The 69402-nt window shown below is 56.3% G+C and overlaps 3 protein-coding genes across 3 annotated transcripts; all 3 read left to right on the top strand.

Annotated features, from left to right (window-relative positions):
• Positions 1-9772: 9772 nt before the first annotated feature.
• SSTR3 (somatostatin receptor 3) lies at positions 9773-11050 on the top strand (the record flags this gene model as incomplete). Its single annotated transcript, XM_079715805.1, has 1 exon — positions 9773-11050. The coding sequence occupies one exon, from the start codon at positions 9773-9775 to the stop codon at positions 11048-11050; it is 1278 nt and encodes a 425-aa protein (XP_079571931.1).
• An 11226-nt stretch (positions 11051-22276) lies between these two features.
• On the top strand, positions 22277-25547 carry C1QTNF6 (C1q and TNF related 6; the record flags this gene model as incomplete). Its single annotated transcript, XM_079715539.1, has 2 exons — positions 22277-22529; positions 25000-25547. 2 exons carry the CDS (start codon positions 22277-22279, stop codon positions 25545-25547), a joined length of 801 nt encoding a protein of 266 aa, XP_079571665.1.
• An 11453-nt stretch (positions 25548-37000) lies between these two features.
• Positions 37001-67502, top strand: IL2RB (interleukin 2 receptor subunit beta; the record flags this gene model as incomplete). Its single annotated transcript, XM_079714900.1, has 16 exons — positions 37001-37276; positions 39040-39270; positions 49380-49447; positions 50506-50663; positions 50709-50756; positions 52534-52635; positions 52841-52963; positions 53818-53938; positions 54567-54762; positions 55598-55672; positions 58354-58459; positions 59924-60072; positions 61403-61568; positions 62127-62247; positions 63648-63732; positions 66744-67502. The coding sequence occupies 16 exons, from the start codon at positions 37001-37003 to the stop codon at positions 67500-67502; spliced, it is 2784 nt and encodes a 927-aa protein (XP_079571026.1).
• Positions 67503-69402: the final 1900 nt, after the last annotated feature.

The raw sequence follows: 69402 nt of genomic DNA, 5'->3' as shown, positions 1-69402 counted from the left end.
CTAATGCAGGGGACACGGGTTCGAGCCCTGGTCTGGGAGGATCCCACGTGCCGCGGAGTGGCTGGGCCGGTGAGCCACAACTACTGAGCCTGCGCGTCTGGAGCCTGTGCTCCGCAATGGGAGAGGCTGCCATAGTGAGAGGCCCGCTCACCGCTATGAAGAGTGGCCCCCGCTTGCCACAACTAGAGGAGGCCCTCGCTCAGAAACGAAGACGCAACACAGCAAAAAAAAAAAAAAAAAAGTTATGCTGCTTGACTGAAGCAGATCTGGGGCTCAAACTCACCTGCCCAGTCTGCTAGCCCATCTCTCCCAACTGCAGGAGGTGTCCCTGGGAAGGGCTGCTGGGTAAAGAGGTTAACTGATTCTAATTCCCAGCAATCCTATTCAGTAGGTCGTGAAGAAGAGGGACTGAGGCTCAGAGAGGTTAAGTCACATATCCAAGGTCACACAGCCAGTAAGTGGCAAAGCTGAGATTCAACCCCGACAGGAGACAGCCGGGGCTGATGAACCAGAGGAAGCCCTTAATAGGGACTCCAGTGACGAAGCCGCAGGGGCTGGGCTGGGAAGGCGTTTTGGCTCATCTTAGTTGAGAGGACAGACCTCAGCATCGGTAGCTGATCCCCCCACCCTGCCCTGTGGCCGGCTCTGGCCTGGGCATTGTGGAGGAGAAGGAGGCGGAAGAGGCTCTGTCCTGGCTCTCAGGGAGGGAGAAGCCTGGGCCCCAGCTCCTGCAAAACCACCTGTCCAACGGCAGAGGCACAGTCATTGGTCTTGGGGAGACTTCCAGTCTGAGGGTGGATGGCCCTAGTTTTGAGGAGGCCAGGGTCTGATGGGGGAGACATAACATTATTCTGTCTTGGGGAGGCAGGCCCGGTAGCCTCTCCAGGACACCAGGGACAGACTGAGGTGCCAGGTCCAGGCCTGAGGTTAGAGGTGCTCAGGCTTCAGGACCTCAATGCCAGGCAGGGCAGGGCCACCTCACGGTTCCCAGACACCCAGTGTCCCAGTACCCCAGAGCTCACAGGTATGGAGTTGTACTTTCTCTTTCTGCCCCGCCATCCCCAGGAGGAGGGGCTGATCAGGGGCGCCTGGGTCACTTTTGCTTGGGGAAGGCACTTGGGTGGGGGTCAGGGTCTAACTCAGGTCACAGCTCCCCTAGCCTGGTGCCCAGGAACCCCCGCCACTTCTCCAGCCTCCAGCCGACATTCAGCAGATCAGTCTCCCCTCCTCCCCTACCCTGAAGCTACCCATGCATCCATGCATTCATCCATCCATCCACCCACCCATCCATCCGTCCACCCACCTATCCATCCATCCATCCATCCATCCGTATCCATTCATCCATCCACCCATCCTGTTCTCCTCATTGAACATGTGGAGCCAGGCTGGTGCCAGGCCTGGGGACACGGTTGGGACACCACAGAGTCTGCCCCTCTGAAGCTCACAGCTGAGCACAGAAGACACGGCCCCCTGAGCTGAATCTTGATGAACTTGGCTTAGAGGCCATGCGAGGCCAGGGTCGGGGTGGGGGGCTCTGGGAAGTCCAGGGGAGGGGCCCGGCTGGTCGAGGGCAGGGAAGCATCCAGGAGGAGGCACCCTGAAGGAGGACTTCCTCTCACACGTGGGGGTGGGAAAGGGTGAGGAGAGTGGCCGGGCGGAGGGTACCACGTGTGCAAAGGCCCTGAGGAGGACCAACACTTTCTCACCGGTTCCTGACTGGTGAGCCTTTGAAAAACATAAACCGGGTCACAAAACTCCTCTGCTCACGCCCCACAAGGCTCCCAACACACTCAGCCTGAGAGGACAAGGCCCTACGCGGTCTGGCCTCGGCAGCCTCCCCGCCTCCCTCCCCTCCAGCCACACTGGTCTCCTTCTGGCCCCTCAAACACACACACTTGTCCTCACCTCAGAGCTGAGCGCCGCCATCCCACCCCATCTCTCTCACCTCCTCAGAGAGGTCTTCTGAGCTCACCCGTCTAATGAACGAATGAAAGACCAAACAAATGAATGAACTAACGAGGCTGGGTGTGCCTGGAGCACAGGTAGGTGAAGGAAATCAGCAGAGGAGGAGACTTGGGCAGGTGGCAAGGCAGGGAGGGTGTAAAGCCTGGTGGGCTGCAAGGGGTGGGCTTTATTCTGAGCTTCTGAGAAGCCACAGGAGGGCCTTGGGCGGGGGAGGGACAGAGCCGTGGACACTGCCCCCCTCACTCCCAGGAGGTGCCTCAGAGGCCACCCACTCCTCATGAACTCGAACAGACAGATCGCTGGCGCCTGGAGGGAGGGCCTTGCTGGGGGGTGGGGGGGCTCCAGGCGGAATCGGTGTCCCCCCTCCCCCACCTTTGTCCTACTGTGTGCTGCAGCAGCCAGAGCGCCACCTCTGCCAGAGCAAGGCTCTCTGAGGGCCTATAACACACCAGCCCTGGGGACCTAGGGACAAAGTCAGTCCAGCCCTGGTCCTGAGGAATGGCCCAGTGTGGAAAGGGGCCTGGCACATAGTAGGTGCTCAATAAACACTCCTTTCCTTCTTCTCTCCCTTCCTGGCTGTTTTCCCCCATTGCCTTCTCAAAATGCGTCAGGCTGCTCAGGTGGGCAAGGTGCTTAAGAGCATGCCTTTGGCACGAAGCCATCCAGCCTCTCCACTCTAGCTGTATGATCTGAGTAAACTGCTTGCCCTCTCTGAGCCCCGGCTTCCCCATCTGGAAACCGGATACGCTAACACTGCTCACCATAGGCGGTGTGGTGGCCATGAAGCTCAGTGATGTATGTGAAGCAGCCCGCTTCGGATGAGGGCTTCATAAAAACAGCGGTCGTTGCTCACTGATCCTTATGCGCTTATGATGCTCTTACCAAAAGAGGAACTTAGGAGTGATCTAGTCCCATCTCCCCATGATCCAGATGAGGAAACTGAGGCCCAGAGAGGGGACAACTTACCCACGGTCACATGGCAGGTTGGCACAAGCTGGGGTACGGCGTCCAGGGGCAGCCAGGCCTGTGCTCAGGCTCCAGACAGAGATCTTAGGGGTTGGCAAATCTGGCCCAGGGGCCAAGTCTGGCTCACCGTCTGTTTTTGTCCAGCCTGCCGGCTAGGGCTGTTTTTTACAAACCATTTGCAATCGATTTGATGAAGGAAATGCTAACTTTGAACTCCGATGAAGCAAAATGTTATCCCCTCCAAAAAAAAAAAAAAAAAAGAATTCCACCCTCATCAGTAGTAGATCTGTATTAACATCAACAACGACAACAAAAAAGTCCTTGATTATTTATCATTACATTTGAAATTTTGTCAATTTACAAAGAGTAGAAATTTGTGTTCTCCTGTATACTAGCTTTGATGTTGCATCTTGGCCCCCAAAGCCTGAAATAGTTCTTCTTTACCCTGTCCTTCTATTCCTCACCCTGCCCAGGGCTCTCCAGACTCAACCAGTCTCAGGGCTGATAACCCCCACCCGGCCGTCCTCTGCGGCTGGGGGACCCAGACCGTAGGACTGTGTACTCCCCACCCAGTGCTCGCCCCGTGCTCCCAGCCCTCCTTGCGGCACTGGCCTTGGAACCCAGCTGTCACCCTGGGGGACGTGTGCACGGTGGCCCGGGCGGCGTCCCACCACTGGCTCTGGGCCCCCAGCTGCCTTGAGGACCACGCTCTCCTTTCCAACCCCTTTCGGGAGCCAAGGCCAGCGTGGGTGGCTGAAATCTCCCCAGTAACAGGATCTGCGACCCCTTCCAGCTTCCTCCCCTAACCTGCCGCCCCTCCTCCCTCACCCGCACCTGTGCTCCGGCCCCTCCTCCCGGCCCCTCCTCCGGGCTCCTCCCGCACCCCACTCCTGCTCCCTCCTTCCCTGGCTCTCCATGTCACCATCTGTGGCACAATCCTTCTCTGTCACTCTCCCTGCCACCCCCTCCTTCTCCTCCCTCCTTCCCCGCTCTCTCTCCCTGCATCTCTTTCTGCATCCCTCCCTCTCACCCTTTCTCTCTCTCTTTCCTCCTCTTTCTCTTCATCCGTCACGCATTTCTCATCACTCCCCCTCATTCTGGCTTTCCACCCACTGCCGTCTTCTCTGTCTCTCCCTCTCTCTCTACCTCCGACCGACCCCCCTTTTCCCTCTCTTTCTATTGGTTTTTTATGGTCCCCTGTTCCCCATTTCTCTTCTTTTTCTTGGGAGGCTTCTCCCTCCTCCCCCACCCCAGGCTCCTGCTTGCAGACCCCCAATCTGTGCCCCTACCCCCCCACCACCACCCAAGACGTGTCCTGGAGATGGGGGGTGACGCACCAGGCGCTGGTGGGAAGTCAGGGCCAGAGACCAGATGGGAGCGGCTCTGTGGGCAGACGTGGCCGCTGCAGGCCTAGGAGGGGGCTCCATTCACCAGCCGTCTAAAAGTGGGCACAGTGTGGGGAGCCCGGCTAAGGGGTGCTCGGGGGCACTGGGGACTGGGCAGGGAGAGGGGGCAGCAGAATGATAACCGGCTTGGCGGCAAGGAGGGGAGCCCTCACCCCATGGGCAGGTAAGGAGGCTGGGGCCTGGATGCGGTCCCAGAGGGTGGGGTGCTGGAGCTCACCCTCTGCGCAGGATGAACTTGGGAGGCTGGGGCTGGGGACTGGGAGAGGGTGGAAGGTCCAGGGAGGAAGGAGGACATCCTGCGACCTCTTCGTGGACAGCGGGGGGCTGGAGGGTGGGCATTAATCTCGGAATCTCATACCATGATTCCAGAATCTTGGAGTCACGGAAGAGCAGAGTGTCGGAGCTGGACAAAGATGCATCATGGCATTTAGCCTCCTTGGCTCAAATGCCAGCTTTCCTGAGCTCCCCCTCTGGGCTGGGCACTGTGCTCAGCACACTCCCATTTAATCTTTACAACAACCCTGGGAGGTGGGTAGGCTTGTCTTCATTTTTTTTTTTTTTTTTTGCGGTACGCGGGCCTCTCACTGTTGTGGCCTTTCCCGTTGCGGAGCACAGGCTCCGGACGCGCAGGCTCAGCGGCCATGGCTCACGGGCCCAGCCGCTCTGCGGCATGTGGGATCTTCCCGGACCGGGGCACGAACCCGTGTCCCCTGCATCGGCAGGTGGACTCTCAACCACTGCGCCACCAGGGAAGCCCTTGCCTTCATTTTTATAGGAAAAACTGAGGTCCAGAGATGGGAAGTGAGTAGCCCAAGGTCACACAGCAATTTGGCATCTTCCCTCTGTGGCAGAGCCCAAGACCCCAACTTAGGGTTTGTGGGCTTGTGGGGTGTGTTCCTGTGGGTCAGACCCCAGGTCTGGGGGGGCGGGCACTGAAGATCTGGGCCTCTTTCCTGGGGGCAGGCCCAGGGGAGCAGAGAGAAAGAAGGACTTAGAGTCAGCCAGGTACTATCAGCCTGCATTGTCCAGGGCTGTCTCAGTCCTTGATGTCTCTCAGCCCGAGGCCTTCAGGGAAGCCCACAGGGCTGGGAGGTATGGATGGTTTAGGACCAAACAGAACTGGGCTCACCTTCTGGCCTCCCACTCACCAGCTGAGTGACCTTGCACAGCTTACTGAACCTCTCTGAACCTCAAGTTCCTCCTCTCTAAACCCACCCCCCCTTGGGCTTGGTGAAGACCTCATGATGTGAGTTCGAGGCCTCCTCGAGCGCCCTCCTACTTCACTCCTGGTTATACTTGCTGAACGGCTTGGTCTGCTCACATTTGCAGATGTCCTGCGTGCTGTGCTGGGCGCTAGGGTTACAGATATAAATAACTCAGGGTCCTGCGCCCAAGAGCCAGCAATCTAGAGGGGAAGGGGGTGGGAGATAGACAAATGGAGAACGACTGGGGTGTCTGGCATCCCTGAGGGGCTATTCTGAATTGCTGTGGGGCTCAGGGCAACCACTCACCCTCTCTGGACCTCTGTTCCCTCTGGAATAGTCCTCTGAGGAGTCCGCCCCCGGCTTTCAGGCAAGCTTGTGCCAAAGATAAACCAGACAAGGAGAAAAAGGCCCTCCTCTCCAAAGGATGAACTAGATCATGCACAGCACCCTAGCTGCTTAAAGAAAAGGTGGCATCTAAATTGCAGGTCTGACTTACCCCAGTGGAAAGCTGTAATTTCCTTGCTTCTGGCACTCTGGCCCATTAAACTTTGACAGGGAAGATGGGCCCAGATAAGGGTGAAGGCAGGGAGTCTTCTGGGGGGATCAAGGGCTTGGGGAGGGGCTATTTCACCCTCCTGTACAGAGGCAGGGCCTGGCTGGTACACTGTGTTCCCGCCAGGGCCATGTGTGTTAGCACGTGTGCCTGTGGGTACACATGTGTGTGTCTGGGCAGGAGGGGCCGTCCTCAGAGCTCACCCTCAGGCTTCCCCGGGGCAACTGTCCCTGCAGCCTGGAAATTAGGTTTGCCTGGCTCACTGCTCCTCTCTTGGGAGTCTGCTGCTCCCCTCCCTCCTCCAGCCCTGGGCTGTGATTTGTCACCTGGCGGGGATGCTATAAAGAGGATGTGCACACACGGAGGCGAGGTGGATGGACAGGTGACGTAGGACTCCCCAGCCAAGGAAGTCTGGACTCTAAGGTCCCAGATTCACAATTCCAGGTCTAAGAAGGGCTGATTCCAGCGTTCTGGGATTCTGACCTTCTCCATTCAAAGATACAGAGTCTAAAAGTCTATGACTCTACAACTCAGTTCTAAGACTCTAAAATTCTATTTTTAGGTCTCTAAGGGTTTAGGGATGTGGGCCCGTGATCTTAATAGTTCAAGAGCCTGAGGAGCAGTGAGGAGAGCTCTGAATAGGTTGGTGGGAGAGATGGATGCCAGCTGGTTGGCCGGACCAGCTATGACCCTTAGACAAGTGCCTTCTCCAGGCCTGGCCTCAGTCTGCCGGCCTGTGAAATGGAGCGGGTGGGAGGTGGCCTTACGAATCCTCCCAGCTTTGTCCCTTCCTAGCTATGTGACCAGAGTGTATGGACTCAATTTTTTTTTTTTTTTTTAGCAGTATGCGGGCCTCTCACTGTTGTGGCCTCTCCCGTTGCGGGGCACAGGCTCCGGACGTGCAGGCTCAGGGGCCATGGCTCACGGGCCCAGCCGCTCCACGGCATGTGGGATCTTCCCGGACTGGGGCATGAACCCACGTCCCCTGCATCGGCAGGCGGACTCTCAACCACTGCGCCACCAGGGAAGCCCTATGGCCCCAATTTTGTTCCCTGTCTGTACTTTGGGGACAACGCTAGTGCCTCCTTCATAAGACCCTATAGGATGCTGCATGTCACTGCTTAGCGTGGAACCTTAGCTCCGTGACGAAGGGCTGGCAGGACGGTTAAGACCCTATGCGCCCACTGTCCAGACTGCCCCTTGCTTAGTGCCTGGGGTGAGGGCAGGTTGAGGGCTCTCATCAGGCTTGGAGGAGCAGGGAGAGGGTGCTCTGAGCCCGGCCAGCCTGGGGAAGCATCAGGAAGAGCCAGGGCCAAGGGGTTCTTTGCCATTCTTGGCATCACCCTGCCTGGTGCTCAGAGCCCTTGGAAGTCCCAGGTATTGGGCAGGGGCACCGGGCATGCTCACCCACCCAGAGACGTTTGCTCTGAGTTGGGGTGCCTCCCCTTTCCAGGAGCTTCGCATGTGAAAAGTGGTGTCCGGACAGGGCAGTGGGGACCATAGGTCTCACTGGAGGCATTTCAGGTCCAGTGTTCGGCGGGCAGGAGAACACGGGAGGAAGGCTCCTCTGAGAGGTTTCCTTCTCCCTTGGGGTTTCTGTAGGGAGAGTCAGGGCAGCCAGCAGCCAAGGGACTGGGGAAGGGGGTGGTCATTTGGATGGAGGGGAGGAGGTCCCGTCGCAGAGAGGCTCCAGCTTCCAGCCCTGGCCTCTAACTGGGTCTCCGGAGAGCCAGAAAGTCCTGCTGAGGGAGGCTAGCCAATCCTGGGGCAGGAGGTCTCTCCCAGCAGGGCCTGAATTCCCACTATCAGCAATGCATCCTCCCTTTGCGTTAAGATTTGTCCACCGGGGTTCCTCTGATTCATTCGATGCCTCAAACACTGATGCAGAACTTGCGCTTATATGAAAGGGACGAGGGAAAGGACCAGAGCCGAATACTAGCATCTCCACGCTTGAGAGTCAAGTCTAGCAGGGTAGCCAGGAGGAGTCTCAGCTCCTTATAACACACGAGAAGTGTAGTAAGAAGATGCTCGCAGAGTGAATGGGGACACTTGTTCCCACTGTGCCGCTGGGCAAGCTCTTACTCACGTTTCAAGACCCACTTGAAGTGCCCTCTTCTCGGGGGAGCCCGCCCCACCAGCGCAGGGGGGAGCTGGCTATTCTTGTCCTTACCTCCAGGGTGTTGTGAATTTCTCCACCATGGGTCAGCCTTTGGGGCAGAAGGGGCCCCAGCTGCCCACCCCCCCAGGTTCACAGCCAATCACCCTTCACAGCCCTGTTCACAGCAGGGCCTTTGTCGGGGTGCAGTGGGATGAGCAGGGCTGAGAGAATCCTCAAGGGCTTTGATTTCCAGGGGAAGGGACACCTCTGAGCTTGTGGTTCTTAACTCCATTCAGAATCTGAGGAATCTGATGAAAGTGCTGGGCTCTGCCCAGAAAAAACAAGGATGTATTAACTTTCACCAGAGTTTGGGGGGTTTATGGATCCTCTGAAGTTCATCAAGAGACTTGGGTTCAAGGTTAAGGACCTGTGATATGCAGCAGTGTTTTTCTAGTGTGAGAGCTGAGACCTATTTGGGGGGTGTCTTAGTCTGTCCAGATTGTCGTAACAGAATACCATAGACTGGGTGGCTTATAAACAACAGAAATTCATTCCTCACCGTTCTGGAGGCTGGGAAGTCCGAGATCAGTGTGCCGGCAGATTCGGTGTCTGGTGAGGACCTGCTTCCTGGTTCATAGGTGGCTGTTTTCTTGCTGTTTCCTTGCATGGCAGAAGGGACATGGGAGCTCTCTGGGGTCTCCTTTAGAAGGGCACTAATCCCATTCATGAGGGCTCTACCCTCGCGACCGAATCACCCCCCAAAGGCCCTCCCATCTAATACCATCACACTGGGGGTTAGTTTTTTTTTTGCGGTACGCGGGACTCTCACTATTGTGGCCTCTCCCGTTGCAGAGCACAGGCTCCGGACACGCAGGCTCAGCGGCCATGGCTCACGGGCCCAGCCGCTCTGCATCGGCAGGTGGACTCTCAACCACTGCGCCACCAGGGAAGCCCTGGGGGTTAGGATTTTAACATATTAATTTGGCGTGGGGGAGGACACATTCAGTCTATCACAGTGGGTGATCCACTTGGGGCTCTGCCAGCAGGCTAATCACAGGTAGAAAGGGCAGATATTATTTTATGGAACAATATGATGTCATCGGGTTGCAATGTAAAACGCACTGGTGTCAAAAACGTTTGGAAAATGCTGGTATGGAGGAAAGGGCTTATGTTGTCATCAGCTTATCGAATGATCCCTTTACTGAACATTTGTGGAGCACTTGCCCTGTGCACAGGTGAAGGGACACTCGTGTCCAGGTCAGTGCTGGTTCTGCTCTTTGGGGCCACGCAAGCCGGAGTCCCATGCCACACCCCGCTATGTGGTACAGAGTGGTCGCTTCACCTCTTTGAGACTCAGTTTCCTCATGTGAGAAGTGGGGATACCTTGCCCGCCTCCCTTGCTGGCCTGTGCAGAGTGAATGAGCCGTGACACGTCAAACTCTGGCCAGGTGCCCAGGAAGTCTCCAAGTTCAGTGTGATGGGGGAGGGGCTGAAGAGAGAAAGCCGTGCCCTGCCATGACCAAACTGTGTCCTCCCTCCTCCAGGCCAGTAGCTGACTGCTGACCACCCTCTCTTGGCCATGGACACCCCTGGCTATCCTTCACTGGTGCCGACGCCCTCGGAACCCTGGAACGCCTCTTCGGCTTGGCCCCTGGACGCCATCCTCGGAAACGCGTCCGCAGCGCAGAGTGCAGCAGGGCTGGCTGTCAGCGGCATTCTGATCCCACTGGTCTACTTGGTGGTGTGTGTGGTGGGCCTGCTGGGCAACTCACTGGTCATCTACGTGGTCCTGCGACAGACGGCCAGCCCGTCGGTCACCAACATCTACATCCTCAACCTGGCGCTGGCTGATGAGCTTTTCATGCTGGGGCTGCCCTTCCTGGCCGCCCAGAATGCCCTGTCCTACTGGCCCTTCGGGGGCCTCATGTGCCGCCTGGTCATGGCTGTGGACGGCATCAACCAGTTCACCAGCATCTTCTGTCTCACTGTCATGAGCGTGGACCGCTACTTGGCGGTAGCGCATCCCACCCGCTCAGCCCGCTGGCGCACGGCGCCCGTGGCCCGCACAGTCAGTGCGGCCGTCTGGGTGGCCTCAGCCGTGGTAGTGCTGCCCGTGGTGGTCTTCTCGGGCGTGCCCCGTGGCATGAGCACCTGCCACATGCAGTGGCCCGAGCCGGCAGCGGCCTGGCGGGCTGGCTTCATCATCTACACGGCCGTGCTGGGCTTCTTTGGGCCGCTGCTGGTCATTTGCCTCTGCTACCTGCTCATCGTGGTCAAGGTGCGCTCAGCTGGGCGGCGGGTGTGGGCACCCTCGTGCCAGCGGCGGCGGCATTCTGAGCGCAGGGTCACGCGCATGGTGGTGGCCGTGGTGGCACTCTTTGTCCTCTGCTGGATGCCCTTTTATGTGCTCAACATCATCAACGTCGTGTGCCCGCTGCCCGAGGAACCCGCCTTCTTCGGCCTCTACTTCCTGGTGGTGGCACTGCCCTATGCCAACAGCTGTGCCAACCCCATCCTTTACGGCTTCCTCTCCTACCGCTTCAAGCAGGGCTTCCGCAGGGTCCTGCTGCGGCCCTCCCGCCGTGTGCGCAACCAGGAGCCTCCCCTGGGGCCTCCAGAGAAGAGAGAGGAAGAGGAGGATGAGGAAGAGGATGGAGGTGGGGAGGATGGGCAGAAGGGAGCAGGGAAGCATGAGGGGCTGAAGGAGATGAATGGCCGGGTCAACCGGATCACGCAGCCGGGTCCCAGCGGACAGGAGCAGCCTCCCAGCGGCCCCACCAGAAAGGAGCGTCAGTTCCTACCCCAAGAACCCTCAGCTGCAGAGAAGTCAGGCCCCCTGCACATCAGCTATCTGTAAGGGCCTGCAGAGGGCCAGGGTAGCCCAAGGACAGGGCAAAGACTGTGGGTACGCCTAGGGCATGCCACCTGAGGTGCCAGGGGCCCATGATGGGAAGTTCAGAGGCCTGGGCTCTGATCCCATTGCTGCCGAGACTTGCTGTGTGACCTCAGATAGGTCACTTCCCCTCTCTTGGCCTTGTGTTCTCCTCTGTGACTCAGGGACAGGAGATATGGCCTGGACGAGCTCTATCAGATGAGAAGTCTGGAGGGGCATCACTGCTGGGCTGGGTAGGGTCAGGTTAAGGGGACAGGTACCGACTGGCTTTCCCCTTCCGAAACAGAGCATCCTCAATCTTGGCCCTCAGAGGGATAAACCAAGGCCTGGATTTCGCGGGCTCAGAGTCAGGTTCACAAAAGAGAGAGTGGGGACCCACATTCACAGGGAGTGGTACTGCACCCCCAAATAGGATAAAGTCTTACCTGGTAGGGAGAAGGCGTGTGAGATTGCCCAGGCCCCCAGCAGCTCTCCCCCTCTTGCTGCAAGGCTGTGGGCCAGCTCTTCTCCTCTCTGGGCCTCAGGCCTCACCTGCTAAGCAACCCAATAACCTCCAGGCCCTCTTGGCCCAGACAATCAATGCCAGGACTCTTGTATTCCCGGACAAGAGGAGAAGAGGTGATTTTCCAGGAAGCTAATTAAGTCGAGCTTCAGGGTCCTTGACTGCTCGGGCCCTTCTGAGGCCCTGAGTCTAATTTTGTACTTGTAGTTTTGTATCCCTTTTCTTAAAGAGGGACCCCATGTTGCATAAGTTTAGGCCACCCAAAGGCTAGCTCAGGCCCTGTTGGGGGCAGCTAATCAATCCTCAAAGCAGCTCACTTTGTGTCCTGTGGCTGGAGGGGGTCTCAGGGTCTTTGAGGGCTCAGGAACCTCTTCATAGGAGAAATCCTCCCTGCTTCTCCTCCCTCGGTGACTAAGGCAGGGACCTGGCCCAAGTAGACTGGAACGGCAGAGTGTCTAAACAGAGCTGGGAGGAGAAGGAAGAAGAGGAGGAGGGAGAGGAAGGAGGAAGAGAAAGGAGGAAGAGAAAGGCGAAGGAGGAGGAGGTGGAGGACAGATCTGCTCCATGACCTTGGGGCCGACCTTGGCCCCTCTGGGCTGAGCTCAGTTGCAGCATCAACGAAACATGGTTGCTGGTGCCTGGCCTGATCAAACTCAAGGAAAGGATGCCATCAGGGTAGAAAAGCAAACGCTCTGAAAGGTACAGGCTCAGCCCCCTTGAGGGCCTGCAGTGCTGGTAAGAAGGGCTAGGCCTTGGTGGAAACCTGGGGGCAGAGCTGAGAAGCAAGGCCTGGCTCCCCGGAGAGGTTGGGAGGAGTGGTGCAGCGCTGCAGGCTGGGGAGCAGGCCTCCTGGTCCTCTACATGCCCCGGGGCAGCAGGTCGGGAAGGCCCAAGGAAGACAAGACTAGAGAAGGCTGGAGGGAGGCCACAGGGAGAGGCCACTGTCCAAGGCTGGGCCTGGGCTGGCCTGGACTCCCTCCCAGAGATGACCCCTTAGAGCCACAGCGAGACTGGTCCTGGGGAGGGTGGTACCTCCAGTTAAATCTCCCAACCCCCCACCCCGCAGAGGGTAGGGGGTCCCCAGGGAAAGCATGGGAACCACAAGTTGGGAGGCCTAGATCTTCAACTCACCTTCAGATCCTGTCTAGCCTTGACCTCTCTGGGCCTCAGTTTCCCATCATAAAATGGAAGTGCTTGTCCCAACGTGCCTGCCTCCTGGGATTTGGGAAGAAAAGGAGTTGTTTGGGGTCAACTGCCGTGCACACTGCAATGGCTGGGGGTGGGCCTTAACAGGTTATAGAGTGGAGGCAGCCCCCTGCCAGGCGTGGCCTCCAACCCCTTCTCCTTCATCAAGTGGCTTCTCTGTCTCCAGCCCTTGAGGGTGAGGGCACTACAGGACACGAGGAAGGGAAGTTGGGGGTCAGAGACCAAGGATCAGGAAGGCAGGGCTTGGGGGAGAGCGAGGCCCCATCAGGGGGAAAGAAGTTTACAAAACTAGAGCTTGTGTGGAGGTTGGAGGCCCAGTCCTCAGTCTGGTGTTCCCCTGAGGGGGATCTGGGGGTCTGAGGAAAGAGGGCCCCTGGCATTCCAGCATTTCCTGCTTTCCTGGCCAACCCTACTTTCCTGATTCCTGGGGCAAGTGAGCCTGTTCTACAAGGGTGGCTGGGAGGCCCCTTAGGGAAATTCTGACTCTAACTCTTGTCAATAAAGTCAGTGACACATGACAACTGGCCTGGGCCAATTCCTCTGGCGGGCGCTGTGTTTTTAGACGGGTGTGCATGGGTGGGGGTGGGTACGGGCATCCATCTCTATCGGGATGCTCCTTCTCTCCTGTCTCTCAGCTCTGCGTGCCCAGGCCTCTTTGTGTATAGCCTCCCAGAATCCTGGTCCTCCAGGAGTCACAGAAGACGTTCCTGACAAGCCTCGGCCTGCGCCCTTACAAATCTTGATCCAAAGGCTACTAGATAGACTCTCTTCCTGTGTCCAAATAGCAGATCTCATGCAAGAGAGCTGACTGGTTCTAACTGAGTCACATGATGGCCCCTTGGGCCAATCACCAAAGACAAGGTGATAGAATGCCATGATTGGCCAGATGTGGGTCATGTGCCCATCTTTCCAGCTAGAGAGAAGGTGGGACACTGTGATGGACAGTTTGGCCTGACCAGTGGGGTAGGAGTTGGGTCAGGGACTGACTATCAATGGCAGGGACAGAAGAGCCAGGCAGCAACAATAACGGGATGGGGGAGGGGTGTGTAAACACAGTGCAGGGCACATAATAGGTGCTCAGGGCATCTCAGCCATATCCACGAGTGAATGTGTATTGGCACGTAACACCGAGGGCCTGCTGTGTGTGTGGCAGGTGTGCACGGGGTGGGAGCAGAGGAACTGCTTGAAGCCCAGGTTGTGTGGGGAGTGGGCCTGGGCCAGGGTCCCCTCTCTGGATCCCACAGCCCTCCAGCTTCCCCATCTCACCATATGTCACTACCTGTGCACGCTCTTGTGCATGTGTGTGTGTGTGTGTGGTGTCCCAATAGCTTTGTCCCTCCAGACAGGGGCTGTGCCTGATGCATCTGTGTTCCCAGGGCCTGGCAGTGCTGTGGGCCCCTCATATGACTATTTGGAATAAATGACTGAATGGGGGAAATTCCATTTCTCAATTCCAGGGGGGAATTTTCACACTGTGACTCTAGCCTCCTTTGGATCTGTGCAATGTGGTGACCCTGAATAAATGGGGGGGGGGGATCAGGGGAATGGAAGGAGTTATATGGGGGTTTGGGGCTGGGATCTGTGGGTTATGGGAACTACAGGGGCTGTGGGCTGAGGGCAGGCTCTGGGGCTGTGAGCCCGAGCTGGCAGGAAGGGGTGGCGATGATCCTCTCTGCCTGATTCCGTCTCTCCAGACATCCAAGTTGCTCAGACCCAAGACCTTACCTTGAACTTGTCTCTCAGACACTGTTGCCTGGCAACAGCCCATGGCCACCAGGCTCTGGACCAGAACTTCATATGTCAGCCTCAGCACCAGCAGAAAGGAGTCAGGTGTCTGTAGGCCCTGGGATAGGGGAGGCCAAGGCCCCAGGGCTTCAGGCCTTCCTCACCTCCAAGGGGTGGGGGAGACAGAGGCCACAGTCCCATGGGGAGGTGACAGCCTGGGTGCCACAGGACTCCAGACACAGAAGAAAGCACTCTAAAGGCGGCAAGAACCCCAGGCTATAATGTGAGGAGGTTTCCCTGGAGTTGTGCAAGGCCACGTTCCTGCCAAAACCTCAGGGTGCTCCCCTGTCACTGGCAGGCCCTGGTGAGACTCTTGGTGATTCTACTGGAAGGCCATGGGGTAAACACATCCCCAAAATGTCATGAGACCCAAAGTCAGAAGGCCTGGGACCTAGGCCCACTCTGCCATGAACCTACCACACAGCCTTGGCCATTCACTGCCCTCTCTGGGCAAAGTTCATTAGCGGGGCGGCTGCTCCCGCTAATGCAGTCTGACCGCCGGCTTCCTCTGACACTACTCACTTGTTGTGAGCACCCTCCAGCGAGCCCTGCAGCCTCGGCATAGGCCTGCCTGGCAGGCTAAGGTGGTGTGTACACAGGAGTGAATGTTAGTGACACACTCATGCACATACGTGTGCACGGAGAGCAGGCCAGTCTTCACTTTTTCACAGGCTCAAAGAAAGTGCCCGGGGCCACACTTGGCCTCCTCCAGGGTCCCAGACACCCCAGGTCCTGGCTCACACAGCCCAGGGACACAGCCTGTACACAGCCAGGAGCTCCTGCCCTCTGGCCATCTTGTTAACAGGAAGGGAAAATGAGGCCTGCAGGAGTACGGGGCCTCTCGGTCCTGCGTTAATGACCAGGAAATATGTCAATATTTGCACACAGGAACTGCTGGCCTTGCTGCGCTTGGTCAGTGTGCCCAGAGCCTGCTTGCTTTCACCATCTGTAAGAGGAGGGGTTGTCTCTGTGCTTGGCGCGGGCCTTCCGCCCGCTCATCAGACAGGGTGGGTCCTTCCTCCTTGCTGACCATGATAAATGGCAGCAATTATGGGGAGAACAAAGCAAACACACAATGCCCTTTGACATGGGTGGTGTGGCAGGTGAGCTCACGATCACACAATCCATTTCGAGCCTCACAGCCACCACTTCTTAGCTCTGCGTGCCTTTGGGCCAGCCTCAAAACCTCTTGGAGCCTCAATTTCCTCATCCATAAAATGGGCTCGGTAGCCCCATCTCACAGGACTGTCGCAGGGCGGGGAGGCGGCGGGTTGGCTCCGGCCGGCGCCAGCGCTGTGCTCTGTGACCGGCAGGGGGCGCCGCGTAACCTTCCCCTCTCCGCTTGGCGCCCTCAGCCGCTCCGCTCAGCCGGACTCGGCTCTATTCGGCACCACTCGGATCCACTCGGTCAGACCCGGCGATAATCGGACGGACACGCTGGGCTCGGCCGGACTCGGGTCTGCTCGGCCAAGTTCGGCTTTGCTCGGTTTTGTTCGACTCCGCCGGGAGCTGGACTCTCAAAGGCCCCTTCCCGGCGCCGCAGCGGCTCCTTTCTCTTGTCTCGCTGTCTGCTTCCCGGATAGAGCCGCGGTGGCCGGAGCAGAGCCGCTCCCTCCGTCCACAAGCTGGCGGGTTTCTCCGTGGCGGGGGTCTGGTCTGGCTGAGCCCTAGGTGGTGCCAAGAGTGGCTGCAGCTGGCGGCAGTCTTTTCCCAGGGTTTGAGCCCGAAGCGGGTGGGCATGGAGGGGCTTCCCCGGCTTGGGTGTGGGAGTCACTCCCCTTAATTCTGCGGAGAGAAGCGGGGAGGATGGCGCTGGCCTCCCGCGTGCCTTGGCGACCCCATCATCTGGCTCTGCCACTAGTCAGCCGTGGGGAGGGAGTCAGTTGCTTCATCTGTTTCCCTGAGCCTCAGTTTCCCACTCTAACAACAGGGCCCTCGTCAGGGTCCAGGAGGACTGGGATGGGGCTGGCTCTTTCCTTCTCTGGGCCCCTTGGGGATTCTCTTTCCCCTTCTGTAAAATGGGATTAAACTCGCCCAACTCGGATTAACACCCGTAGGAACAGACATGGGTTGCTGAAAAGCCCAGGACGGAGAAACTGAGTCCGGAGAGCGAAGTTCACCCGGGATGAGCCAGCTAGTCGAAGGAGGGGTATGCAGAACCAGGAAGCCGAGTGAGCGAGCTGCCTTGGAGAGGGAGGGTCCCATTGGACCCTCTGCCCACTTTGCAGGAAGTGGGGTTTGGAGGAAGAAGTGAGGGAACGGGCGCCCCAGCCAGCCCCTAGCACGTCTTAGTGGGCCCTTCATCTTCCCCCTTCTCCCCTCCTTAGCTCCCTAAGAAGGGGACGGGTGGGGAGCATCACAAGCCCGGGGTGGAATGGGGTGGGTGCCAGGCGCATAGCCTCTCCCCAGTAGGTGGCGCTCACGGTTTCCTTTGTTTAGTTTCTTTATTACCGTCCTAGAACAATTAGATCATGAGCCAAACACGACTTGCATCGTTGACTCCGGGAATCATGTTTTGGGTTCTGTCTCACTTTATGACAGGCACACATTTTATTCTTTAAAAATGCATGAAGGGTTCTTGGTGCTTTGTAAGCACTGACTAAATGTCACAATTTTTCTATCTTCTTCCCAACCTTGGGCTGGAAGGTGGATGTGGCTAGGAGCTTGGTTCTGAGAGTTGGGGAGTGTGTGTCTCATCTGTGTGCATGAGGAGAATGGGCTCATGCCCTCACCATCTTCAGGGTTTAACCCGGGAGAAGCACTGCTTGGTGGCCGGTGTAGAGTACCCCCGCTGGTTATCCCACCAGGTTGCTCAGATGGTCTTGGCCTCCTCATGTTCCTCTGGCTTCGGGTCACCAAGGCTCAGAGGTAGGGAGACATGTCCAAGGGCACAAAGCTAGAAGGAGGTGGAGCTGAGACGTAACCCAGTTTTGTCTGCCCCAGGGCTGGGGCTCTGTCTCCACGCTGCCTGGCTGGCCTGCTGGGGAGATCCTCAGAATGGCTGGGAGACCAAGGGCTGATGCACAAATGGGGTAATTTGCGACATGATGAAAGAGAGAGGGAGGAAAAATGTTAGAGTAGTGTATAATATTCCTGAGTCCTATTCTCTTGTCTGCCCTGCCCCCAGCCAGCTGCCTTGGACCAACGGGGATAAGGGACCCTTTTCTGGGGCATTGACGCTGGCTGGGAGTCAAAGGAGCTGGTCCTAGAACCTGATGAGAATCATGTGCTTTTCCAGACCTCAGCCTCCTCACCTGTCAAGTGAGATGAGGCTCCTTCTCTGCAGAGGGGCTGTTGAGCGTGGCAGGGAGCACACAATGGGCCCTGGACCAAACCACTTCTGTGTCCCCGCCCTGCTTCTCCACATCCCCCATCCGTCTTCCCTTCTCTTCGCTTTTTCCTCAGATGCTAGGCTTCCTAAGCCAGATCTCTGTGAGACAGCCAGGAGCTGTGTCCTGCTCCAGTGCTGCTGACTCAGCCCTTTTCCCTCTGGAGGCAGCAGTGAGGCGAGTGGGGAGGGGGCTCCCCCGCCTCCCTCCCTCTGCAACCCTGGCTCCGTGCCCTGGGAATGCTGCCTGGGGCAGGGCCACATAGAGGGCACAGCCAGTGTGGACCTGACAGTTTTCCCAGTGTCCTTAGGCCTTCCATCTGCTTTCCTTTGGGGCCCCTTGAACCCCTAAGTAGGCCTGGGGTGAGGGTGGGGTACTCCAAGTGGGTTGGGAGGGGGAAGCAGCACAAAACTAGAAGCTGGGAGAGTCTGGCTCTTATCCCAACTTGGACTCCAGTCTGCTGTTTGACCTTAAGCCAAAGGCTCCCTGCCCTCCCTGGTCACAGTGTCCCTGCTGGACAGATTAAGGAATTGGATTAGATCATCTCTAAGGGTCCTTCCAGGCCTGGATATTCTGCTGTGTGTTTATCCCCCAAAGTAATAAAAAAGCAGAAGCTCAGAGATGGGAGATGGTCAAGGACACACAGCCAGGGCTGTTCCATCCTCCACACTTTGCCCAGCTATGAGAGGGGCCTGGGGGATAGTGCCCAAAGCCCCAGACTTCAGTAAATCCCCCTAGGTCGCTGCATTCCTGTGCCTCCTGAGAGCGATAATGTCACCACCTCTCTCTACCCAGGGGGCAGGCCCTGAATTGCAGCCTTTGCCCACAACCATGCCCAGCTGTGCCATCATGGGAACTCCGGTAGCAAGGAGAGCACTTCCGTTCTGTAGGGTGTGGTTCCTCTTCACCAACTGTGTGACCCTGTGAAAGTCACATCAGCTCCCACCACGAAGGGTAAGAAAATGGATGTAAATACCCTTTGGCTCCCAAAAACCCCTGCAAAGATGAAGCCTGGCCCAGGCAGTAAGTACTCAACAAATGTAGAATGAGAGGGGGCTAGAGGTCGAGGGATGTTTGAGAGAGTCTTTGCACAGAGGTCTCTGACCCCAGGGAACCAGGGCTGCAGCCTTTGCAAAGCCTCCTGCAGCCTAACCAGAAGCAAGCAGAGGCCCAGGGGCATTCTGTACAGACTGCCCTCCTGTGACCTTCTTGGGGGTCATTTCCACGGGGGGATTGGCTGTAGAATACCAAGAAGATGGATAATCATGGCAGCATTTCCAGGCAGAGGAGGAGGACTTTGGTGTCCATTGGGGGTGGGGCTATTGACCTGGCTGCCACCCTTACCTGATACTCTTACCTGATCTCAGAGGAGGTGAGACCTTCACTCAACAAACATTTACCAAACTTCCTCTTGTGACTGGCACGGATGGGGCTGGGGACTGGAGTTCTACAGACAACTAGGGTCTGAGAGGGGAAGGGACTGGCCAGTGGGTGCCAGTGCCAGGATTTGAACCTGAGGCTACTGGGCTGGTGCCCATGCCCTCTCCGTGCCGCCTGCCTCAGTGACTCAGAACTAATGAGCTCTTCAGCCTAGGCTGGAGCCCCCGGCATGGGGATTCCAGCACTGCCTTCCCTTCCTGAGCAACTTCTGGGGCTCCCCGCCCTTCCCCCTTCCCAACCTCGATTTCCCATCAGGGGCCTCAGACCCCTTCCTGCGGGAGCTTTATGGGGTCTCTGAATGAAACAAGACCCTCTAGGGCCACCAGAGAGTTAAGCCAAGGAAATCCTCAGCTCCCTTTATCACCGGAGATCCCAGAGGCTGGAGGGGAGGGAGCAGGGAGCAGGGGAAGTGGGAAGCCAGCTCAGCCCGCCCCCTCCGCCCTCCTTCCCTCCCTCTGCTCTGCCTCCATCCCTTTCTCCCTCCCTCCTTGGCCAGCCCGCAGGGCCTGGGGTTCTGGGCCAGCAACAAGTTATAATTGCAAACATGGACCAAGGAACCAGAGGCGGCCCAGAGGCCCGGGGTCTGTGAGCTGCTGTTTGAGGCTGCAGGACACTGGGTGAGTGATGGGAGGTCCTGCAACTTCCTCCAGCAGGGCAGAGGGGGTTGGGGTCAGAGCCTGGAACTCCTCTCCTTTCTCCTCTCTTCCTGGACACATCTCACATCTCGGGGCCCTGCTCTCTCCTTCTGACCCCAGCCAGCCCCTCTACGGTCTCCCTTCCCCATTCCCTCCTTTGACTGAGACTTTAGCCCTGGTGAAGGGCTGCCCTCCGATGCTCCTGTCTTGTGCCCACCCCTGCCTGGACAGGCACCAACTCAGCTCAGCAGGGCCTGGCCCTTCCCCCACCCCAAAGAGGCCCCAGCTCCCTCATGGAGGCAGCAGGGAGCCCCAAATCACCCCCAGTGGCGTGGTCCCTCACTCATTTGATCCCTGTGTGACACCTTCCTCCAGGGACTGTCAGTGACCATGGCTGTGGTTATTATTACTTTTGTTAAAGGCTGCTTTGCTTCCTGCTTCCTGCATCCCCCCTCCCCAACCCCCACCCCCACCAGGTCACAGTTCTGTGTCACAGATTTTTTGACTCTCAGCTGGCTAGGCCAACAGAAATGTCCCCAAACAGTTTTAATCCTCTGGGAACAGTTCTGCTCTTCCTATCCCATGCAGGCCCCGGGGAGAGGTCGTGTTGGGCAGCAGAGAAAGGAACAAACGTTTAATTACGAGTCTTTTACAAGTCAGGCAATTTCCCTGCATTTAAATCCTCCCAAATAACCTGGGGAGGAAGGTGGTGTTGTCTCCTCCTTGTAAATGTCAAGGAGCAAGAAACCCAGAGATGTTAAGCCACTAGCCCTAGGTCACACAGCTTGTAAACTATTCTGGGATCTCAAGTCCGACTCCAAAGCCTCATCTTTTCCCATGAGGTCACATCTATGGGAAGAAAAAGAGGGGATTTTGCTCTTCTCAAAACCACTGGCTTGTGTAATTTACAAATAAAAGCTAAGGGTCATAATCTCTCGGACAGAAGGGATGTTGATCTCTGAAGATTTGACGTGCCTTATTGATCAGAACCAGGAAAGCAGAACAGGGGCCGGGGAGGCGGGGGAGGCTTGGGAACGGTCACCTTCAGGAGAGGGGTGATGGCTCTGGAGACTGCCTGCCCACCCCTCTCTTCTCCTGCTACTACCCAGCCCCCAGGGAGCGGGGAGGGGGTTGTTGCGGGGGGAGGGCTCCTGCCCCTTTAAAACCCAACTCCTACCTCAGTGTTCAGGTTAGGTTAGAATGGCATTTAAAAAAAATAATAATTTTACCTTCTCTACACGTATTAACCACAGAAAAATATTTTTGCATTGTACTAAATGTTAAAGGAGAACAAAAAGGAAATAAACAAAGAACACCAGAAGTGTAAAAACCAGTCTGGTTTCAAAAGTGTTTCTGATCCTGCGATAACTCGGTGCCAGCCCCCAAAGACTGCCACCACCTCAAAGGCTCTTTGCCTGGCTTCCTGCCCACCCAGCCCCGGCTTGTCTCCAGTCACTGCTGTCCAGGCTGCTTTCTGCCCCTCTCCGTGAACTCTGGATCCCTTCTTGGCCAAGGCCAAAGACAGATCCTCACAAACCGTTGGGCTTCCCTGTTCCTTTTGAATTTTCCAGACCTCCTGGGTCCTGCCCCTTAGTTCCAACTGACCACCTTGGCAGCTGATTGGCAGGTCTATGATGATTGACAGAATCACCTTCCAATGAATTTACTCCCTCCTGCTCCTTTCCCTGCAGGGCTTCTTGTGTGAGGTTGAGTTGGTAGGTTGTTGACTGCACAAACATGCTGAGAGAGGAGGTGGGCTGACACCAGCTACACACCTTCAGCGTGCATTTCTGCAGGGACCTCTTTTGTTTGTTTGTTTCTAATTTGTCCGTCCTGAGGGGCACCTTCGTCTACCTTGCCCTCCAGTGATGGTGGAGTCTGGGGCAAGAAAACAAGCCAGAGGGAGGTTGGGAGGGTGGGAAAAGCATTTTACAGTCTTACTGGCTATCACACATGGGCAGCAGGGCATCTTCCTCACCCACCCCAGCAAAGGCCTCCCAGGACCCTCGTCTTCTTCGTGGGCCCATGTGTGCCAGAGATGCCCAGGGACTGGGTTCCAGGACACTCAGCCTCCAGGCCCTGCACTACCACAAGTCTCTTTGTGACCTTGGAGAACCTGCTTCCCTGGGTAGGCCTCTGTCTTCTCGTCTGTTAAATGGGGGCACTAAAGCCCCCTCCCGGAGTTATGTCAGGAACACACATGCTGTGGGTGGTGGCATCCACGGTGGGCATCAGCAGAGTGTAGATGTCAAGGTAATATATTTCTGTCCCTCCTTCCCTGCTCCAGGTCGCCATGGGGATAGCTGCCCTGGGCCTCCTCTGGGCAGTGCTCGTGCTCCCTCTCTCTGTGTTTGGAATCCCCACCGAGGAGCCCACCTCTGGGGAAGCCGTGGCCTCTAGTTCCCCTGGGCTCTGTCGACGGTGCTGTGACTCTGAGGACCCCCTGGTCCTTGCTGATGCTGCACATGCGTCCTTGGCCTCTCCGTCCGCCCTCCCGTACATGCTGCCTGAGGTCAGGCCCTACATTAACATCACCATCTTGAAGGGTGAGGACCCACACGTGGCTTGGGCTGGACTGGCCTGGTCGGGGACAGGGAGGGCGTGGGGATCTCTTCCTGGGCTCAGGGAGGTGAAGTGGAAGGAGCAGAAGAAACCAGGACAGAAAACTGTCCCAGACCTTTTCTTTCATTCACACATTTATTAAGTACCTACTGCATACCAGGACCATTCTGAACTCTGGGATGGAGCGTGTACACATCAGACAGAGATGCCACCGCTGTGGAGCTTCTGTTCTAGTGGGGGAGGCAGACAGTGAGCAGTAAACATATCACCCAAGTTAATGAGATGGATGGTGAGAAATGCTATGGAAGTGATGAGGTGGAGCAGGGTAAGGGGTGTCTGGAGTGCAGCTGTGGGGGGCAGATTGCATATTAAATGGGGGTGGTCAGTGTAGGTCTCACTGAGAAGGTGGGGAGAAGCCACGTGGATATCTGGGGAAGAGCATTCCAGGCAGAGTGCATAGCAGGTGAAAAGGCCCTGGGGCCAGAGCGGACCTCATGTGTTTAAGGAACAGGGGGCAAGGGGAGGAGCTAGGTTGGAGACAAAACAGATGGGATGTGGGCTCCTCCTCGGAGTGAGATGGGGAGTGGGGGAGGGTTTGAGCAGAGGAGGGACCTGGCCCAGCTTAGGTTTCAAATGGATCACTCTAATTTCTGTGGACAATAGACAAGGGTAGAATCAGGGAGAGCCGTGGGGGCCACTAGGGCCGCCCAGGCGAGAGCTGGCTGCCTGTCCTCTAAAACCAAATCTCAAGGAAGCTACTTCTGCTGCTGGGGGCTGTGAATGGCTGGTCCGGGGGCCAGACCTTGACATCCTTAACCTATGTCTTTGCTCACGACAACCCCGCAAGTTCGGTATGTTGTCATTCCTCCCACGTTGCAGGTGGGGAAACTGAGCCTCCGAGAGGGGAGGAGCTCTCCTGGGGTCACACAGCTGTTAGGGGCAGAGCTAGGATTTGTCGCCGAGGACTCCAGAGGGTCAGCTGGCACCTGAGACCCGCGGGCCTTCAGATTTTGTGGTTGAGGACCCCTCTTGTCCTCTCCCTACTTTGCCCACCACCTCACGCATCACCGCTTCCCCAAGGCCAACAGAGCCCTCTGTGTGAGGTTGACGAGGTGCTTGGATGCTGACTGTACTCCCCCCTCACTATCCCCCTTAAAACCCCATGTCACCTCTCCTGGGCCAGGCTAGCTGCCTGCTGGGCAGAAGGCGTCTGGCTGGTGTCAGGAGTCCTGGGTCCCAGCCCCAGCTCTTCAGCTCCCTTGCTGTGTGGGGCAGGATTGTCTCTCCCTCCCTGGGCTTGCTGCCTCATTTGTAAAAAGGAGAAGGTAACCCCCTCTTATAACTACCCTTCACGCCCTTCCTCGGGGCTGGGGCGAAGCAAGTGCTCTGCAAACTGTAAAGTGCAGGGCACATGATGAGGTAGGTAGTTCACCAACGAGGCCAGTGAGGAAGACCTCCACAGAGCCATGGACTCCCTCCTCCCTGCTTCTCTCCAGGCTTCTCCTCCGAGGACCTGTGCCCTCTTTTCTGCCCCTTCTTCCCCTCTTCCCGGCAGCATTGCCGTGGTCATAGGGGACCCCGGGACAACACAGGGCTGTCTAGTTCATTCAGAGGGACGTGGCTAAGGGTGTGATTGCAGGCTCTGTGACAGGCAGCAGGGAAATATTTGGGATCTGGTCCCTCAAGAAGTAGGTGGTAAAAAAATAAAAAGTAGGTGGTCACCTGCTTTTCTTGCATTCAAGGTCAGCCTGGAACAAGGGCTGGCCAGAGGCGTGCCTGCCTGGGAACCAGGGCAGATGCTGTCGGAGCCCAGAGCAGGGGGAGGTGGGCTGGGCAGCGCTGGGTGAATCGTCCTGCTTCGTATCTGCAGAGTTCACCCGGTGCTTTCCCAGAGGGCTCAGGAACACCCCTGTGAGGTGCGCATGATCCTCTTCAAGATACAGACAAAAAAATCCCAAGACACCAACATGAAGGCCCCAGGTCGTGCAGAGGGGCGGTAACGCCCACCAAGGGCTGCCTGGCTCCGACTCTGGACACTTCCTTCCGGGTGATCCCTTCTCTGGGGCAGAAATGCCACGCCCACATCCCCCTGGAGTCCTGCTGGATGCAGTGACACCTGGGGTCCAGGCCTGGTCTGGCAGAGACCACAGTCAGACCCTCACTGTTGAGGAGGGAGCAGGCTGGCGTGGAGACAGACCACAGTTGGAGTCCTGCTCCCAAGCTGTGCCACCGGGAGAGTCCCTTCACCTCTCTGTGAGTGGAGGTGGACATGGTGTCTCCTTTAGAGGGGCGCTCGGGGTGGCGATGCCTGGCATGCAGTAGGTGCTCAGTAGGTGCTGGCTCTTCTCTGGCCTGCCGTCTCTGGGCAGGGGCGAGCCTTCTGCAAATGCTTAGGAGCCCCCTGGGTGCAGGCGTGGGTGCCTGCCCTGACTTTTCTCCTTTTTGTCTCCGCAGGTGACAAAGGGGACCGAGGCCTGCTGGGCTCGCCCGGGAAGCTGGGCAGGGAGGGCCCCCGGGGGGAGCGTGGCCCCCAGGGCACCAAGGGCGCCAAGGGGCAAGCAGGCAGCCCTGGCAGCCCGTGCCAGATGCGCTTCTCAGCCTTCTCGGTGGGCCGCAAGACGGCCCTGCACAGCAGCGAGGGTTTCCAGCCGCTGCTCTTCGACACGGTCTTCGTGAACCCGGACGGGCACTTCAACCTGGCTGCCGGCCACTTCGTCGCCCCCCTGCGCGGCCTCTACTTCTTCAGCCTCAACGTGCACAGCTGGAACTTCAAGGAGACCTACGTGCACGTCGTGCACAACGACGAGGCAGCCGTCATCCTGTACGCGCAGCCCAGCGACCGCAGCATCATGCAGAGCCAGAGTGTGATGCTGGCCCTGGCACCCGGCGACCGTGTTTGGGCACGGCTCTTCAAGCGTGAGCGCGAGAACGCCGTCTACAGCGACGACATCGACACCTACATCACCTTCAGCGGCCACCTCATTAAGCCCGAGGACGATTAGTGCCTCCCATGGGGCAGCTCTGGCCTGGGGTGGCCACGGGCAGGTCTGTCCCCTGTGGGGCCTCAGTTTGCCTGTCTGTAAATTTGGCCCTGGGACCTGGCATTCTGGGCAGCCTTCCTCCTCTTTCCTTCCCTCCATCACCCCTCCCAGTCTGTTCCTGCCTCTCTCCTCTCTTGGACATTTTCAGAAACCTCTTAACCTAAATCTTCTAGAACTTTCCCAACCTTTTAGACCAGCACTTTTCAAGCTTGAATGTGCATCTGTATCACCTGGGGATTGTGCTAAAATGCTGGTTCTGATTCAGCAGGTGTGGCACGGGCCCAGGATTTTGCATTTCTAGGACGTTCCTGGCTGATGCTGGTGCTGCTGGTCTATGGACCCCACTTGAGTAACCAGGTCCTATAACTTTCACAACATTCTGGAATCTTCCAAACATTCTAGAATCTTCCCAACACCCTTAAATTCTCTCACCCTTCTAGGACACCCCCTCCTCTTGTCTCTTGCGCCTTCTCCCTTCTCTCTGACCTCCTGTCTGCGCCCCGACTTGTGCAGCCGCAGTTCATTTATTCAGTCATCAAACGCTCACTGAGCGCCCGCTCTGTGCCAGGCTCTGGGAAGGCTGAGGTGAACCAGACACAGGCCCTGCTCTCGGTGAGCACCCAGTCCAGCCAGGGTGGGGAGACACAGATTCTGAAACCAGACCCGGAGAAACACATGGGCCTCTGATCACACAAGTCTGTGTTCTGGGCATTCAGGCACTGTGGCCCCCCATTACCCACCACTCCCCAAGGCTGGCAGGATAGGGTACCCCAGGTGGGGGGTATCCTCTGCCTGTTCCTTTCTTTTGTGCCCAATGCCCATCATTAAAGCAAACCCAGGGGGGCCTTGGTCAGGGGAAAGGTGCTGTGAGGAGAGGACCCAGGGGCTAGGGGGCATTTTGGGGTAAGGGGACCCAGACCCATAGCTCCCCACACGGCTGGGATGGAAGCCTGTGAGGGCTCCTACCCTCCTCAGCACATGCCCTCCCTTCCCCGCTGCCGGGCGGCTGTCAGGGCCGTGCTCAGCCCATTTTGCCAAAGGTGCCTGGGCCTCAGTTCTCCCAGGCTCCCAGCCACTGTCAGACACTGACGTCTGTCCCCAGGTGCTCTGACCTCCTTGGTGTCTCTCACCAGCCCAGTGCCTCCGGCTCTCCAGGTGCTGAGGCCCCGAGTGGGCAGCTCCTGCTCAGCAGAGCCGCCTCTGGCGTGCTGCTGCCTTTACAAACGCTGCCGGGCAATGAGCCAGGACAGAGGGCACCGGGCTTTGGACCCCTCAGCAGGTCTGGGGAACCAAAGCGAGCAACATTCCAGGTCAATTGGGGGACCCTCCTCTGAGCCATGATGCCAAGGGAGGCGCTGGGTAAGGCTGAGGCCAAGTGAGGGACATCAGGACTTCTGTCCCTTCCCCCCCTCCCAGGGTGGGACAGCCTGGTGGCCCCCAGCCTTCCCCTCCCACAACCCCAGGTGGCCCGAACCTCTCCCCAGAGGGAGACGGCCTCCGCCCATTGGTGCTTATGCGGGCTCCGGGGCAGAGGTGGCCCCGGTGGTGGTCTCTGGTGCTTACTCATAGCCAGGGGAGCCATGGCTGCACGGCTAGGGGATGGCAGCAGGGCCTGACCCGGTGCCGTGAAGGCTGGTCCTGTACAACCACCCCCAGCCCAACTTCACCCCAGCCCTGCTTGTCCAGCACGATTAAAAGTTGTGCGTCTTCTTGGCAATTCAGCCTGGCTCTTTCTGCTAGGTTTCCTTTGCCCACCTTGGGAGGGCAGCCCATCCTGTTCTGCTGGGCCCAGGTTCAGGGCCCCAGAGGGACCAAGGCAGCCCAGGGGTCCATTCCAAGTGCTCGCCACCCACAAAAGAACCAGCCCGCCTCGGTCACTCACTCAGCTGGTGTGCCTTGGAGGCAGTGGAACCAGCTCAGGGGCTATTGTGCCGTGCCCTGGCTGTGGCCCTGGGAAAGTCCTCACATCTCGGAGCCTCAGTCTCCTTGTCTGTAAAATGGGAATGATGATCATCTATCTCATGGGGTGGCCACAAGGATTAGAACAGAGGTTGCCCGGTGAGCACTGCATTCATCCTTTTTTTAAAAAATTTTAATTAATTTGGGCTTCCCTGGTGGCGCAGTGGTTGAGAGTCCGCCTGCCGATGCAGGGGACACGGGTTCGTGCCCTGGTCCGGGAAGATCCCACATGCTGTGGAGCGGCTGGGCTCGTGAGCCATGGCTGCTGAGCCTGCGCGTCCGGGGCCTGTGCTCCGCAATGGGAGAGGCCACAGCAGTGAGAGGCCCGCGTACCGCAAAAAAAAAAAAAAAAAAAAAAAAAAAAAAAATCAATCAATCAATTAATTAATTTTTGGCTGCGTTGGGTCTTCGTTGCTGTGTGCTGGCTTTCTCTAGTTGCGGCGAGCAGGGGCTACTGTTCGTTGTGGTGCATGGGCTTCTCATTGCAGTGGCTTCTCTTGTTGCGGAGCATGGGGTCTAGGCACGTGGGCTTCAGTAGTTGTGACACGCGGGCTCAGTAGTTGTGGCTCGCGGGCTCTAGAGTGCAGGCTCAGTAGTTGTGGTGCACAGGCTTAGTTGCTCTGTGGCATGTAGGATCTTCCTGGACCAGGGCTCGAACCCGTGTCCCCTGCATTGGCAGACAGGTTCTTAACCATGGCGCCACCAGGGAAGTCCCTGCATTCATCCTTTGAACCACAACTACTGAGCACCTACTGTGTGCTGGGTACGCCGCTAGGCTTAGAGGCTGCAATTGGAGGCACAACCCATCACCTCCCCATGGAGAACACCCATGGAGTTTATGTTCTAGTGAGGCACTTGGACGTGCTGAACAAACCACAGATCCTCACTTGGGGCTCCTGTCTCATGTTTTGTGTGTAATGTTTGCCAGAGAACAGCTGGATATTCTCTGGTGGAAAGAGCTCCACGTCCTACAACGGGCAGTCTTGGTGGGTTCTGACTTCTAAGCTAGCATAGTAGCTACTCACATAAAAATACCTAATGTAATCCGTGGCGACTCCTCTTATTGGCTTGATGGGGGCATCTGCCCTGCCTGTGTGCCTGTGTTTGATGGCTCTCTGGGCACCACGTGGAAGAGGATGCTATAAAGACAAATCCACCATAACTGCCCCAGGATTCACCTGAGCCTGCAGCCACCCAGGCAGGGGGAGACATAAGTCTTAGTTTCCTTGGAGCCCATCTGGCCCCCGAAGGAGGTTTCCCACCACACCTGAAGGTCTCGCAGCTCTCACCCAAGAGGCCCTAACAGGTCACAGGCTACTCAGGGGAGCCATCCCACCGCCCACTTTTGGCCCAGGATCTGCTGAAGTATCATTGGCCTCACCAGTACCCCTGCTCCGACATTGGTGGTAAAGGTCACCTCCAGTGCCAGGCAGTAGCCTTTGGTCATGGACTTCATGAGGACTTGATTTGCTGATTACTGAGGCAGAAAAGCTTTTGACACTACTTGCCAAGCACCTGCAGGAGGACTGAAGCTTGCCCTTTGCAAGCTGAGGCCAAAGGCCCCAGACATTTCCAGGCCACATTAGTTCAGGGCTCCAAGACTGGCAGCCTTCCGTTGTCTAATTGGACCTGCTACAAACACTTCTCCATCCGTGCTTCAGAGGCGGCCTCTGGTCTGTCTGGGCCAGTAGTTCCCATGGGATCCCAGTTCCTGACTTGGAGGCATATGGTCAGTGGGGGTGGTAAGAGCCACTAGATCTTTGTTATGGAGACTCTCCCAACAGGTAAGTTCTTGGTGAAGGTCCTTCGGCAAGGGCCCTGGGAAACTGGAGGCCCCCCTCAGCCCGCTGCCAGGTCTGTGGGGACAACATCCCCCCGGGATCTGCAACGTGTAGTCCTGGTGACCCCAGCGAGCTAGCGAAATGCCTGTGTAGCCGCCTCCCCACCCCGGGGACCATCCCTTTCTTGTCCTGAGTGAGGACCGACTGTAATGGTGTTTGTGCATTAGCAGCAGCTGGCATGTGGGTCCTTGAAGAGCGGAGAGCGTTTGTTGGATGAATGACTTTTACTGAGCATAGGGGGAGAGGAGCAGCGGGAAGCAAGAACCAGGAATCCTGGGCCAGGGGATAAAATCCTGCGACTCTCCTGTTCCCTCCCCTCCGGCCAGCTCCGCAGGCCTGTCCCAGTAGCCACATGCTGCCACGTGTACATCTGGAGGAAGGGAAAAACACGGGCAGAAACTCAAGAGATCAGAAACAGACGTCAAGAACATCATGGGTGGGGCCGAGCTGGGGAGAGCTGGGGCCAGCGGGTGGCTGCAGGCGCCAAAAAGGAAGGAGGGATTTCCATGACATGAGTCAAGAGGGCACGGAGCTAAGCCAGCGTGGCTGGGAGCAGCTGGTCTGCAAACCCAGGAAGATGAGAGGCTGGGTGGCCAGCAACAAGGCTTGGGGCTGCAGCTCAGGGTCCGGATGAGGTGTGAGGTCGCCTGCAGGTGGTGGCGTGGACAGGAGGAAGTAGTCATTGGGGTGCAGGCACATGGAGGAAACAGGGGACCCTCTGCAGGGAAGCAGCAGTGTTGGTGGTGGTGGGGTTGCTGGTGGCTGACCTTCATCTGGCTGACTGCTCTTCACCGCTGCGGGGAATGAGTTGATGCCGCAAACTCAGATGTACACAGAATAGAACTTGCTTTATCTCTCCATGACTAAGCTTAATTTCCATTCTGCTGAAGTTGAAGAAATGCGATTTTGGCCAGTTGGGGTTCTTCTCTTACCACATTTCCTGGGGGGCTGCATCTGAGCGCCACATCCCAGCAGCGGGAGGGGTCACGTGGCAGTGCATGTCCAAAGGACATTTGTTGAGTGTGTCAATATCCCCTCTGCTCCAGTCTCCCGTTCCGCCCACATACCCGCTGAACTACGCCCATTCCGCAGAGCCTCCTGGGTCCTCATTCCTCTTGGGACATCCGGGTCCTCTCTGCACGCGTGCTTATCTCACAAATTCTGTATCCCTCAGAGGGCCGTCTGAGCCCAGCCCTATCTGCCTGGATGCACTATCTGGCCATTTCTTCCCTGGGGTCTCAGCCACCTCCCCGGGGTTCTACCTGGGAAGAGAGGAACGGCCCCTCTGAGTCTCAGATGCCCCAGACCTGCTGAGGGTCTTCCCTGGAGCCCTTGCCAGGCTCAGCTGGGAAGGAGGGACCAGGATCCACATTCACCAGGAACCCCAACACTGACACTCCTTTCCTCCCCTCTGCCTGCCTCCTCCAGGGGCATCTTGGGTGTTTGGGTAGAGGGGACCATGTGTCTACTCAGAGCATCCTCTCCCAAAGCTCTTGGCTGGGAATGCAGCTCTTTACTTCTTATTTTGAAACGCAAGTACCTGGACAAGACTCCTTTCCTCTCTCTGCTTTTTGTTACATATCCTTGCTGTGTTTGTTAGGATGATCTTGGGTGCAGGGAACACATATTGAACACAGAGCCTCAAAAAAGGAAAAATAGGGCTTCCCTGGTGGCACAGTGGTTGAGAGTCCGCCTGCCGATGCAGGGGACACGGGTTCGTGTCCCGGTCCGGGAAGATCCCACATGCCGCGGAGCGGCTGGGCCCGTGAGCCATGGCCGCTGAGCCTGCGCGTCCGGAGCCTGTGCCCCGCAACGGGAGAGGCCACAACAGTGAGAGGCCCGCGTACCGCAAAAACAAAACAAAACAAAACAAAACAAAACAAAAAAAAGGAAAAATAACCCTAAATCCCAGGGTGGGGCAGCTCTGGGGCTGGTTAATTCAGCAGCTCAGCAAAATCACTGAGGACCCTGATCTGTCCCATATTTCCACTTGGCCCACTTAGTGCAACAGCTTTGTTCTCAAGCCAGCTTCCCTCAGGGCCACAGGATGGCAGCCACAAGGTGGTGGCCACAAGATGGCTGTCCAGGTGTCACATCAGGCATCACGAGGGGGAGTGAAAGAAGAGCTAGAGATTCTTTCACCCAGCAGCCCCTGCTCGCTTTTCATTGGCCAGAACTGATCATATGACCACAACTAACCCACCCCCTGGGAAGGAGAACAGGACGATGGGAAGCAAGATTTGCCTGTGAGCCGCAAGGGTCTAGGCTGAACTCCCGAGTGAGATCAGAAGTGTTGTGGCCGGGGAGAAGTGGTCAAGAGCACTGCTGGTTCATTTCTCATCAAAGCCCTCCACCCACATCATCAGGTGCGGCTATCTTCCTCGGCCAGGGTATCTTGGTTCTAGGAAGACTTCTCAGACTTGGGGGACAGCCTTGGCCCTGAGTGATCCCTGATCACAGTGCTTATCAGTTATTAGCCTTGCCCACTGGGCTTCGAGGTCTTGGGGCACAGGGGCTATAGCAGAACCAAATGTCATCACCTCCGCAAGCCCTCCCCAACCCTCCCCCAAAAGAATTGAGCTTCCCTGAGTTTAACCGAGGCTGCTGGAGACAGATGCTGCCTGGGTTCAGATCTAACCGGATAAAGGAGAGCAGGTCACCTCCTGACCTCTCTGTGCCTCAGTTTCCTCACCTAGAAAATGGGGATAATAATAACAGCATGTACCCCAGAGAGCTGTCGTGAGGATTAAAGGAGTAAGTATATGAAAATCCTGGCGCAGAGTAGGCTCTTTATAGGTTTAAATATTATCTGAAGGTAGACATCTTATTATACTCATTTTACAGAAGAAGAAACTGTATTTGGATAATTTCCTTCCTGTGTCATATGTTCATTCATTCAACAGTTTGGGGTTCACCACCCATGATGGGCCGTGCTCTGTGCTGGTCAGAGGGGGCAAAGCAGTGAACAAAAGTCCACACGTTCCCTGCCCTCGTGGGGCTTACTCTCTAGTAGGGGAGATGAGCGTTATACAGATCATCACACTAGGACCTCACATTAGGGTAAGTGCTCTCAAGGTAATAATGGAAGAAGCTAATTTGGAAGGTTGGGGGGTTGGTCAGAGACGGCCTCTCTGAGGAAAAGGTGGTTCAGCTGAGCCCCAGAGGGTGAGAGGGGGAGACAGAGCCGCAGGCGGAGGGACCCACGTGGGCAAAGGCCTGGAGATAGGAAACTGCTCAGCACTTCCCAGGGACTGAAAGAAAGGCCAGGAGGCAGGAAGGAGCAGGTGTGCAGGGCCTGGGGTTTTGGATCTATCCAGTGGGCCGCATCGAAGGAGATTAAGGTCATTGGGTCAGAGGTGGACGCCGGATTCAAACCCACATCCTGAGCTAGTATTTCTCGGAGGCTGCAACACCTCCCCAAGCTCTTTGGTCAGTCTCATGACAGGGCAAGACTCCCTTACAGGAGTCTGTGAGGAGCTCGTGACCTTGCACCTCGATACCCACAGCCAACGGTGTGCCGGAGCCGGATTGCACATCACAGTGTTAGCTTGAGATCGGCAGTACCTACATCATAGAAATTGGCAAATGTTACAATTTTAATTTTTTCAAAAGAAGGCCTTCTTTAAAAATGCAGCCCCCGGTGGTTTGCCAAGCATGTACCTCCATCGCACTGACCATTCAAACTGGGCTGGGGTCCCTGGGCCTCTCACACAAGGTGAAGGGGTGGCCAGGCTTGGGTGGGGCAGGGCCCTCTGAGGGAGGTACTTTGGGTGTGGTCCCCAGGCTCAGTTTTCTCTTTCCCTGGCACCCCTCACCACCCCTTTACCCTACCCAGGGCCATTCTCTCTACTTTACCCTGCCCCCTGGTGGCCAGGGTACTTGATAGCTGTAAGGGAGTCCCCAACCCCAGCAGAGCCACTGCTGGAGCTGACCGCGGAGCCCAGGCATGGTGGTACCAAGGTCCTGGGGCTGCCCTGATTTTTGCCTTCCCGAGATTTGGTTGGGGCTCAAGCTCCTTGCCTTCATTTCCAGTGTCACCTGTTTTCAATGTTAACTAACAGGGGTTGAATTCTAAAAGGACCTCAGCTAATGGACCCCAGGTCCGCAGAAGTGCAAACCACTTACCTGAGAGGGAGCACTGAAGGACAATAGGTCATGTCAAGTCTGTCACCACTAATCAAGCGTCTCCAGGAGGCTCTAGGCGTCTAAAAACACCTGGGACAAGTCAGATCCTCTCGAGGGCTCCTAGTTAATGGGAAAGCCTAGACCTGCGGGCAAACTAGGGAAGTACAGTACACTGGGGACTATAAAAGAAGCTTGTATATGGTGCAAGGTTTGTATAAAGGTGAGTAGCTCAGAAGAGAGAGCAACCAACTCTATCCATATATGTTTGGGTCTTGAAGGATGAGTAGGAGTTTGCTAGGAGGAAGGTGAAGAAGAAGGTTGCAGGTAGCATTCCGTTTTGTTCAATCCAATCCACAAATCCCGCAAGTACTTTTTGAGAGCAAGTCCACCTCATCCCATGTGGAACTCCTAGGCTGGCACGAGCAAAGGTGTGGACTGGGGATCTTGGGGCACATTTCAGGGACCTATCAGTTGCTATGCAAATTTAGGAGACACTCTATATTTTTATCCCTTCTCCAGTTCTGCCTGGCTCCGCCCTTCTTTCAGATTTTCACATCACCTTCTCGTGAGGTCTCCTCTAGCCGCCTCATTTAAACCTGTGCTCCCTATCTCAGGTATCCTGCTCTTTCCTTTCCCCGGCGTTTGTCTTCTCCTAACTCCCTACGGAAGTTGCTTGGCTGTTGCATTTATGGTCCCTGGCCGCCCACCGCCGCTGCCTCCCCACCTCCCCACCCCCACCAGACTGTAAGCTCTACCCTGTTATAGTCCATGAGCCTAGAAGAGAACTTGCCACATAGTAGGTACTCAGTAAAAATTCGTTGACTGGATAGATACAAGTCCTAGAATTCGGGGAGTTTAAGGGTATATGCGGGGAGGTCTTCCCTGCTTGCCCCAGTCAAGCAAGGATCTGTTTTATTTTTCCCCGGCATGTGTTTTATTTAAATTAGGCCTACTCTATGCCTTTTTTTTTTTTTTTTTTTTTTCAGTACGCGGGCCTCTCACTCTTGTGGCCTCTCCCATTGCGGAGCACAGGCTCAGGACTTGCAGGCTCAGCGGCCATGGCTCACGGGCCCAGCCGCTCCGCGACATGTGGGATCCTCCTGGACCGGGGAACGAACCCGTGTGCCCCGCATCGGCAGGCAGACTCTCAACCACTGCACCACCAGGGAAGCCCTCTATGTCTTTTTATACTCATTATGACCACATTTTCTAAAGACAAAATTGCCTATATAGTCTTAAAAATGATTTCTCCTGCCTTGTTACTTTATTTAGATCAAATCTTGAAAGGTTTAGAATCAAATCACATGAACTTACTCTTATCATTTGATACTAGGACTGTCCTGAAAATTCAACGTGACAGCCATTGTACTGACATGCTCCCTTAGTTATAGTTATGTGCATGTTTGTCCTACCCCCTTACTAAGAGACACTTCCTTGAGTTAGACAGACTTCAGGTCCCACACGTCCTGTAACTCCCCCAGTGCCCAGCACGGTGCTGCCAGCAGGTGCTCAGTAAATCCCTGTTAGGTTAATGAAGGGATGAATAAACACCTTCTCAACCCAGTGCCAAGACCTTCCTTCTTCCATCCTTCCAAGCTTCCCTCTATTCATCCCTCCATCCCTCCCTCTATCCATCCATCCCTTCATCTGTCCTTCCATTCATCCCTCCCTCCCTCCCTCCATCCCTCCCTCCATCCTTCCCTCCATCCATCTATCCCTTCATCTCTCCCTCCGTCCACCCATTCTTTCAACAAATACAATTTGAGCACCTACCCTGAGCCACACATGGCTTTAGGTGCCAGAGAAGCCATGGGTCTCCATGGACTTGACCTGTGACCTTGAGGAGCCATAATCCAGCCAGGAGGACAGACCCCAAACAAATCCTTCACCAGTGCCCAACCAATTATAAATGAGAGCAAATGCCTGGCGGAGAAGGGCAGGTGCTGGGACTGAACAGGCCCGTGTCTGCTTTAGGCAGGGTGGGGCTGGCCCGGGAAGGCTGCAGCAGGAGCTCAGTGGGAGCGTGGATGAGGGTCAAGGCAGGGAAGAGCGTTGAGCCCTCCAGGAGTTGACAGGCAGCCAGGGGCAGGGGCAGTGCGGCTGGGTCTTTCAGGGCAAGGAGGTGAGGTTGCATCACAAGTGCAGTGGGAAGCCTTTGGGGGCTTTTAAGCGGGGACAGGACATTATCTGATTTTCATTCTAAGAGGACAGCAGCTGAGGCCAAAAGCATGGCAGTGGTACTTGGGAGGCAGAGGCATGGCCGGATGAGCAGGACAAGGAAGATGGAGGGCCGAGAATGTGGATGGGGCCAGGAAGTGCAGGACTGTGAGTCCTCGACACTCAGGGGTGGTTAGGGTTGGAGGTGGAGGTTTCGCCTTTCCCAGGGCAAAGGGAAGGAGATACAGGAGGAGCAGAGGGTCGGGGCCTGGGGCTGTCTCAGGAACCCATTTCTGCTCTGTTCTGACTAGAGGAAGGTGAGGAACCACCTGGGTTAAGTTCCCTGCTCTCAATCTGAGGGGTAAGTGGGATGAAGGAATCTGGGAGGCTGGAGGCCAGGGTTTAAACCTCTGCCATGCTGTGTGTCCTCAGGCTGATAGCTGTCTCTCTCTGGGTTCAGACTCGTCATCTCTACAGGGAGAGGATAGACCTGAGAGTCTCCAAGATCCCTTGCAGGTCACTGCTCTTGGCTTTCCTTGGGCTTACCTCATGCTGCCTTCCTGGAATCGAGGGACCCTGCTTGCTTCCCCCTCTTATCCTGTGGGCACCTGGAGCACCCAGAGAGGAAGCAGTCACTGTCTACTTTGGGCCATTCTCCTTGCTTTCACCCCACCTCCCTCCTGCAGAACAAGCCCGGTGTGGAGGCTGGGGAGAGGCACGCATCGCCCTCTGGTGGCAACTTCTGGGCCCACATGTCACCGTGCCCTGCAGTGTTTTAACTCAAGCGTTTTTTGTTGTTGTTGTTTTTGTTTTTTAAAAAATATTTATTTATTTATTTGGTTGCATCCGGTCTTAGTTGTGGCAGTCCGGCTCCTTAGTTGTGGCTTTCCACCTCCTTAGTTGCGGCATGCGAACCCTTAGTTGCGGTATGCATGTGGGATCTAGTTCCCTGACTGGGGATGGAAACTGGGCCTCCTGCATTGGGAGCACGGAGTCAACCACTGCGCCACCAGAGAAGTCCCAACTCAAGTGTTCTTAAGGCATTTATTAAGCGCCCTTTGTGTGCAGAGTACTGAGGCAGGTGTGGAGGAGGTGGGCAGTGAGGGGGAGGGGGAAGGAATCCTGCGTGTGTGCTCAGAGCTCAACTCTAGAGTCGCCGACCTGCCCTCAGATCCTGATTACGAGGAAGTCCTGCGTGTCCTCATCTCTACGTGGGAGCCATGGTAGAGGGGGCTCCTGTGGTTGCAATGGGCATTAAATGGCATCGTGCATGGAGCGCGTATCAGCCTCACTCCCGGCCCAGGACACACAGGCTGTGTTTATTACACGCACATGCTCGGGGCCTTCGAGAGAGACTGCCGTCAAGAGGGGTGCACTGCTGTGTGCGTGGACACGCTGGCCTCGGGGTTCCTCCAGGCAGGGTGGAGCTCAGCTGCTGAGGAGCCCCTTTCCAGAGCCGGCCAGTGCTCTGGTGGAGGGTCCCCCAAGCAGCTGCTGTGGGAACGGATCCCCCAGCTGTGCAGGTCCCCTGCAGATACACTCCTGATTAATGGCGGCATCTCCAAGGAGCCAGGACTTCAAGGGCCTAAAGGTGCGGTGGCCCGTCTGGTACAGCTGATGCCTTGGGTGTATGAGGCATCCCTCACTCCCCAGGTTGCGGCAGGGCCTGCTGGATCTGCATGGCTCAGGTGTGCTTCAAGGAGACCCACCTGTACACAGGCGTACTGGCTTGAATAACTACATCTGTGTGCACACCAGAGATGGCCTGGCTCTTCCCCTATGGGAAGGAACGACCTCATCAACACAGGGGGAATTCAGGAGAGTTTGGGCATTCTGGGTGAGATGCTGTGGAGGGGAGCTTGGCATCAGATGAGGGTTGGACTGGGGGATGCTTAAAGCTCTGGGCAGGGAATTCCTTGGTGGTCCAGTGGTTAGGACTCCAAGCTTCCACTCCATGGGGCGCAGGTTCGATCCCTAGTTGCAGAACTAAGATCCCACATGCCGTGAGGTGCGGCCCAAGCAAACAAACAAACAAAAACAAAAACAAAACAAAGAAATATTTATTAAAAAAAAAAAAGCTCCAGGCATCTGCTTCAGCCACAAGGGCCGCTTTACACCTGTGTCTACTGCCCCCTCTGCCCCTTTGCTCAGGCTGGTCTCTGACCCTTGCCCTGTGTTAGACATTTCAGCCTTCAAGGTCTGGCTCAAAGCTGCCTCCACCACGAGGCCTGCCCTGAAAAGGCAGCTGCACGGGGACTGTCTGAACACCTCCAGTTAAAGTTATACTCACCCATGTGACCATTTCCTGTCTCCCGTCTCCTCAACTAGGCCCTGGACCCCCTGAGGCAGACTTGAATCTTGAACATCTTTTGTAGCTGCCCTAACTCCCAGCCCAGAGCTGGGATGATACAGATGCGTGATGAATGCTCCATGCAGATTGTTAGGTGTTCTTACCTCCTGTGCCTGGGAGACTCAGACATGAGTCTCAGACATGATTCAGACTCTCCCTGGAGAGGCAAGGTGAAATGGTGGGAAGGCTGGAGTGGGTTCTGGAAGGCCAGAGCAACACAAACAGGACAGGTACTGAATGGCCAGCAGTGCCTGGAATTCCCATTCCAAAGGCAGTGACAGCCCAGCAGTTAGGAGAGTGTCCTCTGGAGCCAGATGGCCTGGGTTCAGGTCCCAGCCCTGGCACTTACCACCTGTGTGGCCATGGGCAAAATATTTAACCTCTCTGTGCCTTAGTTTCCTCATCTGTAAAATAGGATCATAAGAGTACCTACCTGAAAGTGCTGTTGTCAGGATGAAATGAGTTAATACGATGCTTCTCAAACTTCCATGTGCACAGAAATCACCTGGGGACCTGGATAAAATGCAGATTTGGACTCAGTCTGGGGTGGGACCTGAGATACTGCATTTCTGACAAGCACCTGGGGATGCCGGTGCTGTCGGACCTCAAACTGCACTTGGCATATTCGGGAATTAATACCTGTAAACTAAGAACAGGGCCTGGAGCATAGTAAGGAGTGGGGAAGCGTTGTCAGCACTGTTACCTGGCACCTCTCAGGGAAGGCTTCTAGAACTTTCTGCCCTCTTTCAGCTCACCTTCTCGGTGCTCTCCTCTCTGGAGTCTTGGTGATGCTGGAGCCCCTGCTGTCTGAGGTGGGCTGTTCTGAAACTTCTTGGTGGTCTGTGCTCTGGGCACCGAGAAGGGACAGGTGTTGGAGGGCAGGCAAAGGGCAGTTTCAGGAGAGAGCTGAGAAGGAGGCAGGAAGAGGGCCTGGCGGCAGGGCGGCTCAGCAGGCCCACTCACTCGAGTGTCCGGGCTCGCCCCGGTGTGAACTTCACAGCCTAAACCACATACCTTGCAGCTTCCCCTGCCCCCTCTGCTCCTGCCGCCCCCTGCTTCCTGCGAGAAGGGCACAGGTGGCTTCAGCCAGGGGCCAGCAAGACTTCTGGGCTGGAACCACAGGCCTGAAGCCCTCAGCCACTTCCTCCTGAAGGAAGTGTCCCTTGGCCTCTTCCTAGCCCCGCTCCCCTGCCTCTGGGCCCTGGTGCACTGGCCAGGCCTGATTGGTCCTCGAGCCCTGGCTCAGGCAGGGGTAAGGCTGGGGTTCCTAGGTGCTTCTGAAGAGGTGGAGGTTGGGAGATGGGGGAGTGAAGAGACCGGGGGCAGGTGGTGTAGAGAGGGAATCCTGTGCTGGGGGCCTGGATGGCCGAGTGTCTGACTCGGCTCTGCCTTTAAGAGCTGCCCCTCCCTGAGCACCCTCATCCCACAGTCTTTGTTTTCTACCTCCCAGGGTTGTTTCCAGGGGTCCCATGTGGCGACCTATGAAAAGTGGGTATACAAATCACCTTCATCAGTCAGGAGTGGGTGAGGGCTTCCGGGCGGGTACAGTTGGTTGCTGCCCAAGTTCCAGTTTAGGTCATTTCCCGGAGAGCATCTCCAGGCCCCCAGGAATGAGCTAGTCACAGCGTTCCTCCGGCCTTGCCCCGAGAGAGGGTGACGCAGCCTGGGGCCCTTCATCCTCTGCTGCTTTCAGGTTGGCTCATGAGCTCCCTGGGGCCCATGAGATCAAGGTCACTGGTTTAAGCCACGTGTAGGGGAGGAGGTAAACTTCCCTCCTTTCCACTCAGGCGGCCGCCCTGACCCTGCCTAGTTCTCTCCTAAGTGGGGGGCTTCAGGGTGGGTGTGCAAAGCATCCTCATGCCAGGAGCCCCTCCTGAGGGCTGAGAAGAGTCTCTCCCACCCCCCGCCTCCCCCCACCCTGCCCACCCCTGCCAGGGAAGGAAGATGCCCAGTTCAGATTCCTCCAATCAGAGGATGCCTTTCCTGGAAGAACTTGCAGGATCATCTGACCTGATCCCATTCTTGTAGGGCTGGGAGGCTAGGAAGCTGGGTCCAAAGAGGGGAAGCCTGGAGCCTTTGGTTCTTGCTTGTTTAGCATCGTCTGGCCCCTGTTTCTGGTAGCAGCACCCATTTCTCTTTGGAGATTACCCTCCTGCATTAGGTAAGGCCTTGGTCAATCTGTCAATCAAGGTACCCCATCCAGCCTCTCCAGACAAGGGGTGGGCATTTGACCTCATCACAGCCAATGATGCTCTTTGAATTCTAGTGGAATGAGGCCAGGAAACAGCTGGATGTTGGTGCCTTGGAGGCAGCTTTGCTGCCAGGCCTCCGCAGCCGATCTGGAGTCTGCTCCCCGAGGGCCGGGTCTTCAGCTGCCTCCAGAGCCTGTGAACCACTCCTTCCAGAGCCTTCTATTTCTGTTTCACCCAAGTTAGCCCCAGCCTGTTCCTGTGGTCTGTAGCCCCAGAATAGTGATTACCGCAGGGAAGGACATGCGACTCGGGAGCTGGGGGCACGGCTGGGACCCAGGTCTCTAGACTCCCAGCCAGTGTTCGTGTCCCCTGGGAGGAGCCCCTGGCCTGGGAGAAGCGGCAGGGCTGAAATGAAGTGGAATCGAAGAGAAGATAAGTGTGTTCTCAGCTCTGGCCCAGTTGGTGTTGGGCCCGGGGGTTTGTGGTTTGACTGCCGGGCAGGATGGGAGGAGGCGCGTGGAGGCGGGAAGGGGTCAGCTGGTGCTTGAGGCTCCCCGCCGCCTTCACATGTGCCCAGCACCCCTGGCGCGTGGTAGAAACTCTGCTCTGGGTGGGGATGAGGGGCGCAGGCCCCCCAGGGAAGGAGGATCTGGTAAACAGAGCATGCGCTGACCTGCTTCGGGTAAGCCAGGGTGGGTTTGTGCCTCGGGGCAGTGGGAGGACTCACAACGGGCCACGTCTAACTCACCCCGAAAGTGAAACCAGACACCCACCAAACACAGGGGCCTCTGCTAGTTCTGAAACCTCCGGCAGGCTGTCTCTTTATTAACCAGCACCCAAAGTGGAAACCAGTCAGCGAGAGAGATTCAAAGTCAGCCAGCCAGCTGGGGTGTGCATGGGCCTCCCAGGCCTTGGAAGTCAGGCGTTCAATCACCGAGCCAGCCAGGAAGACATCCAGCTGCGAGCACCTCTTTAGAATCACGTACCACTTGAGAACACGAGGCAGGTTTTTGTTTTAGACCCTCCTGTGTTGCTCCTGAGACCCAGTGCACACGCCTGGCCATCAGGCCTGTGTTACAGTGAAGACCTTATTCCAAGGGTCACAGCAGAGAGAAAACCCCGGGCAGACACACTCTCTTGTGCCCTCTTGCTCTGTTCCCACCTCGCCATCATCCAGGCTGGTCAGCCCTAGCTGAAGGCTGAGGTGGGGAGGGGTGGGGGGCTGGTAATTAAAGACGGTGTCGAGTCTTAATCTGCTTGCTAAGTGACTGTTCCTCCCTGCCTGGCTAAAGCACCTGTGTCAGTTGGGAATCTCAGGTACAAACCGTAGAGCCCAAGCTGGCCATTTTCATTAGAAAAGCATTCGATTCAGGACCTTCTGCAGCTCAGGGATCTCTATAAACCAGGCTTGGAGGGGTGCAGCATCCGAGATGTGATGCTCTGATGTCACCCTCACCAGCATCCTGGAGTTCTCTGCCTCCTCACCGGTATCCCTGGCTCCCATCCCGAGGTCTGCAGTGGAGACTCCTGATTGGGCGAGCCCAGTGACGTGCTCACCGCCCCACTGCAAGGGAGGCTGGGAAAGTAAAGCTTGGGCTTGTTGCTTGGGACCCAGGGCTCCTAAAGAGGTAAACACCACAAATACAGGAAAGGTTTGCAAAGCTGCCGTGTGACCACGGTGAAAAATAAATATCCGGCCAGTACCTGAGAAGAAACCTCCCCGACAGAGGGTCCTTGTCAGCCCTCAGCCTCACCCCTCCCTCTGGAAGTCCCCTTCCTCATACTTTGTGGTCAGCGGTGTGTTCTGTGCGGCAGGCCTGGTGGTGGTGTTTTGCTGTGGGTTGAAGTTAGAATTAATGACCACTATTTTAAGTGAGAGAATTTCACATTTAAAAAAAAAATCACAATTTTCCGCTTTTTTTGAAAATTGAGAATTTTCTGGCAGTATTGAGCCAACGTTCCCATCTGCCATCTCCCATATAGATGGAGTCCCCAGTTTGTCATGGTCTCTATCTGCCAGCCTCAGGCTTCAGTTCCTGTCTGGCCCCCATGGCATCTGAGTTGTGGTCCCCCACCCAAACCCATGGTGAGGGAGAGATGAGGCTGCCTCCCTCACCCAAAAGTCCTTGATGTTGGGAGGCCAGGAGAGTCAGATGTATGTTACTTAATTGCCGATTGTCCAAAAACTCCACTTGGTCTCTGATGTCTATACAGTCCAGTAGGGTTGGCTATCGAGAGGGCCTGCGAACCTGTATGAGTAGAAACGATGTCAAAGGAAGCCTGTTTTAAGCTTGGTGGAGCCCTCGTGGGAGCACACAGCAGGGGAGGCTTCAAGCTGCAGATGCAGGGGAATAAGGACAGGGCCTCCCCCTACCACCACGCTTCCCCAAGTGCCACCCAAAGGGGCCCTCTTCCACGAATCCTTGATGCTGGCCCAGCACCTTCTGAGGCTTTGCACTTGCCTGGAGCTCCCCTTCCTCGGGCTCAGTTTGGCCCCTTTGTTCTGAAGGAGACTTGTGGTCTTTTCTGCATCCTCATGTTGGCCGTTTCAGGATATGCCAAAATATAGTTGGAGGTGGCAATGAGACCGACATGCCAGGATGCCAAGAGTCAGGGACCAGGGGAAGATTTCACAGTCTCTCTCTGTGATGCTGGGCCAGGCAGTACCCAGATCTAGCCCACCTTGCACCTGCCCACAGCCTGAAGCAGCATCTTCACTGCTCAGGAGAGTTCAGGGTCCCCATTCTCTAAGGGGGTGGGGAGTCTAGGGTCCCTGGCCCTGGAGCCAGGCTTGACTGGGTGCATCATTCCAGAGCTGGGGTGAATTTCTGACCCCATTTACTGCTCTCCTCCAAGCAGATGCTGCGGGCAGTGCCGACAGCCAGGCACAATCTCCGTAACGGGACATTTAAATTTTTTCCGATTCCTTAATAAAAACACCAAGAATAAAAAAGCAAGCAAGCATAACCTGTAGATAGAGAGGAACTTCTCACAGACACTTTGCAAACATCACACGTCCTCTTTCCTCGCTGCAACACCTAGATTGTCTTCTGAGAAAGATCACAGATCTTGGTGAAACCTGCTTAAGAATAAGAACAAGTGAAAAGATCTTTTTCTACCTGTTTCTCACGGGAAAGGGGGAAACCATTGCAGGTGCTGTCAGAGGGTCTTTGGAGCTTTCCTGACTGTCCCCATAACAAGACTCTGGCCTGGCAGTCAGGAGATGGGGGCTAGGAGTCAGCGTGACTGTGGACAAAACGCTTCCCTCCCTGGGTGCCATCGGCACCGGGACGTGGCTCCTGGGCCTGGTGACTCCAGAACATTTTCAGGTTCCTCAGGAGAGCTTGGAAATAACCAGGGGTAGTAGGAAGCCTGGTGTTTGGGGAGCCCTGAGGGGAGCTGCAGCGCCCACCAAGGGTCCCACACATTTACATTTTAGTTTTGGGTCTAATTTTATTTATTTTCTTAAATAGGTATTATGTTCCTGTGAAACAAAGTTCAAAAGGGACAAAAAGTTATTCAGGAAATTTCCCTCCCCTCCTCTGCTTCCTGGGTCTCCCAGCTTCCCTCCCTGAAGGAAAATGCTGCTACCAGACCCTAGGAATTCGTTCCAGAACAACTCGGTGCACGTGCATGCCAGGTCGCAGACACGCTCACATACACAACACACGCTCACTTGCACACACATTCTCACAAACGCACAATAGGCGCACACCTGCACTCCCCCTCACGCCCGCAGACGCTCACACACAGACAGGCTCACTTTTACACCCGTCAGGCACTCACACCTATTCACCCTCCCCTACACTCACACGCACCCTTATGAATGCATGCACACACGCCCATAGGCTTCCCTCACAAACGTGCACCCACACCCTGGCACACGCCCTCTCACATTCACACACTCACTCATGGTTACCCCCGTCCTTCTACACGAGCACGGGCCCACTACACACTTTGAACTGATCTTGGCTTCTTCTCACCCGGCTACACATCCTGGGGATTGTTCCACGTCAGGAATGGAGAGCTGTCCCTTACTTTTTGTCATGGTGACCCTGTATTCCACCAGGTGGATGTCTCTAATTTCCTCACCAACAGTCCTCTGGGGCTGAAGGCTTAGGCCACCCCCAGGCTCGTTACTGTGTGAATTCCTTTGCCCACTTTTCCCACGTGGCACCATCTCTCTGTAGGGTGAGTCTGAGACGCAGCACTGCTGGGTCATGTGCTGGAGACATTGGTAGATGTTGTCAGGCTGCCTCCCAGAGAGGAATGCCAGCAAGGCAGACCACCCTTGTGGCTGGTTCTTCCCGGCAAACCTTTTGAAACTTCAACTATTATTCCCTGGGTTGTTTCTAACTTGCTGTTTCTGGATCCTTTAGGCTACTAGAGATTTAGAAACCTTGGTTCTTTTCCTTTTTTACTTCCTCCTTTGCATCTTGACACCTCTGTATGTCAGGTCATTTTCTAGGCTCTGGGGCAATCTGGATGCATCAGACATGGTTCCTGTTCTCAGGGAACTTCCAGTGTAGACACATGAACAGAAGGTCGTGACATGAGATGAGGTAACTGTCGTGTGCATCGAATCCGACCTGGCTGGGGTGGGGGATCTGGGAAGAGCTGGTTTTGAATCGGGGAGTTGAGAGAGTCCAGAAGAGTGGGGTGGAAATGGGGTGACCCACTTTGTCCCAATGTTAGCACTGAGAGTCCCATGTCCTGGAAACCGCTTTGGCAAAGTGGGACAGCTGGTTCCCTGGAGCTGTGCTGGTGAGGAACCAGAACAGGGAATGAATTTCTATGTGAACGTCATGGTTTGCACGAGACATGAGTCGCTTGGGGCACTGGTGTTGGAGTGGCCAGTGAACCGGGCCACTCATGGAGGAACACGGATGAACACTGGTATTCAGGTCTGGAGCCTGGGAGGCCGGCAAGCAGGTGACACTGGCAAAGCAGAGAAAGCAAGGGTGACAGCTTGGCAGTGGGGGGTGAGAGAGAGGAAGGAGCCACAGAGGAGGGTCACATTCTGGCTCCGGGACTGGTGGGTGGCATGTCCCAGGGAAAAGAGATGGTCTGCAGGGGGTTGGCTGGGAGGAGAGCCCTGGGGGCAGTCAGCCAGCAGACTGCTCTTTCTCCTCTTGTCCTGCTCTGACCACTCTGCAGTTCTGACCTACCTTGTGCTCCCCATCTGATGTGAGGGGCACCCCACAGTCTGTGGGGTGGGGTGGACCAGGCTGAGGGCTGGATGCAAAATCATCCACGGCATTGCCTCCTGACCAGGGACTGGGACCCATATCTGGTTACCAGTGAAGCCTGGCTCTGTGGTGGTAGGACTTTCTCCAGCTGAGGAGTCAGCCACCTGCTGACTTTTGGCCCCTGGGAGGGGTGGGGCTCAAGGACTTGAGAGTGGAAGTGGGAGGGTCCGCCAGATACACAACTGTGCTGTCACGGCTGAGCAAGGCAGGGAGGGGGGCCGGCGGGGGGGGGTGGGTGACCCAGGAGATACTGGAGGTCTTCCTGATGGCAGAGGACAGTCACAGAAGAGAGAGTTAATGGTCCCTCCAAACCTGTTCTCTCCAGCCTGTGTACCCTCCAGGCACATTTCAAAGCCTCCTTTGCAGCTGGGTTTGTCATGTGACTCAGTTATAGCCAATGGGCTGTAAGTTAGAAGTGTCCAGGGCAACTCCGGGGAAGGGTCCTAACAAGTAGAGGATACCCTTCTTTGCTCCTTCCCCCATCTTCCAGCTGCAGGAATGCACATGTGATGGACGGAGCTTGAACCGCTCCCTTGGTCCACGAGGTAGGAGAAAGGTATTGAGGATGTCCCAGTAGCAAGACAGAGTGAGCTCAGGATCCTGATGACAGCATAGAGCCCTTCCAGCAGCTGTGGAAGGCCTGCCTCTGGATGGCTTTTATGTGAGAGAGAAACTCCTCTCTCACTTTAGGGCACTGTTCTCCTCTTCAGTTCGCAGCTGGACTCAATTCTAACTGGGACACTGTTGGAGAGTGGGAGGGGTGGTGGCAGCAAGGGAGATGAGGTGGTAGTTCGGGGGTCTGGGTTGGCACAAGTCAGAGTGATGACAGGGTCCCAGGGTGGGCCTGGGCCTGGGCCGAGATATGGAGTCGGACAGAGGGTCCCTGGGGAAAAGATTTTGCAGGAGTCCTGAAGTCTCCCAGGAGTTGTAACGCAGAGGAGGGGGAGGGGGCTTTTGGTAGGTGTCAGTGCTGAGGAGGGCATAGGGTCTGGCAGCCTGGCTTGATCCCCCAAAAAGGCAGCCCCATGATGGGTAGGTGGAAATGTCATGGTCAGGAGGGGACGCAGGAGCCAAAAGAGCCCACATGCACTTGCCCCATGGCTCCTGTGAAAGTGGGGTCTCTGCGCAGGCGTCGGGGCTAGTCCACAAAAGCTGAGGGTGCAGGCAGTTGGTTCACAATGGGACACAGAGGACACAGTGTGGAAGGTGCTGGACAGGCAGTTACAGGAACGAGGGGTTGATGCGCTTGGTGGTTTGGGTGCTGGGAGGGGAGGGGGCCTACTGGAGGAGGCTGGGTCCAACCCCTGGAACTCTGGAGACAAAGGTCTGGGCAGGCCTGAGTGGGTTCTGTCAGTCCCCTGCCGTCGGAGAAGTTTCTGGATTCCTCTTCAGGTCACCTCAGAAAGAATCTGATGTCCTCCATTCTAATCCTGGCTGGTTCTAATCCTGGCTCTGCCACATTCTGGTTGGGTGACCCATGAGCCTCAGTATCCTTGCCTGTAAAATGGGAAGGAAGGCGCTAGCTCTGTAGAGAGCAGGGGAGGAGCTAGGTGGGTATCAGTGTGTACACAGTGGGTAGAGTTGGGGAGCTTGGCATGCTTGCTGAATGGCAGTCATGCCAGAGCTGGAGGGAAGTTCAGAGATGAGTGCACGGCCAGTTCGTTTGGGATTTCGAGGCCAAGATTAAGAGTCTGGATTTTATTCTAGACGCACTGGAAACTACTGGAAGGTTGTAAAGGGAGTGGTGCGGTGAAATGACCTGATTTGAGTTTGGGAAAGATTGATCTGGCTGCTGAGTGGGGAAACAGACTGGAGGGATCAGCAGGGGGAGCCAGGAGGCCAGTAAGGGGGTCACCGTGGACCTGGCTGTGGGGAGGGTGGAGGCTGGGACTGGGGTGGGGACTGAATAACGCATTTGGTTGTCTCTGTCAGCTTGTTCCCCACCCAAGCCCTGGGGCCTCTCCCTGGCCTGCCCTTCCCAACCCCCTCACCTGGCTTTAACGTCCAGCTCAGGTACCTGCGGGCACTTTCCCTATTAGTCAGGGTAAAGCCCGCTAACTGCTGAAACAAGAGCCTCCAAATCTCAGAGGTCCAACACAATAAAAGTGTATTTCTTGCTCATGTGACTGTCCGATGTGGATTGTCTGGGGAGTAGGGGGTGAAGGTCTGTCCTTCAGGTGGCTCCCCCCTGCCCTGCCCTGCAGGGCTTCACTTCCTCCAGTGGGTTCTTGCAAGATAGGGGGAGGGGAGGAGAGGGGGAGGGATGGAGGGATGGAGGGAGGAACACCAAAGAGGACCAAACTGAGGTTTTTTTTAGGCCTGAAAGTAAACTAAATCACTTGCACCCACATCTCACTGGCCAGACTCTTGTCACATGGCCACATCTAACTGCAGGGAGGCTGGCATATAGAGTCTAGCTGATGCCCAGGCTGGAGGGGCACAGCGGGGTCAGGGGATACATTCCCACGCTGTCTCCATGCTGCAACCCACCACCCCATGCTCCACAGCTCTGAGGTTTCGGGGTGGGGGATGCAAAACGTGTGCAATGTTGAACTTTTCCCGGCTCTCCATAGCCCACCACCTGCCTCTCCACCTGAGGCATCCTAGCCTGGGTCCTTGGGGAAAAGCAGAGCCCCCAGGGCCTGAGTTAGAAGATTCTGAGTCTGGGGGCTGCCCCATTCATAGCTACACTTGCTGCACCCCGACACCCAGGGCACGTGGCTGCTTAGAGCCGCCTCCCCTTTTCCTACCCCAGCCTGCCTGCATGCTGCTCATAGAAGCAAGGCTGGCATCAGTCACCTCAGGCTCCTCCATGCCTGGCTTGGCCACTGGGCATCCTGGGTGCTCAGTAAATGTTTACAGGATGAAGGAGAGAAGGAGAGAGGGACAGATGGATGGAGGACGAGGAGCCTTGGGCAGTACATGCAGGGCGGGCCAAGGCCATCCCCATGGACAAAACCGTTACAAGCTGGGCGCGTGATTTCTGCCTTCACCTGGAGATGGATTTTTCTTTTTATTTATTTTTATTTTTATTATTATTATTATTTTTTGCAGTACGCGGGCCTCCACTGTTGTGGCCTCTCCCGTTGCTCAGCACAGGCTCCGGACGCGCAGCCTCAGCGGCCATGGCTCACGGGCCTAGCTGCTCTGCGGCATGTGGGATCTTCCCAGACCAGGGCACGAACCCGTGTCCTCTGCATCGGCAGGCGGACTCTCAACCACTGTGCCACCAGGGAAGCCCTCTTTTTATTTTTTATTGAAGTATAGTTGAGTGATCGCTTCTCGGCATTTTGGCTAGGATCAAGGGAAGTAGAGCTGATTTACAATGCTGTGTTAATTTCTGCTGCACAGCAAAGTGACTCAGTTATACACATATATACATTCTTTTTTATATTGTTTTCCATTATGGTTTATCCTGGGATATTGGATATAGTTCCCTGTGCTATACAGTAGGACTTTGTTGTTTATCCGTTCTGTATGTAATAGTTTGCATCTACTGACCTCAAACTCCCAGTCCATCCCTTCCCCTTCCCCTTCCCCCTTGGCAACCACAAGTCTGTTCTTGTCTGTGGGTCTGTTTCTGTTTTGCAGATAGGTTCATTTGTACCATATTTTAGATTCCACATATAAGTGATATCACATGATATTTGTCTATTTGTCTTTCTTGGATTTTTTCTTTATATGCATTTTTTAAAGTTTTAACTGAATTCATGAATTTGGGGGTGGGAAATACATATACGTGGTATAAAAGCGTCTACAGCGAAGAACGGCCTTCCTGCCCCTTCCTTACCTGGCTTTCCTCTCTGGGAGAACCAGCATTCCCCATTTCTTGAGGAGCTTCCAGAACTATTCTAGGCTTAATAAATCTCGTTTATTATTCCCATCTTTGTGGTGCCTCTGTTTATTACCCTCTCCTGCAGTCAGAAAGCCTTGCTGTAGGGGAGAGGAGAAGTGGGCTTATTGCGAGCCTACTACGCATGGTCACCAGGTGAGGTGCTTTACGCTCTCCTGCTGTTTGGTTCTCCTGACACCCCTGCAGGAACTGTTACCCCTCATTCTACAGGTGTGGACATTGAAACACAGGGAAGCAGGTCACTCAGCTTCCAAGCAGCCTCGAATCGGGTCCTGCTTCCCGCTTGGAAGGGAGTCAGCCTGATTCTCTCCTCAAGGTCTTCAATGCTGTTTTCTCACTTCTCTGCAGACAGAAACTTCTGCAGAGCTGTTCTTTCTACTCTCCCTCCTGCTCTCCCCATTCCCTTTTCTGAGAGAGACAGCAGCTCACAGGACAACCCCCGGAGGCAGAGTTTAAAATCAGGAGACAACAGAGCTGCTTCTTCTGACACTGGATGGAACCTCACGGGGTCCCTGGGCCTGTGACACTGCACATAGATAGACATGCACCTTTCCAAAGAGGGATCTGTCACTTTTAATCATTTAAAAAAAAAAAAAGGCCTGAACTGATCCCTCCTCCCCAAAAAGGAGGAAAAAGGGATTATAAACCATGACTTGAGAAGAAGAGGAAGGTTCTAGAATGTTCAATAAGTAGCCATCAAATTGTTTGCAAAGCCCACCAAACAGTCACCTCTGAATGCTAAACTGAGTAAGGGGCTTCCTGGAAGGCTGGGTGAAAAGGGAAGTCTCAGCGAGTTGGGGTGTCTTATCGCATGTCTGGGGTACACCTAAAGGGACATGTTTGTGTGAGGTCTGGGTGTTGCTGTGTGTGACCGGATGAAGGTCTCAGAGGCTTGAGGTGGCCTGTGAGGTGGAGTAGGAGGGAAAAGAAGGGGCCTTGCCCCCATGGGCTCCCGTATGCAGCAAGGCATCTATCTGAGAGTGAGAGACAGCATGTGTGTGAGGGCGTATACTCACGCCTCCTGCCGCAATACGCACAGTGCGCCCCCCCGACCCCCCATTCCCTCACCGCCCCCAGCGGAGGAGGGAGATCTTTATCTGGCCCCTGGTGCTACAGGAGTTTCAGGCTTTCTAACCAGCCAGATCTCCCCCGCCTCCCCACCCCAGGCCTTGCCCCCTCCATCCTCTGCACAGGAAGTGGGCTGGCCCTGGGGTTTTAGTCTGGCGGCTGGCCCCATCAGCCGTCTACTACCTGGGCCGAGGGAGCCGGAGCTGGGCCCTGGGGAGATGGCTGCAGTCCCAGCAGTGGAGAGAAGCAGAGAGACCACGCCGCAACCCCATGTCCCAGCTAGGTAAAGTCTCACCTTGCCCTTACCCTGCCCCTACCCGGTCCCCAGGTACCAGGGGCTCCCTCCTGGCCCCTGCCACCAGCCAGGGGGCTGGAGGTGAAGGTCACGGGGATGACTTTCAGCTCTGACTCAGATCCTCCAGAAGTTTCTGCCTGAACTCCCATCTGCCAGCCTTCACCCCCAACCTTAACTTAGAATCCCCCAGTGACAAGGCAGGCCCTGCTCTCATGGCTCTGGCTTGAGGAAAAGCTGGTCCCTGGTCCTAGGCTTTCCCTCCCTCCCAGCTCTCCCCCTGGGAGGCCGGGGGCTACTTGGGATGAGGGGCTTCCCCAGGCCCTGTGCTGGGCCCCCCAACCCAGAGGGGTGGGGAAGGAGGTGGGAGTCCTGGGAGGGGCAAGGCCAGCTGAGTCTCAGATGTGCTGGATGCCCAGAGGAGGTGTGGGATGTGGGTGGGAGAGATGTGGCTGACACCGGGAGGTGCCCCTGTGTAAAGGATACCTTAGGAAGCTGTGGGGCGTGGGGAAAAGAGAGGGATGCCCCTGAGACCTGGCTATGAAGTGAGTGTGCTGCGAGGTTTCTGGGAGCCCTGGGCTGGAGGCCGGACCCCTGGGTTCAAGTTCAGCTTTGTCCCTCACTTGGCTGTGTGACCAGGCAGGTCAGTAGGCTCTCCAGGTGCTTCCAGAGGGGATGGGACTCCATCTCTGGGGCTCCCTGCGGGTCAGGCTCTCCCTCCACTCCTGGGGACCGAGACCTCCCACCCTTAACTGTGTTTGGAGCTTCTGAGAAGCAGAGCCATCCCCAAGGGTCCCCCTACTCCCCCCACAACCAGCATCCCACGCCCAGCTGGGGAGGCGCCCCCAGACTTAAACAGCAAGAGGGAGCCCCGTGGTGGGGGATTTGGCCAGAGAGGATGAGGGGAGACGGGGTCCATCAAGGTCAGAGATCAGGTAGGACGTGTCTCCGGCTACCAAGCTCATGCTTCATGTCCTCCCCCAGGCGCCCTGTACCCTACATCCCATGATGTCAGCCCTGGCAGAGCCTCAGACTACAGCTGACTGAGTTCAAATCCCAGCTTTACCCCAAGAGGCTTAACGAGTACCTCAGTCTCCTCATCTGATAAAAGGAGTCATAATGGTACCTACTCATGGGGTTGCCGTGAACTTTAAATGAGGTAATATCTGCAAAGCGCTAATGACAGTGCCGGGCAGCGTGAGGGCTGAGTATTAGTCAGTATCACCGCTATCATCATCTTCATCTTCATCATCACCATCACCATTATCACCATCGTCACCATTGTTATCCTCTTCTTCTAACTTGACATCAGACGACCTGGGTTTGAGTCCCATCCCTTGGGCAGCTCTGAGCATTAGTCTTGGTATCTATCAAATGATGACAACATGCGCTCTCAGGGCTGCGGTGGGGACCTAGTGAGTCAGTAAGTGTGATCGGCTTTGCAGTCACAAAGGGCAGGGCACACGTGCGTGGGTGTACGTGAGAATCCACGATGGAAGGCACTGGGGACTCAGAGGTCCCACTTGCCCTCCCTGAGGCTGGGCCTCTTCCTTGCTCTGTGACTTTGAGCAGGTTCCTTAACCTACCTGAGACTCAGTTTCCTCCTCTGCAGGAGGGTGCAGCCTTGGGGACTGCTAGCAGCCCTCCTCACCCTGCCCCCCTGCATCCTCCTTGCGCTTTGCCCTCTTGGGGTTCACTGCTGCACTCTTTCGGCTATAGGTGGAGGGGAGCTCATTCTAGATGATGCTATTTCTCCTGCCCAACTCGCTTTGGCTGGGGCTGTGGTTTGGCCCTGACCTTCCTGTGATCTTGCACACCTTTGCCTCCACCCACCTCCTCTCACCCTGAGGCTCTGTGCCAGATCCTGTCCTGGTCCTGGCTGGCCCTGCTGGCGAGGGTCCGGCCCCAGGTGACACCCTCCAGGGGATCCACAAGGGCCCTACCCGAGGGCCAGGATCAATGAGTAAGGGGCACAGGGGTCTTGCTGGAGCCCCTTGCCTGGGCTCTGCGCCCTTTGGGGTCCCAACCCTGCGCCCTTTGCTATAGGGGGTTGGAGGGTCCAAAGAAAGAGGCAACCAGGTCCGCTCCGGGAGTGTTGCCCTGTGGGGATAGTGGGACGGGCAAGGAGGTGCCCCCGGGTACTTCTCTGGGCTCCTTTCCACACACAGGCCAGATGCCCACTGGTGGGCCAGGCCCCTGCCGGCCCCTGACTCCCCAGGGTGGGGATGGATACTGTGGGCCTTACCTCTGGGGCCAGCGCCTGGGACAGGGTCTGGGCAGGGCAGAACGATGTGAGGGAATGGGCTTTGGGCTGGAGCGCGGGGACCGGAATCCCAGCTCTGCCTCTTCTGCGATGGGACCTTGGGCGGGTTAACGGCTTGGAGCCTTGGTCTCCTCATCTGTGTAAGGGGACAATGCACGCACCCAGCCCCTGTTGCTGGGCAGATTACATAAGCTGGTGTACGGGAAGTGCCTGGCACAGGGTGGGTGTTCAGTCCCTACCCCCCACTCCACTCTCTCCACGAGTATTGCTGCGAGGTATTGTTGTGAGGCAGTCAGCACACGTTTATTGGACTCCAGGCAGTCTACTCTGGCTCAGATTCCACAGCTGCCTCTTATCCGCTGTGTGACCTTAGGTAATCTGCCTCACCTCTCTGTGCCTCAGTTTCTCATCTGAAAAATGGGGATAATGAGCGTATCTCCAGTAGATGCTCTTATTGCTGTAGTTAAAGAATTTAAAATAGAGCCCAGCATAGAGGAACCTCTTGACAAATAGCTTTGGTGTGATTAAGGGAGCAGCCAGGTAGAGAGGAGTGGGTTCTAATTCCAGCTCTGAGCTGGCCTCCCTATGTGGACGTAAGCAAATCTTTCCTCTTTCTAGGCCTCAGTTTCCCCAACTTTTGAACAAGGGGCTGGGCCTGCTCTGAGAGTCCTTTCAGCAATGACAACATGGGTCCCAGAATCTCAAAAGGGAAGGAAAGAACATGTATGGGATAGAGGGACCAACAGATACAAAGGCCCTGAGGCTGGCATGGTGGGAGCAGAGGGGTGCACCTTGAGAGGACAGGGCCCAGCCTGTCTCTTGGGCAGGGGAGGACGTGGCTGGGTGCTCACTCGTGTTCTCTCCCCTTCTTCCTCCATCCAGGGCTCCCTTCCCCAGCTCCCACCCGTGGATATGATGGCGGCTCCTGCTCTGTCCTGGTGTCTGTCCCTCCTTGTCCTCCTCTGGCCCCTGGCCATCCCTCGGACATCTACATCGGTGAACGGTGAGGACCCTGGCATCTGGACCGCTGTGCTTTCCCTCAGGGAGGAGGCCGAGGCCCTTCTAGAACCTCTTCCAGGACCCCTAAGCTCCATCTACTGGGGCAGGAGGCGGGGGCAGGGGGGCAGTGGGACCACAGACCAGGTACCCACCTTCTCCCTTGGCCCTCCACCTGCCCGCACCGCACCCACGTGCCCCTCCAAGCCGCAGGAAGACACTGTCTTCTTCTTCTTCTTCTTCTTTTTTTTTTTTAAGATGTTGGGGGTAGGAGTTTATTAACTTATTTATTTATTTTTGCTGTGTTGGGTCTTCGTTTCTGTGCGAGGGCTTTCTCTAGTTGTGGCAAGCGGGGGCCACTCTTCACCGCGGTGCGCGGGCCTCTCACTATGGTGACCTCTCTTGTTGCGGAGCACAGGCTCCAGACGCGCAGGCTCAGTAGTTGTGGCTCACGGGCTTAGTTGCTCCACGGCATGTGGGATCCTCCGAGACCAGGGCTTGAACCCGTGTCCCCTGCATTAGCAGGCAGATTCTCAACCACTGCGCCACCAGGGAAGCCCAACACCGTCTTCTTGTCTCTGGATTCACGAACCCCTTCTCTGCCTGCCAGGATTGACTACTTCCTCACCTGGTAGGTGCAGGAGTGTCGGGCGAACCCCAGAGGGCCATGGGCACCCTACAGCCAGCCACGCACGCTTCATCTTACCAGCAGATGCTTCCAAGCTCACGTGCTTCTACAACTCGAGAGCCAATATCTCCTGTGCCTGGAGCCAGGATGGGGGACTGCAGGTCACGACCTGCCACATCCATGCCCAGCCGGATAAAAGGTGTGTGTGGGGTCGACAGACAAATGTACAGGATCTCACGGAGGTGAGATCTGATCGTCACTGACTTTTAGACTATTGAAATCCTAGCTCTCAGACCCCAAGAGCTCTGCACTTTGAGAATCTTGGACTAATAGGACCCACAGACTCTTGGTGTCACAGGAGTCTGGAAGAACTCGGGGGTCGGATATTTAGACTCCTGGAACCTGAATGGCAGTGGGGCGTGCAGTCCAGGCTGCAGTGGAGGGGCTGGGCATGAGCCAGACAAGGTAGTTTGGGGACACTGAGCTGCTCACCTGCTATGCCGAGGCTGGACTCAGTGTTAGAGGCAAAGGGGGCAGCAGGGCGATCCTCAAACTTTTTGAGTAACCTGGGATTTTGACAGATGCCTAGGGCAGCTGTGGGGATAGGGAACTGGGGAGTGGCTGGGGAAACTGGAGACTGGGAAGGAGGTGGTGAAGTGTCACCGTGATCCAAACATCCTGGTGGCAGCCAACAGAGGTGGCTTTGGCTCCCAGGTGGATGGTGATTACAAGGGGCTCTGAAGGCCCCATCAAGGATCATCTTCACCCTAAACCCTCTGGGGAGACTTTGGAGGACTTTAGGCGGGGAAGGCCGTGTGTCCTGAACTGGTTTGTTTCTAGATCATTTTAGCCACTGTGAGGCCTGGCTGGGATGAAGAGGCAGGAAAATATGCTCACGAAGGGAGGTGGGCACGTGGGGGTTGGCATAGAGCCCGGGCACAGACCAGCAATGCTGCATGGGGACTCTCCCAAGGGCCAGCTCTGGGAGGGGGGGTCCCTCTTTTTCTTCTAAGGGGGTTCTTTTGTCTTGAAAGGCAGTGGAACGAATCCTGTGAGCTGCTCCCAGTGAAGCCGGGATCCTGGGCATGTAACCTCATCCTAGGACCCCCAGATGTGAGTAGCCATAGCTGAGGGGAGAGGCCAGGAGGCCGGTGGGTGCAGAGGGGGCGTCCTTCCGGGGAAGGAGCTGGGGCCCAGCAAGCCCAGTGGCCAGGGGCTGTGGCAGAGCCGGCTTCTGGGGCGGAAGAGGCAGAAGGAGGGAGGTGGCATCCAAGGAGAACAGAGGCCTGACCTGGGGGTCGAGGGATCTGAGGTACGTGAGGCATCGGCCACTCTGCCTCCGCTCCTGCTGTGTCCCCCGTGCTTTGTGGAGCCTGTGACACTCCTGGGTTCCTTATCAAGTGGGGAGAGCACCTACTAGTCATCATAACCTCCATATCCGACACCTCCCGAGGTCTGGGCAAGTACAGGGTGGGGTGGGGTTACCAGCGTGGACTGCACAGCTGGGCGGTCCGGGTTCCATCCCCGGCTCCAACGTATACCAGCTGGGTGATGTTGAGCATCTTCTGAGCCCCAGTTAACCCTTCTGTAAAAGGGAATAATAACGATCCTTGCCTGGTAGGGTTGTTCTGAGGATCAAGCGAATGCCACCCAGAACGGAACATGCACTTGACACGATTGCCAGGGGATCCTTACGACCGGGCGTGGGTACCAGCACTGTCCCCTTCTTACCAATGAGGAAACTGAGGCTCAGAGAGGTGAGGTCCCTGCCCAAGTCACATAACCAGGGAGAAGCAGAGCTGGGATTGAACCCAGGTCTGTGAGACCCCCGGCCTGAGCCTTTCAACCTTGCACTAGGCCGCCTCTCAAAGAGCAGGAGGCTGTGTCCATGTGGGTGTGCATCACATTATTGTCTGGCAAACCCTTCTTGGCAGCGGTGGGCACCAGGGATGCCCACACCACATTTTCCAACCCTTATCAGGTTCTATACATTCTCTAGGAGCAGGAGAATGTGGAGATGAGCTCACATGACACAGTGTGTAGCTGATAAAGGCAGAGCCCCTGGTACCAGATTGCTGTGCCCATCCCCTTGAGCTCTGCAGATGGTCTGGCTTCAGATCCTGGCCCCATCTAGCTGTGTGGCCTTAGGCAAGTCCCTCGGCCTCTCTGTGCTTCAGTCTCCTCACCTGTAGGATGAGAATAGTAATTATGTCCGTCTCATTGGGTACTGAGAAAATTAAATGAGATAATATACGTGAGGTGCTTAATAGAGTGCCTGGCACAGGGTCAGTACTCAGCAGAATGTATAATTGGCATCTTTGCAACAATGACAATTACATTAATAATAATACAGTAAGTCCCCTACATACGAACCTTCAAGCTGCAAACTTTCAAAGGTGCGTGTGTGCGTTTGCATGTCTAATCGTGTAAGTTAGGTCACATGTCTGGCGTACATTGTCACGTGTGTGCATCCTCTACAAGTGGTTGTGCTTTTTGCACTTTACTGTACCGTACTGTATAGAGTACAGTAGTACAGGATCTTTATTTCAAGCCCGGGATGCCTGGTGGAAGCAAGCATAAAAGCAGTGGCATGTAGCCGATTGTGTTAGTTGGGTACCTAGGCTAACTTTGTTGGACTTAACGAACAAATTGGACTTACGAACGTGCTCTCGGAACGGGACTCGTTCATATGTAGGGGACTTACTCTAATAATGTGATGGTACTATTATTATCTGGGAAAATCTGGCCCCCGCAGCAGCTGGTAGACGGCTGGGGCAGGGTCCTCGGGCTGGAGACAAAGCAGTTGTTCTCCCCTCCAGGAACTCTGACAATCAAGGTCAAGGTTTGCTTACAGTGGGCCCTGCGGCAGGTCAGAGGGGCTGTGCCCGGGGTCCTGGGCCTGAAAACACCACCCCGGACCCCGGAATGCAGATGCTAACAGAGCCTGCACCAGACCCTCCTCCTGCAGGGCTGCAGAGCTGCCCTCCGCACAGGGAGGAGGCCGCCGTAAGCTGTTCACTTGGCCAGGGCTACAGTCTCTGTGGGGCTCTGGATGCAGAGGCCTGAGTTTGCATCCAGGCTCCCCTGCTGACCAGTTGTGTGATTTGGGGCAAGTCCCTTAACCAATCCCAGCCTCAGGTTTCTAACCTGCAGTGTGTGGATGGACAGCTGTGAGCATCAGCCAGAGAAGCGCCTAAGGTACCTGAACAGTGCCTGCCCACAGGAGATGCTCGGTTCCTGGCCATTTCCTTCCAGAAAAGTGAGGGTGCGGGGCTGGAGAGAGATGGGGAGAGGAAGTTTTCACACTCAGAGCTATAATGCAAGCGTAGGTCCGGACCTGCACCTTCTTGGGGGCTCATCCTGCTTGCACACCTCTTGTGATGGGGAACTCCCTCCCTCCCAAGGCAGCTCACTTCACTTGGATCAGGGATTGACAAATTACTATGGCCCATGGGCCAAAACCAGCCTGCTGCCTGTTTTTATAAATAAAGTTTTATTGGCACACAGCCAAGTGCATTCGCTCTCATGTTTTTTCATGGCTGTTTTCACACGACAACGGCAAAGTTGAGTAGTTGTGACAGAGACCACATGACCTGAAAAGTCAAAAATATTAACTAACTGACCCTTTTCAGAAAGCTTGCTGAGCCCTGCCTTAGGCGGAGGGGCTCAGGGAGGGGATCCAGCTTGTCGCAGTCGCGGTCTCCCCTCCTGTCTTCCCCCGTCCTCATCCCAGCAGCCTCCCCGTCCCCGCACCAGCTGCTGGCAGCTACATCCCTGGCCTCCTTCCCTTGCAGTCTCAGAAACTGACCATAGTTGACGTCATCAGCTTGACCGTGATGTGCCGCGAAGGGGAGAGGTGGAGGAGGATGATGACCCAGAATTTCAAGCCCTTTGACAACAGTGAGAGAGGACTCCAGGGTGGGGCTGGGAGGGGGTTGGAGGGGTGGGCACCTCCCTCCCTGTCTCCTGCTCTGGGATCACCCTGCTCCATTCTCTCCCCATCAGCTTCCATGCCTACATCTGACCAACCCACTGCCCGCTGAACTTGGGATGAAGTCCCGGGTCCCTACTCTGGGGTTCAAGGCCACTTGGCCTGGCTTCCCTCTCCAGCACGCCTCCTCTCATGGCCTATATTCCTGCCACACCAAAGCCCAGCTCTCCAGATTCAAGTTGCCCATCCATGCCTCTGAGTCCTTGCACGCGCTGGCCCCACTGCTTGGAAGGCTCTTCCCACCCGGAAAATTCCCACTCACCCTTCAAGGCTCAGTGAAGAGTCACCTCCTCCAGGAGTCCTTCCCAGACTCCCCCACCTCTTTCAGGGTGTTTATGTCCTGGGTCTTTGCTGCCTGATTATGGGTCTGTCTCCCTCATTGGGCTGTGAACTTCCCTGAGGGTAGAGCCTCTGCCATCCCTATGTCTCCATTCTGAATACTCAGCATCAGGCTCGATCTGGGCAGTGCTCTGGGAAGGTTTGTTGAACAACTGCGTGCCCTGCCCCACCCCCAGCCTTCACCCCCTTCCCTTCCCGAACTTGGAGGTCATCTCTAGGTAAGAGACGGGGGCAGAGGGTGAGATCCAGGGTCCTACATGCAGCCCTGCCTTAATTGAGTGTAATCTGACTGGCAGATCATTTAACATGTCTGAGCCTCAGTTTCCTCATCTGTAAAGTGGGAATAACCAATTACCCGCTGCCCGTGGTTGCTGTAAGGAGTCTATAAGCCAAGACACAGAAACTGCTTAGCACATGCTCAATAAACATTTGCTTATTATTATTTGTGTGGTTCTACAGAGTCCCAGAAGTATAAAAATTTAGAACAATTGAACTTCAGAATCATACAATCTTACAATCATATAAGGTTGATGAGATAGAATTAAATAAAATAAATGAGATGATCCAGGTAAAACTCTCTGATCAATTCTGAGTGCAGAGAAAGGCTGTCTTGATTCATTCATTCAGCAGGTATTTAATCAAGGGCCTACCATGTGCCAGGTAATGTTCCAGGCACCAAGGATACCCGAAAGAATCAAGTCGTTGCCCTCAGTGAGCTCAGAGTCTGGTGGGGGAGACAGAAAATGAATAAAGGACCAGAAGTAGATGTTTAATCCGTTGGGTGTTGATAAGTGCTAGGAAGAGAAATGAAACAGGTAAGGGGGACAGAGAGTGGTGGGTGGTTGGGGAAGGCTTCTCTGAATATGTGATATTTGAGCAGGGACCTGCCAGTCTCCGGGGAAAGGGAACGCAGGGAGGGAGGAGCAGCACGTGCAAAGGTGGAGGTGGGAGCCCGGCACGGTTTCTCATCTCAGCATCAGCCTCCGGTGTCCCCCAAGCTTCTTCTCTCTCCTTTTTTCTCTTCCCGTCTCCAGTTCGTCTGATGCCCCCCCACTCCCTCCAAGTCGTCCACATAGGGACCCGCAGATGCAACATAACCTGGAATGTCTCCCAGTTCTCCCACTACATTCAAAGCAATGTGGAGTTTGAGGTCCGGACAAGGTCCCCGGGCCACAGCTGGGAGGTGAGTACCTAGTTCCATCCCGACCTGCCCTGATTCCTTCCTGTCCTCATCACCCTGTCCATCCTTCATCTCAGCAAAGCCACAGAAGGCACTAAGCAACCCCTGTCACTCCTCTGTACTGCCTGCCCTGCTTCCCCCTCCCTCCGTGTGTCCCCTGACACCCCAGGGGTCCAGCTGGTGGTGGATTCCAGGCAAGATTTACAAAGCCAAGAGGCAGGCGACTGCCCTCTTTGGAGATTTCAGAGGCCCTGGGCAGCCACCCTTCCCTCTTCAAATCCAGTGTGGTCCAAGTCCACGGGAGTTGGGACTTCCTGATGGTCCAGTGGTTAAGACTCCACCCTTCCCCTGTAGGGGGCGTGGGTTCGATCCCTGGTCGGGGAAATAAGGTCCCACATGCCAAGGGGTGCTGCCAAAAAAAACCCCCCAAAAAACCAAAAACAAGTCCATAGGGGTTGGTTGCTTACTCATTCACTTATCCATTCCTTTATTCGCTCACTCACTCAACAAACATTCACTGAGTACCTACAACGTGCTACATGCGGGGAGAGAGTGGAGGGCGGGCCTGATGGGCTGCCTGCTCTCAGGAAACTCACATGGGGGATGGGGGCAGACAGTCGGCACCCAGAAACAGGGGACTATGGGATGTTGATACATACTATCATGAAAATTAAATGTGATAACGCAGTTGAGAAGGGCTGGGCCAGGCTACTTCAGACTCAGGTGACTAGGGAAGGCCTTTCTGAGATCTGGGGCTCAAGCAGGAGCTGACCTTTTGAGGATCTGGGGAGGGTCTTCCAAGCAGAAGAAAGAGCCATTGCAAAGGCAAGACATAGCCTGTGTGTCTAGGGCACTGGAAGAAAAGCAAAAAGGGTGATACAGAGGTGGGAGAAGTGTTTGGGAAATCCCTCTTTCTGGTCGAGGGGTGAATAGACTATAGCAGAGCACGGGGGTGCGGGGGGAGGGGAAGCAGGGCGACCTTGTATGGTGCCCAGAGGTGGTGGGAGCTCAGACCTGGAGGAGAAAGGGGTGGAGAGAAGGCGGAAGGGTGCAGAAATAGTTTCCAGAGGTGGAACCAGGTTCTGGACGTGGAACCAGCTGATTGGCAGATGGCTTTGGATGTGGGAGGGGTTTAGGATGACCCTGGAGTTTTGGGCCCCAGCAACTGGGTAGTCAGGCAGCCTTTCTGTAGGATGAGGGGACAGTGGAGGGCAGGTGGCTGGAGGGAAGAAAGGAAGGTGCTGTTCTGCTCGGCGTCTCGGCCAGCCCTGCCACAGGAGGTGAGGTAGGCAGTGGGGACCCCTCTGGTCTGACAGCCCTGTTTCTGCCCCAGGACACGCCGCTGCTGAGCCTCAGGCAGAACCAGCAATGGATCTCCCTGGAGACGCTGGCTCCAGACACGCTGTATGAGCTTCAGGTGCGGGCCAGGCCCCAGCTAGGCAGCCACGAGGCTTGGAGCCCCTGGAGCCAGCCCCTGGTCTTCAGGACAAGGCCTGCAGGTACTGATGGGGAGCTGGGGTGGGGATGCAACTCCGGCAGGAGGCAGTGGCTGGTGCCGGGAGGCTTGGGGTGTAGGTATGGAGCCCTTTGGCCATCATTAGCTCACTTGATGTGACCCACAGGGTGGGCAACATGGGCATGTTTTACAGATGGGAACAGGGGATCAGTGAGGGGGTGGGACTTGCCATTGGCCTTGTGAGTTAGTGGGGAGGCCGGTGAGGCTCCTTCCACTCTCTCCACCCTGAAACTTCAAACTCTTGGTTTCTGCCGAGGTCAGGGGTGGGCTGTTTTCACCTGTTAGCCTGTTTCCTCATCTGTAAAGTGGGTACCATGGTACCGAGGCAGGGAAGCTGTGAGGAAGCATGTTGGTTGCGATGCCCCATGTTGGCTGGGCACACAGCAGTTCTGCTGGACCAGCTGGGACCCTGTAAAGGCCTTGGGTCAGAGGTCGGCCTGTCCCTCAGCACCAGGTCATGGGTGGGGGATGCTGGATTGAGCTAGGGTGGGTGGGGGCACTTCTCTAACCCCTCCCCTTCTCCTCCTCCCACCCCGGGCAGCAACCAGGAAGAAGATCCTGCCCCTTCCTTGGATGGACCACATTGTGTTGGGCCTCGGCTGCACTTTTGTTTTCGCCCTCTTGGTTTACTTTCTGACCATCTTTCGGTACAACAGGCCGTGGTAAGAGCACTCCCTTCCCTGTCCTTCATCCTCCTGTCTGACACGACCCCCTACCCACCAGGTCAGGTTCTGGGCTGAGCCCCCTGCTCTCACTCTCCAGTGCTCCCTCTGCCCTCCCAAGAGCCCTCCCTGCCTAACACCTGGCCTTTCCGCCAAAGATGGAAGCCCATGGAACCAGCCCGAGGGGAGTGGGGCAGGGAGAGCCCCACGGGAGCCCTGCCCAGAGCATCATGCCCAGGGCTTGAGTATGTGTGTGCTCACGTGCCAGCTGCCTGTGTGTTGGGGGGGTCCTCATGCGTCTGAGCACTCATTTGTTTATTCCTTTATTTACTGAGTCCTAGACCTGGGCTGGGTACGGTGCTGATGCTGGGAACGCAAGGGCAACCACAGGCATGTCGTCCCATCTTCATGGACCCACAGTCCCATGGGGGAAGGCAGATACGTCTTAATCATGCACGTTTGTAGCGACACACGTGATTAGGCTGGTGAAGGAAGGAAGGTACCATATGTACTGAAAGCAGACAACAGGGAAAGGAACCTCAGCTAAGGGGTGGGCGGGAGTCAGGGGGGGTGCTTCTCCGAGGAAGTAATGATTCCACTGAAATCTGGAGGAGAAGTGAACCAAGCAGGGAAGGGTCGGGGAGCACACCTCAGGAGGAGGAAATAGCTTGTGCAAAGATCCTGGGTGGGAACAAGGCAGGAGCATTCCAGGAACTGAAAATGCAGGGAGGTGGGTGTGGCCAGAGACCAGAAAGGAGTTTGGGACCTGAGCCTGGACCTCTGGGTGGCAGCCAGGTTTTCTGGGGTCTTGAGGCTGTGGCATACAACTTGAGGCAGATGCACACAGATACTGGGGAACTTAGCTTGGCAAGCAGAGCATGGGCTGGAATTCAGCCTCCATTCACCACCACACCCACCCCCCAAAAAACCCCAGGTGCCCTTGGGCAGTGCACAGCTTGAACCACCGTCCATGGCAGCCTTGACTAGGTGGCCCACCATCTGGCCTCTCTCCTACCTCCCTCCTCTTGGTTCAGTCTGCTCCAGTCTTCTTTGTCCCCTACCGCTCTGGCTTGCGTGGTCCCCCACCCTCACATCCTTCTCTTGCATGGCATCCTGCCCTCTGTCTCCACATTACAATGAATGGTAAACTTGCACACTTGCTTCACTGTCTAGCTCCCCATTAGAATGTCAGTTCCTTAAGAGCAGGGACATTCTCTGTTGGCTGTTCTTGTGTCCCCAGTGCCCAGCACAATACCCTCCCTTACTGGGCACACAATCAATACCGACAAAATAAATGAACAGCTCGGCGCCCTGCTCTCAGAGCTGTGGGGCTGATGGCAGGACACTGCGGCCCCCTTCCCTTCTCACCCTCCTCCCCTCCCTTCCTCTCCCCTGTCCAGGCTGAAGAAGGTTCTGAAGTGTCACATCCCAGACCCCTCGGAGTTCTTTTCCCAGCTGAGCTCCGAGCATGGAGGAGATTTCCAGGTAGGAGTCTGGAGGTGGAGGACACAGTAGGCAGCTGGCACGGGCTGGCCAGAGGGTGGGCAGTGGTGTGGAATGGGTGGGGAGGAGGTGCAGGAACAGCAGGTTTTTGCCCTTTGTGGAAGAAGAAATGTAAAGTGAGCTGCCTTGCGTGTGGGCACGGGCCCCTTTCCCCGGTGTTCTCAGGCTGAATGGCAGCTCCCGTCTGAGCCAGACTGCCTAGGCTCTAACCCTGGCTCCACCACTTCCTGGCTGTGTGGCCTTGGGCAAGTTATAGAACCTCTCGGTGTCTCAGTTTCCTCACCTGTAAACTGATGGGTGGTGGTGGGGATAATGTTACTATGTGTATGGTCCCAAGGACATTGCCTGGCACACAGCAAGTGCTCACGAAGCTCTAGCCAGAATTACTGGCACCAGGCTGTTGATGGAGCAGGATTTGCCAGGTGCAAGTTCTCTCCACCCCGCTCCCTGTGCAGACCTGCTCCGTGGGGCTAGTGCTTTCCCTCCTCTTTGCAGAAACTCCCTGGCCAGGCTCCGTGACTTATCACAGACGTTAGCAAGGCCTCTAGGCATTTCTAGTTACAAAACACAGATTCATTTTAAAAGTGCACGCCCACATGTCAGAACACTCAGCCCCATTTAAAGTTTAGTCGTCTCCCCTCCCTCAGCCCACACATGCTTCAGGAAGGAAGTTTCTACGGGGTAGGGGGATGTGGTGGGCTGCTTCTACCACCCCACCCCCACTCTAGGCTCCGTGGATCGGTGTTGGTGGGTGGGGGGTGAGGTGGGGGCAGAGAGAAGCCAGGAGGAAAGTTGAGGGGCTGGAAAGCCATGCTGGACCAGAGCTGTCAGGAGCTGGCTTTGGTGTTCTCTATCAGGGCTGATCAGAGCCCCTTCTGGAATTCTTTGGAAGGCTCCCATGACTGGGGGTAGCTTACCTACAGCACTCTTGATGTGGGGGAATGTATCTCCTTAAAATGCCTCCTTCAGCCCTAAATGTAGTGAGCCCCCCATCAACAGAGGTATTCAAGTCAGCCTTGGCTGACTATGTGTCAGCCACATGGCAGAAGGGATTCCTACATTGGAACCGGCTGGAGGCAGGACTAGATGCATCCTCAGACCTCTTCTGCCTTGAAGTCCTTCTCATTCTATGGGCTTAGGACATTTTGAGGTGGGACTGGGGTCCTTTCTAGAGAGTTGCAAGCCACTCCATCTTCCCACGAGGTCATCCCCAGGTCTAGATGCCTGGCCCAGGCCTGCTGTGGAGGGGGTATCCTGAGGAGGCCCTGGGGATGCATGATGTGACTGGGGGCTGGCCAAGAGGGACCCCACCCTCTCCTTTGCATGTGGGTGACAGGCCAGCTGCTCTCTCTCTCTCTGCCCCAGAACCCCTGGCTCTAAGACTGCAAGGCCCACTGCCCTGCCTGTGGGACCTGGGAGTGCGTGTGCCAGTGTATGTGAAGGGGGATGAGTTTCTTCCTGTGCCCCCCGCCCACCTGCGCTTCAGGGCATTGTGGATGGAGGCCTAGGCCCAGGAAGTGCCTGACCACACACACCTCTGAGGGTGGCCCAGCGAGGCCCAGCACACCAGTGCCGGCCCCAGGCCTGCCCTCTTCTTCTTCTGGCCACTGCTCAGCACTGCTGCCTGGCCCTGCCCTCCGCTGCTTCTTCTAGCGTTGGAGCCACACCTGACCTGGCTCTTGCCCTGCCTCCCTAGCCTGCTATCCCTCTTTGCCATCCTTAGTTTGTCCTCGCTGTCCCTCTCTCTCGGCCTTTTCTCTGTAACATGAACTCCTGGTTTGGGGGAGGGGGTAGATTTTGTCGAGTGGCTCAGCCCCGGGAACTCACTTCGGGGATGGAGAACCAGGATGTTTCTCTTCTGGTCCATTAATTCATCTGCAGAACATCAACTGGGCCCCTAGGCCCTGTGCTGGGCACAAGAGTGCAGGGGGCCTGGTCCCATCAGGCCTGGTCCCTGTACTGGGGGGACCACAGTCCAGCTGCAGAGGGCTCCCAGGACAGAAGGCTGTTGGGGGTTCTCAAGTGCACCCTCTTGAGGCCCCATCACCCTGCCCTGAGGGGTGAACACTCCCCTACACTTCTGCTGGGTAGTCTGCATTTTACCTGTGCCAGGTGTTTCCACCTTCATTTTCTTCTTTAACATCTCTCTGCTGGCCCATAGTGAGGAAGTCAGGAAAAAGGCAGCTAAATGTTGTGGAATTGAGGCTCAGAGAGGTGCAGTGAACTGCCCAGGGTCACACAGCTACAGAGTGCCAGCGCCAGGGCTGGAACCCGGGTCTCCCTGTTCCTTGCCAGGCGTCTGTGGACTCCAGAGCAACTGAGAAGTGCTCTGATGGGTGCTTTCCTCTCTCTGTGGATGGAGGGCGTGGGGGGTGTATGTGGAGGGCTGCAGGGTGCCAGGAGGGAGTGGTCAACTGGGGGACAATTAACTCCCCACTGGAGATGGTTCCATGGCAGTGTGAGTGGGGAACCTGGGGCCCAGCTCTTCCACCTGCTGGCTGTGTGATCAGGGCCAGGGCACAGGCCCTCTCTGGGCATCTGTATGGTGACAGTGATGTGCTCTCGGGACGCTTTCTGCTTCAGCAGTGGTTGGTTGGTTCACACACTTGCACTGGTCCCCACCATACACTCTGAGGATTCTACCAATTGCTATGTTCCCAGGACCAAGAGCGGCACCAGGCTCACAGGAGCTGCTTGATAAACAGTCACACATTGAACCAAGACATCCCCTGGGCACCTACAGCGAGCCAGGAAGGCCTGTGCTGGGGCTGGGAAACAGCCACCCCCCCTGGGCTGATGCAGAGGGTTCCCCAAACCAGTGGGCAGGGTTTGTGTGTGTGTGTGTGTGTGTTTGGGAGGTGGGGGCTACAGTCAAGGAGGGCTTCCTGGAGGGGGCAGCCCTGAGCGGACTGCTGAAGGAGGACGAGTTAGGGGATGTTGCTGAGTCTGGAAGAGGTGGCCGCTCACCCTCCCTCTGTTCTTTCTCCTGGCAGAAGTGGCTCTCCTCACCCTTCCCCTCATCCTCCTTCAGTCCCAGCGGCCCAGTGCCCGAGATCTCCCCACTGGAGGTGCTGGACAGGGACGCCAAGGCCACGCAGCTGCTCCTTCTGCAGCAGCAGGACAAGGGCTCGTCATCCTCAGCCGAGACCAGCGGCCACTCGGTGACCAGCTGCTTCACCAACCAGGGCTACTTCTTCTTCCACCTCCCAGACGTGCTGGAGATCGAGGCCTGCCAGGTGTACTTTGCCTACGACCCCTTCACGGAGGAGCCCGATGAGGGTGGGCCCGGGGTGCCAGAGGGGGCTCTCCTCCCACCCCTGCCGCCTCCGCCAGGGGAGGAGGATGCCTACTGCACCTTCCCCTCTGGGGACGACCTGCTGCTCTTCTCCCCCAGTCTCCTCGGTGGCCCAGGCCCCCCGAACACTGCCCTGGGGGGCATTGGGGCTGGTGAAGAGAGGCTGCCCCCCGCCCCGCAGGAGGCAGTCCCTGGGGACTGGGCCCCCCAATCCCTGGGGCCCGCCACCCCGGAAGCCCCTGACCTGGTGGATTTGCAGTCACCCCCGGAGGATGCGCTGGGAGAAGCAGGAGAGGAGGTGCCTGTCCGCAGCCCGAGGGAGGGGGCCGGCTTCCCCTGGGCCAGCTCTCCTGGGCAAGGCCAAGTCCGGGCCCCCACCTCCTGCCTGACCCTGAACACTGATGCCTACCTGTCCCTCCAAGAGCTCCAGGATCAGGACCCGGCTCACACAGTGTAGACAGACGGCCAGGGCTGGGAGACAGGTGGCCTTCTGCTGTTGCACCAGGCCCAGCTGAGGACTCTCTGTCTGTGAGGCTTGTCCATTGCTGACAAGTGTCCGGCTCAGTGTCCGGCTGCCCCCGGTCATCTCTGGCCAGAGGGCCCTCACCCAGCCTTGCATACGCGGCTGTTCACTTCACACCTCATTTGCTGCTCCCTGGTCCTACGGCCCAAGGCAAGAACTTCGGGGGGAGAGGCACTTGGACTCCGCACTCCCTCATCAGTCGTGGAGTCCTGCGGGTTTTGCCTCTGAAGCGTCCCTCCTCTCCAGCCCTGCAGCTCCTCTTCAGGGAGAATTCGGGGTTCTCCACGGGCCTTCACCCTGCGCTCCTCACAGGGCTTCCTGCCCCAGTCACACCCCCTCGCACCCACCCACCACAGGACAACCAGAGTGCTCTTTCTAGAACACAAAGAGGGCTATGCTGCTCCAGGTTTAAAACCCTGCCGTGGCTCCCCGCTGCCCTCAGCACCACTTCTTGGCCCTCCCCTTGCTCCTCCAGCATCGTGTTGGGACATTCCCTTCTGGTAGCCTCCCAAGAGTCCTACTGAGCCGCTTGGAGCTCCCTCATTCCCCCACACCTTTACACATGCCCTTCCCTGTGCCTGGGGTGCCCTCTCATCCCTCATCTAGGTGACAAGCTCCCTTTATCCTTCAAGTGTCAGTTCTGTTTCCCTGGGAGGGAAACACCACCTCCTTCAATGTGCGCAAACTTTGAGATTCGGTGCTGGAGGGAGAGGCTCTCAGGGTCACAGGGTGGCTGAACAAAGTGGCCCTGTCACTTCCCCTTTGGGATCTCTTGTGACCTTTGAATGTTTGGCTACAACATCCTTAACGCTGTGGCCCAAGTATGGACACAAATGCCCCAGCAAAGTGGACACCGGCTGGATCTTTCCACAGTGGCTTCACAGTAAGCATGCTGCTGGAAAGTAAACCCCTCCTAGTGGCAGGTCCTGATGCTGTCACAGGGAGCCCTCCCTTGGACCCCTCCCACTCCAGCCTCCACTGGTCTTTTCTGCAGCTCAGGGGCTGGCACACCACCTCCAGATGGCAGCTCCACTCACTACACTTGGCACAGTGCACTTGGCACTCCATCATATTCCCCGGGTGAAGTGATGAACTATCTGGCATCATCTTGCCTGGGCTCCCTGTGCCCAGCTGCCTTCATGCAGGGGGTACCATCCACCTCACAGGAGCACTCCTGGCGCCTTGACATTTCTGAGGTCAAGACTTGGAGAGGCGGCGATCCAGGCCCATTAGATTCCAGCATGCCCGCTTCAGCGAGAGGCTCATCCCCTCACGTGGCAGTTGCCCCCGCCACACACAGCTAACCCCTTCCTTCTCGGTGCTCCCCACCACCCGTCCACTTCTATTCTCTCTGTCCCTGGCACTGATCACATCTGTGATGCCTATCACAACCTCCCTTCTTGACAAGAGTTCTATGGCAGGAACCCCAGCAGGTCCCAGCTAACCCCAAGGTATGAAAACACAGTGCCTGCATTTATAGGCCATGCTTGCAGCTGATTGGGCACCTGACACAAGCCCACCCATAGGTTCATCAGCAGCCTATGAGATGACTTAGAACAGAAGCTGTGTCCATTCAGGGAGGCCGGGCCTGAGCTGGCCAATCAGGTTTCGCCCAGTCTTGGGCATTTGAATACAGGGCGGGAGGGTGGCCCCAAGGAGCAGGTGCATGTGGAGAAGAGCCCCAAAAGGCTAGAGAGGAGTTAGCAGAGGGGCCTGGGCTCCTATTACTGATACTCCTGCTCCCCAGGGGGTTACTGCATTTCACTCAGGATTCCTGTTTCTTCTGTGTCCCAAATAAACTCCCTTTTCCTGAGGTTGTCTGAGTCTTGGATCC

This window comes from Hyperoodon ampullatus (genome assembly GCF_949752795.1).
Source record: "Hyperoodon ampullatus genome assembly, chromosome: 11".
NCBI lineage: Eukaryota > Metazoa > Chordata > Mammalia > Artiodactyla > Ziphiidae > Hyperoodon > Hyperoodon ampullatus.
Note: the sequence above shows the minus strand (reverse complement) of the source record. Positions and strands in the feature narration are given on the sequence as shown.